The sequence below is a fragment of the Palaemon carinicauda genome, chromosome 19 (assembly GCF_036898095.1).
Source record: "Palaemon carinicauda isolate YSFRI2023 chromosome 19, ASM3689809v2, whole genome shotgun sequence".
Classification (NCBI taxonomy): Eukaryota; Metazoa; Arthropoda; class Malacostraca; order Decapoda; family Palaemonidae; genus Palaemon; species Palaemon carinicauda.
The window spans coordinates 24,560,406-24,626,144 of record NC_090743.1 but is presented as its reverse complement, the minus strand read 5'-3'; the positions used below and the strand labels follow the sequence as shown (position 1 = coordinate 24,626,144).

At 48.2% G+C, this 65,739-nt stretch overlaps 3 protein-coding genes across 4 annotated transcripts in view; 2 read left to right on the top strand and 1 right to left on the bottom strand.

Moving 5' to 3' along the window:
• Positions 1-5,134: 5,134 nt before the first annotated feature.
• LOC137658172 (uncharacterized) lies at positions 5,135-35,171 on the bottom strand. Of its 2 annotated transcripts, none has more exons than XR_011047269.1 (3): positions 35,027-35,171; positions 13,603-13,732; positions 5,135-6,421 (listed from the first exon to the last, which is right to left on the bottom strand). XR_011047269.1 is itself a non-coding variant. In XM_068392854.1 (3 exons), exons 1-3 carry the CDS (start codon positions 34,966-34,968, stop codon positions 6,075-6,077), a joined length of 600 nt encoding a protein of 199 aa, XP_068248955.1. In that variant the 5' UTR covers positions 34,969-35,020; the 3' UTR covers positions 5,135-6,074. The 2 variants fall into 2 exon arrangements, 1 of the variants encoding a protein (XP_068248955.1); XM_068392854.1 differs by lacking the exon at positions 35,027-35,171 and adding an exon at positions 34,846-35,020.
• Positions 35,172-38,633: 3,462 nt separating this feature from the next.
• Positions 38,634-65,739, top strand: part of LOC137658527 (protein kinase C-binding protein NELL2a-like) — a 272,490-nt gene continuing 245,384 nt past the window's right edge. Inside the window, exon 1 of the mRNA XM_068393320.1 lies at positions 38,634-38,880. The gene's annotated coding sequence lies outside the window, so the exon portion shown is untranslated. The remainder of the gene's footprint in view (positions 38,881-65,739) is intronic.
• LOC137658929 (nuclear speckle splicing regulatory protein 1-like) lies at positions 51,814-53,582 on the top strand. The gene is made up of 4 exons (XM_068394044.1): positions 51,814-52,119; positions 52,219-52,407; positions 52,489-52,814; positions 53,219-53,582. The coding sequence occupies exons 1-4, from the start codon at positions 51,814-51,816 to the stop codon at positions 53,580-53,582; spliced, it is 1,185 nt and encodes a 394-aa protein (XP_068250145.1).

Genomic DNA, 65,739 nt, shown 5'->3' with positions numbered 1-65,739 from the left:
CTGTTTAGTAACCAATTCATGAGTAGCTTTCCGAGTCAAATTTGCAGCCACTTCCTTCACTAAGTCCTGCGGAAAAAGAGCCGAAGACATGGGAGCAAAAAGCAACTCCGATCTCTGACATGGAGTGACCCCGCAGAGAGGAAGAAACACAAAGTTGCTCTCTTCTTTATGACTCCTGCAGTAAACAGAGCAGCCAGCTTGTTAGAACCATCCCTAACTGCCTTGTCCATACAAAACATAAGCTGGATAAGATTACTCGTGTCCGTGTCCTTCATTTCCATTACTTTTCTGCTTAAGGGTCCCAGTAACCAGTCAAGAAAATTAAATACCTCAAAAGCCCTAACAATCCTTTCAAAAGATGGTCAAACTCCGACACTGACCACCACACTTTAGTCTTCCTCATGGCCAGGCGACAGGAGGAGTCCACCAGGTTTGAGAAGTCTCCCTGCGCAGACGCCGGAACTCCCAAACCAAGACCTCCCCCGTCTCATACCAAACGTTCGACTTAGAAGCCAACTTGGCTGGTGAAAAAGCGAAGCATATCTTGCCCAGAGCTTTCTTTGAATCCATCCATGCTACCATTAATTTCAATGCTCTCTTAGAAGAGTGGGGAAAGCACCATTTTTGTATAAAAGGATGTAGCACCATTTTTGTATAAAAGGATGTCTCTGCTGCTTTACCCAAGGTAAATTCAGAAGGGGGAGATCGCGGAGCAACTGGTGTAAAATTGTCTGGAAATAATTCTGTGAAGAATAGCATTAGCTTTTTGAAGTCCACTGAATGTTGAGGTGGTCTCTCCTCTTCTCCCTACGAGATATCATCCAATTGTTCCTCCTGAGAGAGAACCTCATCCGGATCTTCCTCCAACAAATCAGTGATTGGAGCTGTGCTTTAATCAAAACATTGACCTTACTGTGCAGGCACCTCAGTGGCGACATGGGCGAGCTTGCGTTGTTTCATATCCACATCCAATTGCCAGCCACTCCCCTTGCGTTTGCTGTCACAATTGGTTTTACTATGGGAAGAATCTAGCTGGCGTTGACGCTCCGCCGCGTCCTGGCGCGCCGCGCTCACGCGGTGCTCGCGCTGACGCTCCGAGGCGTCCTGGCGCACCGCGCTCACGCGATGCTCGCGCTGACGCTTCGCCCATTCATGACTCAACTGGCATGGGTCGTTCACGCTGACGCTTGGCACCTGCCTGGCGCTGCCGCTGACGCTCCGCGACTTCATCAATTAACTCGTGAGCTTCGTCACGCTGCCGCTTAGGTTCCGCTTGCTGCTGCCGCTGACGCTCCGCCTCGCGCCTGCTCCCATCCTGCCGCTTCGCGATTCGCTCCGCTATTTGGCGAGCGTCATCACGCTTGGACTGACGATCGGCTGTGAGCGCTTTTAATAGATGTTGTGAAACAGGGCTCTGCCGAGACAAATCTACTTCAACCTGCCGTTGAGCAGTGAAACTGGGAGACCGCCTGTGCGATATCACGTCAGCCCAGAGACAACAGGCCGCCTGTGCGACAACGGGTCTACCACGGAAGACTGACGCCCAGCCGCACTGCCAACAGCCGGTCGATAAGACTGCATCATCGACGAGAGCTGCTGTTTCATGTCCACCAACATAGACCACTTTGGATCACCTTGAGGCGATAATCGCGCAGCCTTTTCTACAGCGAATTCGCCTTCTTCATCGCTCTCCAATCGTTCACCCATTTCGGGAGAAGAATACCAGTCAGAAGGGAGAGGCGGAGCATAAAACGTCACACCCGAACCAGATATTAACTCCGCATCCGAATCAATTACTTTATCTCCATCAGAACCCACATTCGAGCGCTTCGCGAGCGAACACTCGTCAAGGGACCGAAAACGTTCAGGTGTCTCCCAATGACTACAGCCTGGCTGTTGCAGAGGACACGTGCCACTGTTCCACTGACTGAACTTCCCTCTTAATCGGTCTCGAGACTTTACGCCACATATCGTCATGTGACCCTTCATCTGAAGAAGGGGACAAAGCACTAACCTCACTCTTTCTATGGTGAGGGTGAGCGACCTGAGCTACGGCAGCAGGATCACTCGAGGGAACATCTATGCGATTGATGAAGCCTCTCGTTCCCTTTCGTCGTTTGACATGACTTCTCCCCTTCCGGGAGCTTGACAAAGGTCTTAGGCTAGGCGAATGACAGGATCGCGCAGGCGCGCCCTCCACAACACTTAACACATTTGTCGAACTTTTAACACTTGATTGATCACTAGTACGACCACCTTTAAGTAAATTAATTTCCGACATAATTTGTTTTTTGTCCGCCGCTAAAGATTCAACTCTCACACCGAGAGCTTGAATTGCGGACAACATCTCCCTCATCGTAGGTTCAGTAGGCTCTTGATCTACCACTAAGGGGGAAGAAATAGGATTAATGACATCAGACACAGATAAATCCACAGAACGGGAAGAACTACGTCTAATCCTATCTCTCTAATTTCTGAGTATAACGCTCATAAGCTACCACTGACTTTCAGTTAACAAAGAACATTCTTCACACCGATCCCCAAAAGCACACGATTTTCCCCTACATTTAAAACAAATTGTGTGCGGACCAACAGAACCTTTAGGAAGGCGAGTCTGACAACCCTTACTACTCTTCCTATATACAGGGGAGGGGTCGGCCATATTGAAAAGTGACGAGAGAAAATTAAACAAAAACAAAGGTCAAAATAACTAAATAACCCCAAAATAATAAAGATTTCAAGAAAAATTGAAAAGGAAATCACTAAAGCGAAAGCCAAAAACAAAAAGAGTACGTCATCAAATAAACCGTCCAATTGCATGTAAATAGCGAGTGAATTTTCAACGTTCTGGCCAGTATGGCCGGCAGAGAAAATCTGAATAGGTTGGATTAGTTCTAACTGTAGTCCACCGGGGCGCTAGTGTACACCTGGCATATCTGCGATAGCCGCGAGTTTTGAATAGTTCTGCGTCAGGGACTTTAGCCATTCTTATATAACCAGCGGGTAAGTTTTATGTTTAAAAATATGAAACTAAAATTGGAAAGAACAATCAAATCAGAGAGCAGTTGTTTTGCTTGCATATCGATCACCATACGATATTAACAAAGTAGCATAAGACTGACATTTTTACATTATACCCTTGTTCACTATGGAGAAAAGATCAAGGGAAACATAATGCCAAATATAAACTAACAACTCTAAACGAAGCCGATACTCTATTTGAAATTGGGGAAAGCTGTGTCAGAAACTGAAGATAAAAGGAAACTTTAAAGAGAACCTATGAATGAGCTAATTGAGGCATTAAATGTAAATGTCGAATTTCTAAAAAAAACTTGATGTCTGAAAACACAGAATATAATTTTGGTAAAACATGACAAGGGAGGATAGTCGTAGTTGGGGATGTTGACGAAGGAGAGGTCTAACTGGTGAGAGACCTATGGTCGTGGTTCTATCACGCCCCAGTACTATACCGACACTCCTTGAGTGAGCGAGCTGGGTTAATTCCTGGCATTCCATGCATTCATTTTCTCTGGTATATTTAGCAATGTTTATGCCTTAGAAATGGTGCTATAAGGAGCATTTCACTGGGCGACACAGGTTCCTCGCCCAGAAATAGATTTTTCCTGCGTCAAAATCCCTTTTGTAAGCTTTATTATCAAGCACCACAGACCTAAAACAAAATATAAATTATTGTGCATCGGCAACATAAATGAAACTCCGGTTAACTTCTATATGCGATTCAACTCAAAAGAAAATAAATTCAAATAAAACTAATGATATTAGTTTGATAATTGGAAGGTGATACATCAAGTAATAATTGTTTCTACTGGGAAATATGAAGTATCCTCCTTCAGTAGATTGCCTTAATCAGCTGATTTTGGAAAGCGTAGATGAGTGTTGATCGATTTAAAAACAAAGTGGAAAAGATTAAATAACGTAAACAATGGAGATTATAATTTGCTATGGTTTTATTTATAAATAAGATACTAAAATATGAATTTGACATGCATTATTATCTGATACAGTTACATATAACATTTTATTCAAATTCCAGTTTATTTCAAATATAGCTGTATATTTTTACCACGGTAAATAGATATAAAGTTTGAACAACGACGTAGACTAGTCCAAAAGTGTATAAGCTAATTTCATATCTTGTGTATGATGCTCCCCTTGAATTCAGCTCCAAAATTAGCCTTCAAAACTTGCATATTACATAAGTATATACAGTAATAGGTATTGCAGTTCTCTATGTAAGTGCACTTGCGAAGGGAGAACTCTCGTAAAAAGAGGACTAACTGTATATAGAAACATAACATGAATGTTCAAATATATACAAAAACATAAGTAACCATTAAAGAAGTCAAAAGCCAGGAAAAAAAAAGACAGAGAGAGAGAGAGAGAGGAGAGAGAGAGAGAGAGTGTGTGTGAGAGAGAGAGAGAGAGAGAGAGAGAGAGAGAGAGAGTGTGTGTGAGAGAGAGAGAGAGAGAGAGAGAGTGAGAGAGAGAGAGAGAGAGAGAGAGAGTGTGTGTGTGAGAGAGAGAGAGAGAGAGAGAGTGTGTGAGAGAGAGAGAGAGAGAGAGAGAGAGAGAGTGTGTGAGAGAGAGAGAGTGTGTGAGAGAGAGAGAGAGAGAGAGAGAGAGTGTGTGTGAGAGAGAGAGAGAGTGTGTGGAGAGAGAGAGAGAGAGAGAGAGAGAGAGTGTGTGTGTGTGTGTGTGTGTGTGTGTGTTAAATTTTGGAATGGTAAGGTCTAGGTCAAGCAAAATGTCCAATTCCCGCATTCAGCCCTTAAGTTTGTACATCTTTGCCAGACTTCAAAATTGGTTCATGCTTGAGTGTATGAAAATCCACACCAATTACTATGTTTAGGTCAAAGATCAAGGTGGATTGATTGATTGATTGATTTAAAGATCAAGGTCGAGCAAAAGGTCAAGAAATAAGCTATCGCGGCAGAGGTATACGCTCTGCCGAGTGCCCATCTAGTTAAACTATTCAACAGTCCAACTTGCACTGAAAATATATTCCCTACTTAAAAGGAAAATGGATTGCATTTTGCATAGGAACAAAACTGAAGTAACCCCAAGCTTAAATATGGCAAATCAGAGAAGTTATATGTTCTTCTCCCCTTACAGCAATAAACTTTCTTCACTTACCTTTATATAATCTCTTGTTTCCAGACAAATAGCACGATACCAGCACCCATCTTTGTAATGTCCCAAATACACCATGTCAACTTTAGGGTTCTCGACAATCACTGCTGAATGACTCCTCTCTTGAAGTTTCCTCTGCAATTTTTCCAGTTCATGTGACTCATTACTCAAATGCATATAAATTATATCATTTTTCTTGCATATATAGGAGATGGTAGCTTTGCAATTCGTGACAAGCTTTGATTTCTTGAAACTTGGTATGATCATTTAAGTACATCACAGCCACTTGCTAGTAACGACACTTTAATCAACTTCACCTCATCCAGCCTGACAATCTTCCCTTTTAAAGGGTGTATCACAACAACTTCTCCAAATGCATTAGTTACTTCAGAGGTCAACAATCACAGGGAGTCCATCAAGACAACATTTAAACATGCAAATGGGAGTAGCAAGCAGTTCTACTGGTAATTCCCATATCAAGTCTTTCCTCAATTTCAGAGTAGCCCCTTTATCAACCAAATAAACAGGTACTTCGTCATTAAAACCCTCCCCTGTGATTAACCCTCTCTGATACTCCTCTTCAACCATGTTCTTGATGTGGCACAGCACGCTACTTCCTATCTTCAGTGAACTCCGACCGAGTTTGCCAGTCTCAAAATATAGCTTGAGTTTTCCTTGCAACTTCCTATAGCTTTCTATCTGCTGTTTGAACTGAAGATAGAATTTCCAAGGGCCAGCCATACAGTGGCTAATTTGGCATTCTTCATAATTATTTGATGGAGGTGGCATAGCTTGATATGTTAAATTCCTAGTAGAATGATTTGAGGGTGTTGATTCTTTTCTTAAAGGCATGTAGAAAGCTGCTAGCTTTGGATATTCTTTCTGCAAATCCTTTAATACCCCGGCAATCAACCCCGGGAAACTTACAGCTGGCAGAGCCCAATTTCAATTATCAGTTGACAAACTAATGGTAGTCCCAATCTATCAGGTTCAAGGGGACTAATATACCCAAACTTATCATCGTCTATGTAGCGTATAACAGGGACATACTTTTTAACTAGCTTCTGCTGTAAATAGGATATTACATTCACTGGCCATTCCTTATTAGCTGGTAAAATATCAGCTAAAATATACTGCTGAATTACAGTTGGATAAACACTTAAAGACCTGGGACAGGCAAATATCCAGTCAGGAGAAACAACGATGTCTTTCCGGCACTCATCTACAAGTAGAACTTGTACTCTGACAGTCTCTGTCCAAAGGTGAATATCTGAAAAATTGACAGAGAACCTGATTTTAAGGAATGATATACTATTAATATGTTATTTTTATTAGTAAAATAAATTTTTGAATATACTTACCCGATAATCATGTAGCTGTCAACTCCGTTGCCCGACAGAATTCTACGGGAGGGATACGCCAGCTATCACAATATTAGAAGGGGGTGTACTCACCAGCGCCACCTGTGGCCAGGTACTACAGTACTTCTTGTTGACACCTCCTCAATTTTTCCTCGGTCCACTGGTTCTCTATGGGGAGGAAGGGAGGGTCAATTAAATCATGATTATCGGGTAAGTATATTCAAAAATTTATTTTACTAATAAAAATAACATTTTTCAATATTAAACTTACCCGATAATCATGTAGCTGATTCACACCCAGGGGGGTGGGTGAAAACCAGTGTACAAGATTAAAGGATAGCTAAGTATCCCGTATTTCATATAATCAGTTATCTCAAAATAACAATGAAATAATAAGTACCTGGTAAGGAAGTCGACTTGAACCGTTACTCTGCCTTTTTTTAAGTTCGTCTTCCTTACTGAGCGCAGCGTTCCTCTTAGGAGGCTGAATCAACTCTAAGGTGCTAAAGTATATAGGGCTGCAACCCCTACTAAAGGACCTCTACACAACCTCTAACCCAGGCGCTTCTCAAGAATGAATTGACCACCCGCCAAATCAAAAGGATGCGGAAGGCTTCTTAACCTACCGTAACAACCATAAAAACAACAATAAAAGCATTCAAGAGAAAGGTTAAAAAAGGTTATGGGATTAAGGGAATGTAGTGGCTGAGCCCTCACCTACTACTGCACTCGCTGCTACGAATGGTCCCAGGGTGTAGCAGTTCTCGTAAAGAGACTGGACATCTTTAAGATAAAATGATGCAAACACTGACTTGCTCCTCCAATAGGTTGCATCCATTATGCCCTGCAGAGAACGGTTTTTATTAAAGGCCATCGAAGTAGCTACGGCTCTCACTTCGTGGGTCCTTACCTTCAGCAAAGCAAGGTCTTCCTCCTTTAAGTGAGAATGGGCTTCTCTAATCAGAAGCCTTATATAATACGAAACCCCGTTTTTGGACATGGGACTCGAAGGTTTCTTGATTGCACACCATAAGGCTTCTGACTGTCCTCGAATAGGTTTTGACCTATCAAGATAATATTTCAGAGCTCTGACAGGGCAAAGAACTCTTTCTAGCTCGTTACCTACCATGTTGGAGAGGCTAGGTATTTCAAACGATCTAGGCCAAGGACGTGAAGGAAGTTCATTCTTAGCTAAGAATCCGAGCTGTAAAGAACATGTTGCAGATTCGGATGTGAACCCAATGTTCTTGCTGAAGGCATGAACCTCACTGACTCTTTTAGCTGTTGCAAGGCAGACGAGAAAAAGAGTCTCGAGGGTAAGGTCCTTGAAGGAAGCTGACTGGAGAGGTTCGAACCTAGGTGACATAAGGAACCTTAAGACTACGTCTAGATTCCAGCCTGGAGTGGGTAGACGACGTTCTTTAGAAGTCTCAAAAGACTTAAGGATGTCTTGAAGGTCCTTGTTGGAAGAAAGGTCCAAACCTCTGTGGCGGAGAACTGAAGCCAACATACTCCTGTACCCTTTAATCGTAGGAGCTGAAAGGGATCTCTCATTCCTAAGATGTAATAGGAAGTCAGCTATTTGGGTCACAGAGGTATTGGTAGAGGAAACTGCATTGGCTCTACACCAGCTCCGGAAGACTTCCCACTTGGATTGGTAGACTCTACGAGTGGATACCCTCCTTGCTCTGGCAATCGCACTGGCTGCCTCCTTCGAAAAGCCTCTAGCTCTAGCGAATCTTTCGACAGTCTGAAGGCAGTCAGCCGAAGAGCGTGGAGGTTTGGGTGCAACCTGTCTACGTGAGGTTGACGTAGAAGGTCCACTCTTAGAGGTAGAGTCCTGGGGACGTCGACCAGCCATTGTAGTACCTCTGTGAACCATTCTCTTGCAGGCCAAAGGGGAGCAACCAGCGTCAGCCGTGTCCCTTCGTGCGAGATGAACTTCTGAAGGACTTTGTTTATGATCTTGAACGGTGGGAATGCGTAAAGGTCGAGATGGGACCAGTTCAGCAGAAAAGCATCCACATGAACTGCTGCTGGGTCTGGAACCGGGGAACAGTACAAAGGAAGTCTCTTGGTCATGGAGGTGGCAAACAGATCTATTGTCGGCTGACCCCACAAGGTCCAAAGTCTGTTGCACACGCTCTTGTGGAGGGTCCATTCCGTGGGGATGACCTGATCCCTTCTGCTTAGGCGATCTGCTGAGACGTTCATGTTGCCCTGAATGAACCTCGTAACTAGGGTGAGGTTTAGACTTCTTGACCAAATGAGGAGGTCCCTTGCGATCTCGTATAGGCTCCTCGAATGGGTCCCTCCTTGCTTGGAGATGTAAGCCAAGGCTGTGGTGTTGTCGGAGTTCACCTCCACCACCTTGCCTAGCAGGAGGGACTTGAAGTTCAATAGGGCTAAATGAACTGGTAGTAGCTCCTTGCAGTTGATGTGGAGCGTTTCCTGTTCCTCGTTCCACGTTCCCGAGCACTCCCGTCCGTTCAAGGTCGCGCCCCAGCCCGAGTCCGATGCATCCGAGAAGAGATGAAGATTGGGGGTCTGAATCGCCAACGATAGGCCCTCCCTGAGAAGGAGATTGGTCTTCCACCACAAGAGAGTGGTCTTCATCTCTTTGGTGACTGGGATAGAGACTGCTTCGAGAGTCAAACCCTTGTCCCAATGAGCTGCTAGATGGAATTGAAGAGGGCGGAGGTGGAGTCTCCCTAGCTCGACGAACAGGGCCAACGATGAAAGGGTCCCTGTGAGACTCATCCACTGTCTCACCGAGCAACTGCTCCTCTTCAGCATGCTCAGGATGCAATCTAGGGCTTGGCTTATCCTTGGGGCCGATGGAAAAGCCCGAAAATCCTGACTCCGAATCTCCATTCCCAGGTACACAATGGATTGGGAGGGAATGAGCTGGGACTTTTCTAGATTGACTAACAGACCCAGTTCTTTGATCAAGTCCAAAGTCCAGTTGAGACTCTCCAGACAGCGACGACTCGTGGAGGCTCTCAACAGCCAGTCGTCTAAATAAAGGGAGGCTCTGATGTCCGATAAGTGGAGGAATTTTGCTATATTCCTCAACAGATGCGTAAACACCATAGGAGCTGTGCTTAGGCCAAAACACAGGGCTTGGAATTGGTAGACAACCTTTCCAAAAACGAATCTCAGGAAAGGTTGGGAGTCTGGATGAATAGGAACGTGAAAGTAAGCATCTTTCAGGTCCAACGAGACCATCCAGTCCTCCTGCCTGACCGCTGCTAGGACCGACTTCGTCGTCTCCATCGTGAACGTCTGCTTGGTGACATAAGCATTGAGCGCGCTGACGTCCAGCACCGGTCTCCAACCTCCTGTCTTCTTGGCCACCAGAAAGAGACGGTTGTAGAAGCCCGGGGATTGATGGTCCCGGACTATAACCACTGCCTTCTTCTGTAACAGGAGCGACACCTCCTGGTGCAACGCTAGCCTCTTGTCCTTTTCTTTGTAGTTGGGAGAGAGGTTGATGGGAGATGTGGTCAGAGGGGGTTTGCGGCAGAATGGTATCCTGTAACCCTCCCTCAGCCAACTGACAGACTGGGCGTCTGCACCTCTCTTTTCCCAGGCTTGCCAGAAGATCTTGAGTCTGGCTCCTACTGCTGTCTGGAGAGGAGGAGAGTCAGTTTTTGCCTTTAGAAGCCTTGGAACCTTTCCTAGACTTGCTCCTGGAAGAGTCTGGACGGGAGCTTCCTCGGCTGGGGGCTCTACCACGAAAGGGCGGAATAAACCTCGTAGCAGGAGTATCAGCCACTGGGGTGCGATAAGTCCTGGGGACTGAGGTAGCAACCTTAGTCTTACGAGCTGATGAGGCCACAAGATCATGGGTGTCCTTTTGTATCAGGGCCGCAGACAAGTCCTTAACAAGCTCTTCAGGAAACAGGAACTTAGAGAGCGGAGCGAAAAGGAGTTGAGACCTTTGACAAGGTGTGATGCTGGAGGAAAGGAAGGAACAAAGCTGCTCCCTTTTCTTAAGCACTCCTGACACAAACATTGAAGCAAGCTCGCCAGATCCATCCCTAATAGCCTTATCCATGCAGGACATTAAGAGCATGGCTGAGTCCTTGTCCGCAGGGGAGGTCTTCTTGCTAAGGGCCCCCAGGCACCAGTCTAGGAAATTGAACATCTCAAAGGCTCTAAATACACCCTTTAGGAAGTGATCTAGATCGGAGAAGGTCCAGCAAACCTTAGAGCGCCTCATTGCTGTTCTACGAGGAGAGTCTACCAAACTTGAGAAGTCAGCCTGGGCAGAGGCAGGTACTCCCAAGCCTGGTTCCTCTCCTGTGGCATACCAAACGCCCGCTTTAGAAGTGAGCTTAGTCGGAGGAAACATAAAGGAAGTCTTTCCTAGTTGCTGCTTAGACTGCAACCACTCACCTAAAATTCTTAACGCTCTCTTAGAGGACCTTGCAAAGACGAGCTTAGTATAAGTTGACTTGGCTGGCTGCATGCCCAGCGAAAACTCAGAAGGCGGAGAGCGGGGGGTAGCAGAGACAAAATGGTCTGGGTATACCTCTCTGAAAAGAGCCAAGACCTTACGAAAGTCAATAGGAGGCGGAGAAGACTTGGATTCATCCACGTCTGATGAGGGATCCAGGTGTGCAGCCTCATCATCAGAAACCTCATCACCAGAGTGTAGCGAAGTGAGAGGTAAGGTATGCTGAACAGCAGAATCTGCACGAGCGGGAGCAAAAACGCTTGTGGTTTCATCCTCAAGTCTCTGTTGAGGCAACACCTGAGGCTCAGGCTGCAAAGGCTGGTCAAAAGAAGTAGCAGAAGTTAGGCGCATGGGTGGAGGAGGCTGACTCCTGGCATGAGTGTCTTGACTCAAGAGTTGCGCTTGCTGTAAGGTTGGTGGATGCGCAGTAGCAGGTTCCTGAGGAACGAGTTGAGGTTCCTGAGGTGTGAGCTGCGAGCGTTGAGGTAGTGGCTGCGCAGAACGCAGTAATTGTCTCGCGAGTTGAGGTTCCTGAGGCGCAAGGCTAAGGTGTTGAGGCTCTCGCCTTGAGGAGGGTTGAGGTCGCTGCAGCGAGAGCTGAGGAGTCTGCCTCATGGATGGGAGAGGTTGTTGTACCTCAAGAGAGTGTTGCCTCACTGGTGGAACCGCAAGTGGAAGCGGAGGAAGTAAGGTATAAGCTTCCTGTTCCCATTGCTGAGGTTGCCTTAAGGAAGGCGGAGGTAGCTGCACACCGCTGGAAACTGGCAACTCAGTACATGGTAAGGTATCCTGAGGAGCCTCAACATCGTACGCCTGGCAGACAGGACTGCGGTTAGGCGGAGCGATCGCAGGAGGAGGTGTAACCTTCTCAGCCTGACACTCACGCATCAAGACCGCAAGTTGTGACTGCATGGACTGCAGTAGAGTCAACTTGGGGTCGGCAGACACTAAGGTCTGCTGAGGCAAAGCCTTAACAGAAGAGATCTGTTGCGGCAGCACCTTACTCCTCTTAGGAGGAGTGCATTCAACTGATGACTGCGGCGAGTCAGAGCTGATCCAATGACTGCAGCCAGGTTGTAGAGCTCTTGAGGTCTGGACTCTGCGTTTGAGCGGTCTTGAGACCTGAGTCCAACGTTTCCTCCCTGACAATTCTTCAGCAGACGAGTAAAAGACGGGCTCAATCGTCTGCGGGTGGGAGTGACGGTCTCTGGAAGACACGCCCGCAACCACCGAGGATACTTCTGTGCGCCGATCAAGGCCTGCCGAACCCTTTTGCCCTTCGACATTGCTTCTCCCCTGGGCTTGGGAGCTTGCAAGAGGTCCCGGACTGGGAGGACGACTGGCACGCACAGAAGTACCCTCACGCACCACACTGACACTGACACTAGCACTTGGCACTGCACTGACACTAGCACTCGTCACAGCACTGGCACTATTACCACCCACTGCACTCTTGACCTTAAGTTCCTTGACTTCGGCCATAAGAGACTTATGATCACTAACCACCGACTCCACTTTGTCACCTAAAGCCTGAATGGCACGCAAAACAACAGACATATCAGGTTGAGGGCAAATAGTAGGTTCGGGGGTAGCCACTACAGGGGGAGGAAAAGGTAGGGGATCATGAGGTGAGGAAAAAAGTGAAGAGCGAGAAGAACTCCCCCTAACTCTCTCTCTCTCTAACTTGGTTGAATACTTAAGAAATCGGACAAAATCAAGTTCCGAAAGTCCGGCGCATTCCTCACATCGATCTTCCAACTGACAGGGTCTTTCCCTACAGTCAGAACAAGCGGTGTGAGGATCTACCGAGGCCTTCGGAATACGCCTATTACAAGACCTACATCATCTATGGGGTGGGGCTTGTGAAATGTCAGACATCTTGAATCAAAGAGTTAGCCAAGTGGGGATTCCAAATCAAGCAAAAAGATCGTTAACCATTAATCAGAACTAAATAATAGCTATCTAAGCTAATATAGAAGTTTTCCAGTAAAGCGACAGCCGAAATCTGAGAGAAATACTTCACCAAAAGCCGTGAAAATACTCCAAGATCATAAGCGTATCCCAGAACGTCTTGCCGGAAGCACGACAGAGGAAAAATTGAGGAGGTGTCAACAAGAAGTACTGTAGTACCTGGCCACAGGTGGCGCTGGTGAGTACACCCCCTTCTAATATTGTGATAGCTGGCGTATCCCTCCCGTAGAATTCTGTCGGGCAACGGAGTTGACAGCTACATGATTATCGGGTAAGTTTAATATTGAAAAATCAAATGATGAAGTTCATAAACTGTGAAAATAACGCCAGTACCTTTACAGCAAAAATTTTTAGGTTATAATGTACTGCAATTTAATAGCTGCCAAATATTTCTTAATCATATATGAATCATGGAATCAATAAACCAAAGTTGGGTAAATAGGAACCACTAAAAGGGGGTTCCAAAACTGTTCCAGTAAAAAGAGTAAAATCAGTTATAGTTGGAATAATTTGAGTAAAAGTTATACACAAGCAAACTTAGACAAAACTCAATATTTCTAATTTCAACAGCACACTAATAATTATATCTGTTTAACCTTTAAGTATTTCATCTAAACATAACAAAACTCTATGATGTGGAAGAGAAGGCTAACTTACCAGTTATCACTCCTCTACAGATGAAGAGAGAGTTGTCACCAGTTGGAAAAGCAACAAGTACTAAACTTCTGTATACCAAATCCTTGGCTGATAATTTCACCAATTCTACAGCAGCCAGAAGTGTACGAACCTAAAACCGGGAAATATTCATTTCAGTAACAGTGTAATATACCAAAGAACTGAAGCAATAATCACCAAAGTAATACAAGATACAGTCAGATAAAATCAATAAGTACTGTACAAATTAAAAATGACAAATTCGTAGATAATTTGTATTTTTCCTAACTATACAAACCTTAACTATTTAATAGCGGTTATTACTTTCGGCATAGCTGAAACAACGAGCCATTAGAATTTTAACGACGGTTTACAGTGAAACCTCGACACACGAACGTATCTACTGTACATCCAAATTTTCCAACACCCGAAGTAAAATTTGAACAATTTTTCGACACTACACCCGAATTTTATTTCGACATACGAAGTAAGCAATCTTCGTCATACCGGTTGTATCCGAATTTTTCGACACGCAAAGTACAATTTGAACACGTTCCTACTCTACACCCGAATTTTTTTCGACACCCGAAGTAAACAATACCCGTACACGTAAATGGTACTCATAGCGCCGGATGTATTTTTTATTTCCGCCGATAGAAGGCAGCATTTCTACCTCGGAGGGACCCTCAATTAGCGTGGCTTGGGACATTCCTCTGTTCTCGTCGGCTTCGTGTGGTTGTGCCCTGTGCGCTCTGCTATTAACTGTGTTTTAATAGTGATTTTTTACGTTCATCCTTTTACGGTATTTTACGTAAATCATGGGTCCTAAAAGGCTTAGTTTCGCAAGTGGTAGTGGTGAGAAAAGGAATAAGGAAATGCTTTCTTTAAGTAAAGCAAGGAATTATTTGAAAAGCGTAAGTGAACTTGCAAAAGAACATCACGACGAACTTACTACAGAGGAGCTCAAGGAACTCCAGGCTATGTCTGAGCACATGAGTGATGACAAGGAAGGAATCGAGGAGGTAGAACATGTGTTAGGTTCGGCGCAAATAAAAGAGGTGTTAGGAAAATATCAAGACATGGTTGAATTCATCGACAAATAACATCCAAAAAAATTGCAGGTTTGTCGCGTAGTTGCGCAGTTCGATGATGTTTCCCTAACTTATTTTCGAAACATTCTGAAAAGCTGTACCAAGCAACTTTCTATCGATAGCTTCTTTAAAAAAACTACGAAGCGAACTCGTGATGAAGAGGAAGGAAGTGGTTCAAAGAAAACGGCAAAGAGTGAAGCGAAAGAAAGTGAAACAAAGAAAACGGCAAAGATTGAAGAGAAAAAAATTCCATCAATTTCAAGTGTAGAGTGAAAGTGCTTAAAATTAATCAAAAAGAAAAAAAGAAAATTTAAAAAAAAAATATAAAATAGAAAAATAGAAAAAATAAATAAGCTAAGTTAGGTAAAAGTTCACTTAGTGTAAGTTAGAATAAGTTACGATAGTATACGTTCATCGTAGTCACCCTCTCTACCTCCTCGCCGCCCGTCCGTCTCCTCTCTGCATAGCAAGACTGACACCTGCGCTGAACTTTCTAAGGTAAAGTGACGCTAAAATCAGTTTCTTATTTATTATTTCTTTATAATTATTCTTTTTTACATGTCTATTATCTAATTTAGTGTGCATTATTGTCATGTGTAATTATGTGTAGTAATTTATTAAGGAGTTATCATAGGTTTTTGGGCTCAACCACGGATTAATCCTATTTCAATGTATTCTTATGGGAAAATTCGTCTCTACAACCGAACATTTTCTACACCCGAAGTCGGTTGTGGAACGGATTAAATTCGTATGTAGAGGTACCACTGTACTACCCCACTGCTAGTTAGTGGGAGGTAGGGAGGGTAGCTTGCTACCCCCACCCCCCTCACACAAACCTGTGCTTGAGCTCACTTTGCTTAGAGGTATTACTTAAAGGGGGATAGGGCTGGCGGGCAAATTTGATTAAATAGCTAAGGTTTGTATAGTTAGGAAAAATATAAATTATATACGAATTTGTCATTTGTTCCGTAACGGACATACAAACCACGCTATTTAATAGGGGTGACTCACCCATTAGGAAGGGTGGAAAGTCCCGGCCATTACTGGCTTTTGGCTTTGCCCAGGGACTCTGTATCTGAGTGTCAGCACTCAACAATAAGGAGCCCCTGCACCTCGCCAGAACCTTACTACGCAAGGGCTGCGGCCTACGTAAGCTGTGTGAGAAGGTATAGTGTGACTCGTCCTAGGAAGTTGACATGTAGTCCTTTAGATGGAAACTTAGGCTAGGACTCTCCCAATACCACCTCGTCAGGGTATGGGGACGTGACAGTAGTAGCTTAATACTAGGAACACAAGGAAACATGGTTTACCTGCAGTGGTTTGAGGTCAGCTGTGCAGAGAACCCAGGATGCTGCTTTCCCCAAGAGAGGGGAAGATGAAGAAAAGAATAAGGGCCAGACAAACCTTTACATTCATGCAGACTAAGACCAGGTAGCAATGCCCTCAACCTTCTACTACTTGTCCATGAGGGAGCCTGAGGTTTTAAACCAGCTGTTGTGCAGCCACCACAGGGCCGATAGAAAACGTATCGAGCCTCCTGTGGGTCACGTCTTGCAGGTAGTGGGCTGTGAAGGTCGTCTGACGCTTCCACACCCCAGCTTGAAGAACCTGCGTCATCGAGAAATTTTTCTTGAAGGCCAGGGACGTAGCTACGCCCCTGACATGTGCTCTAGGGCGACGTGACGGAGGAGGGTCTGGATTCAAGGACAGATGAATCAGCCTACGAATCCATGCAGAGATGGTGTTCTTGGTGACCCTCCTCTTAGTCCTCCCAGTGCTCACAAACAATGCCTGCACCTGGGGACGGACTGCAGCCGTTTTTTTTAGATATAGCCTCAGACTCCTTACTGGGCACAGTAGGAGATGGTCTGGGTCATTTGTTACAGAACGAAGACTCGAAATCTGGAAGGAGTCGAAGCGAGGGTCTGGCACCCCCGGATTCCGAGTCTTAGCAATAAACTCAGGGACGAATTTGAACGTTACCTCCCCCCCTCCCCTTGAATGGGCGATGTCATATGAGAGACCATGAAGTTCACCGACTCGCTTGGCCGAGGCCAAAGCTAGTAGGAACACCGTCTTCCAAGTTAGGTGGCGATCTGAAGCCTGGCGTAATGGTTCATAGGGAAGTCTCTTAAGAGACCTGAGAACTCGAACCACGTTCCATGGAGGAGGTCTCACTTCCGACTGAGGCCAGGCAAGTTCATGACTTCGTATGAGTAGGGAAAGTTCCAGCGAGGAAGAAATGTCCATTCCTTTGAGCCCAAATACACGAGAAACTCTGCTATTGCTGGAATAGTGGCATCGGCATCGAGTGGAGAGATACCCCTTCCATGACACCAACCACAGAAGACTTTCCACTTTGCCTGGTAGACAGATGCGGATGACTTTCGCAGATGTCCAGACATCCTAATCGCAACTTGTTGCGAAAATCCTCTCTCAGCGAGGAGATGCTGGATAGTCTCCAGGCGTGAAGTCGTAGCGAAGCTACGGCTTTGTGGAAGATGTTGGCATGTGGTTGTCTGAGTAGCTCGTGTCGCGGAGGGAGTTCTCTCGGAAGTTCCGTTAGGAGTTGCAGAAGGTCCGGAAACCATTCCGCGTGATGCCATAGCGGAGCTATGAGGGTCATTGAAAGATTGACCGATATTCTGGTCTTGTTGAGCACCCTCCTCATCAGACAGAACGGGGGAAAGGCGTACACGTTGATGTTGTCCCACAATTGTTGGAAGGCATCTTGCCAGAGTGCCTTGGGATCCGGGACTGGGGAGCAGTACAGCGGAAGCTTGAAGTTCAACGCTGTCGCGAACAGATCCACAGTCGGGGAACCCCACAAAGTCAGGACTTTGTTGGCTACTAGATGATCCAAAGACCACTCAGTACTCACTATCCGAGACGCTCTGCTCAGACTATCGGCGAGCACATTCCTCTAGCCTGGAATGAAACGTGCCGATAGTGGAATCGAGTGGACTTCGGTCCATCTCAGTATCTCTACTGCGAGATGGGATAGCTGCTTCGAAAAGGTACCTCCTTGCTTGTTGATGTAAGCCACTACTGTGGTGTTGTCGCTCATCACTACCACAGAGTGACCCGCCAGGTATTGTTGGAACTGTTTAAGGGCCAGGAAGACGGCCTTCATCTCTAGAAGATTTATATGGAGGCACTTTTCTGATTCTGACCACAGGCCTGAGGTCATGTGGTGCAGAACGTGGGACCCCCACCCTTTCTTTGAGGCGTCCGAAAACAGCATCAAATCCGGGGGGGAGGACGAGAAGTTCCACTCCTCTTCGTAGGTTCTCGTCTGTCACCCACCACTGGAGGTCCGTCCGTTCCGCAGGACCCATAGGGATCATGACGTCCGGGGAATCGTAACCCTGATTCCACCGGGACTTGAGTCGCCACTGGAGAGATCTCATCCTGAGGCGACCATTAGGAACTAGACGAGCCAAAGATGAGAGGTGACCGAGGAGACGTAACCACGATTGGACTGGAAGTTCTTCCCGTCTGAGGAAAGGGCATGCGACCCTCCTCAGCCTTGCTATCCTGTCGTCTGATGGGAAGGCTTTGTGGAGATTGGGGTCTATTATCATGCCTAGATATACCAGTCTTTGAGTGGGAAGCAGAGAAGACTTCTCAAGATTTACCATGATCCCCAGATCTTGGCAAAGTCCCAGAAGTTTGTCTCTGTGTTGAAGAAGGGATGACTCCGAGTCTGCTAGGATCAGCCAGTCGTACAGTTAACGGAGGAGACGGATGCCGATCCTGTGTGCCCACGACGATATCAAGGTGAACACTCTGGTGAAAACCTGTGGTGCTGTGGAGAGACCGAAACACAGCACCTTGAACTGGTAAACCTTGTTGTCTAGACTGAATCTTAAGTACTTCCTTGAAGACGGATGGGCTGAGATCTGGAAGTACAGTACGCTTCCTTCAGATCCAGCGTGCACAAAGTCTTGCGGTCTCAGTGCAAGTCTGACCGTGTCTGCGGTCTCCATGCTGAACCGGGTTTGCTTGACAAACTTGTTCAGAGCTGAGAGGTCGATGACTGGTCTCCAGCCTCCAGACGCCTTCTTTACAAGAAAGAGTCGACTGAAGAAGCCTGGAGACCCATCGAGGACCTCTTGGAGAGCGCCCCTCTTCAACATGGTATGGACTTCTGCCCGAAGGGCTTGCCCCCTTGCTGATCCCATGGCAAGGGAGCTCAATGACACTGGATTCGCTGTCAGGGGAGGTAGAGATGTTGTGAACGGGACGTGATATCCCTGACTGATTACGGAAATCGTCCAGGTATCAGCCCCGAGTTACTGCCACCGGTTTGCGCAACTTTGTAGGCACCCCCCACTGGTGGACATGCAGGGGGACTGCCACTCCTAGCGTTTGCAGCCTCGGACGCTCCCTCTAGGATTCTTCCCTCACCTGGAGGACTTCTTGCCTTTCTTGTCCTTGCCGCTGCCGGTTTCGTGGTCTTGGTAGAGCGTGGCTGCTGGGGTGCTGGAGGTTTATAGGGCTTAGATGTCAGAGTCCTATGTCGGAGGGAGTCTTAGTTCGACTTCCTCCACCTCTTAGTGGCCTGCTCCTCGTCCCTAGGCTCAAAACAAGTTCGTCCCCATCATGGAAGAATGTCTGAGCCTGCTGATCTCGGTGTTGGGGACCTTTTGATGGAATCTCTCAGACACCGCATCTCGACGTTTCAAGATGGTGTTAGCCCACAAGTTCGAGACTTGGTGGGCTAGAAACTCGATCGTGCAAGTGCCCGAGAGTAAAAAGGTCTCCATTGCCTTCCTGGTACGTTCTTTGGATAAATCCTCTGAACGTATCAGGATACCTAAGGTCCCTAGCCAGATGTCCAGCCACGAAGTGGCCTGCATGGCACACTTCGACACCTCCTCCAGGCTAAGGATCTCAATCGCCGAGAATGAGACCTGCCGGGTGGAGTCTCTCGCAAGAAGGACTCCCTTGGTAAGCTCTTCCAATGAATGGTGAAGAGGAAGAGCCAAACAAGTCTTCTCTACGATGTCGAAGTACCTCCTCTGTTGTACACGAGGAGGTGGAAGGAGCTTGTTGCCGGCGCTGGAACGGCTGGAGGAGGCAAGCTCGGAGAGGCCTGGCTCAAAGACTTACAAGGAGTCAGCTTTGCCCTCGGAGAAGTTACCACTTTAGAAAATCCTCTTTTCCTCTTCAGGGGAGTAGAAGCTGCCAAGGATTTGTGGCCCAGGCCAGAGAGAACAGGCTTAAACGCCTGCACGACCGCTCTGCCCAATGTCCCAAACCAAGGCTGCTGGCTGACGGCTGCGCTGTCAGATACTCCCTCTGGAGGGAAAGGGATCGACCGATCCCTGGGAGGAGTTACCAAACGGGGGCTCGTCTGAAAAGATGATGATGATGGAGAAGAAATGTCCCTGGACCTTTCTGGAACCTTTCCCCCTGCCGGCGAGTGCACTGTTCTGCGCCTGGGGGGGGGATGTGACGATGGCGACCCTGCCGCTCGTTGTCCTACAGCGTTGCTGGCTGGCGGCTGCGCTGTCAGATACTCCCTCTGGAGGGAAAGGGATCGACCGATCCCTGGGAGAAGTTACCAAAGGGGGGTTCGTCTGAAAAGAAGATGTTGATGGAGAAGAAGTGTCCCTGGACCTTTCTGGAACCTTCCCCCCTGCCGGCAAGTGCACTGTTCTACGCTTGCAGGGGGGGGTGGCGATGGCGACCATGCCACGCGTTGTCCTGCAGCGTTGCACGTGGGATGGTATTGGCGATCGCTCTGGGGAGCGCTGGCGCTCGCGCGATGGGGAATACCCAGATTCGCGAGCGATGGCGCGTAGGAGCGCGTGCCGGAGACAGCAGAGGGTGTGCAGAAGGTAGATTGCGCGCTCGCGGGCGCACAGGATGAAGAGCCCGTGCGGTCGATGATACCGTTGGGCGCGCGTGCGCAGGAGAGACATCTCGCGCGCAGGCGCGCATGTGTGTACACAGGCTGGGGAGATGGGCATGGGCGGGAGGGGGTGACTGCGCGCGTATGCATGCTGGTGAGAGATGGTGCGCAGGTGAAGAACGACGGCGCGCTGCCGAGCGCTGACGAGCAGGGTAAGTATTCAACTTCTCTACTGCGCCCAGATCGGAAGATCGTGGGCGCGCAGGAGAGCTCTATCGCGTTGGCGTATAGGAGAACGATGGTGTGCATGGCGCGCAGAAGGTTGAAGGCGCGCAGTGGAGCGCTGGCGTGCATGTAGCACTGGCGCGCAGGCGAGCGCTGACACGCAGGAGAGCGCTGGCGCACTTTAGCAGGAATGTCAGCCAACGATTGAGTGCTGGCGCGCAGGTGAGCGCTGACACGCTTTGTCAGGACCGTCGGCAGCATAAGAGCGCTGGCGCGCAGGCGCGTAAGGGACGTATGCGCCAATTTGCGCATAAGCCCTTGGCGACCCTGCCGCGCGTTGTCCTGCAACGTTGCACGTGGGATGGTATTGGCGATCGCTCTGGGGTTGCGCTGGCGCTCGCGCGATGGGGAATACCCAGATTCACGCGCGATGGCGCGTAGGAGCGCGTGCCGGAGACAGCAGAGGGTGCGCAGAAGGTAGATTGCGCGCACGTGGGCGCACAGGATGAAGAGCGCGTGCGGGCGATGATACCGTTGGGCGAGCGCGCGCAGGAGAGACATCTCTCGCGCGCATGTGTTCACACATCAGGCTGGGGAGATAGGCGTGGGTGGGAGGGGGTGACTGCACGCAAATGCGTGCTGGCGCGCAGGTGAAGAACGACGGCGCGCTGCCGACCGCTGACGAGCAGGGTAAGTATTCAACTTCTCTACTGCGCCCAGATCGGAAGATCGTGGGCGCGCAGGAGAGCTGTGGGGCGTTGGCGAGCGCTGGCGCACAGGAGAACGATGGCGTGCATGGCGCACAGAAGGTTGAAGTCGCGCAGTGGCGCGCTGGCGTGCATGTGAGCACTGGCGCGCAGGTGAGCGCTGACGTGCAGGAGAGCGCTGGCGCACTTTACCAGGAATGTCAGCCAACAATGAGTGCTGGCGTGCAGGTGAGCGCCGACGCGCTTTGTCAGGATCGTCAGCAGCATAAGAGCGCTGGCGCACAGGTGAACGCTGGCACGCAGGTGAGCGCTGACGCGTAAGGGACGTATGCGCCAATTTGCGCATACGCCCTTGATGCCTCGAAGGGACCGTTGCCTGTCTTACAACAACAGGATGGGTGGGCACCCACAGCGCATCAGCAGCCAGGAACGGCGACGGCAGGTTAGCAGGTCTAACAGGTGGAAGGTCAACGAGTCCTTTGTAAGGACGACCTTCTACCGAAGGAGATCGCGAATGAACCGCAGAGAGGTCCAGGGTTGTAGCCGGAACAGTCGGGGATCGATGACGAGGCTCCTCTGCGGCGGACTGCGGCAATGATGATGAACCGAAGAGGCGCCTCCTCACACCCTTGTGAGGTGAAGGAAGGCCTCTCCGGCGAAGAGGAAGGCGAGCTTTACGCCGAATGCGCCCTCTAGGTGCCGTTGGGTCAGCGAGCTGACCGTCAGTTGTCCTTCAAAGAGGAGTCTCTGTGAGTGAACTCCCCCAAGGGGGAGAATCACTGGCAGGAGAGACTGTTCGACTTAGTTCCTCCCTCGAAGGTTGAGCAGAGGGAGAAACTAAGCCTTCACCTACAGCAGGTTGATCAGTTGCAGAGGTCGGAGATACCGCATCGGAAGCCTCTGCCACCACAACGTCGACGATAGACAGAGGATCAACCTCTGCCAAAGTCAGCGATTGTTTGACAGCGGCACCCAACCGGATCATGTCAAACAAGGCTTCCTTGGAGGGCAAACCCTCGAGCCCCAAGGAAGACCAAAGCTGAAACAAATCATTATTGCTTACATTAATATTTAAATCCTCCCCCAGGGGAGGAGGGGGAGCTGCCTCGCTATGGGAGGCAACTCCCTCTCCCGAACCCCGAGGTCGGGAAACAGAACTATGGCCTACGCTACCCCTCGACGCTCTCTCGGAAGAAACCGATCGAGCGGGAGCTTCGGAGGAGGTTTGGGCAACGGAACAAGGCTCCTTGGGAATTTCTCCTTTCAAAGAAACCTTCGAAGAAGAAATATCCCGCTTGGACTTCTTCCGTCGGCGAGAAAACCCCTCCCACTGGGAGGTAGACCACTCCCTACACTCACCACACTTATTAGTTCTATCACACCGCTGGCCCCCACAATAAGGACAAAGGGTGTGAAGGTCTGTCTCGACCGCCGACATAAACGTACCACAAGGGCGGTCGGGTAATCCAGGACACTTGCGCATGAGAGCAGAGGCAAACTTCACAAATACACCTGTAGAAGAGGAAGCAAAAATGCATTAATGGCTGTCAGAGAGGCGAGGGTGTGAGCGGACACGTCCAACTACCACCCGAGCCGAGAGTAAAGTGAGCTCGAGCACAGGTGTGTGTGAGGGGGTAGCAGGCTACCCTCCCTAAAACCCGCTAACTAGCGGTGGGGTAGTAAACCCTCGTTAAAATTCTAATGGCTCGTCATTTAAGCTACACCGAAAGTAATACATACATACATATACATTTGTTTCATCAACAAATGAAACAAAAACAAAAAGGGGACCTCTACTCTCTACGTTCCTCCCAGCCTGACAAGGTACTCAACCGAGTTCAGCTGGTACTGCTAGGGTGCCACAGCCCACCCTCCCCCGTTATCCACCACAGATGAAGCTTCATAATGCTGAATAACCCCTATTAAATAGCGTGGTTTGTATGTCAGTTACGGAACAAAATGACAAATTCAGAGATAATTTGTATTTTTCCTAACCATACAAACCTTAGCTATTTACATTGGGTTTACTTTCGGCGTAGCTGAAATGACGAGCCAATAGTTTTTAACGAGAGTTAACTACCCCCCCGCTAGTTAGCGGGGGCGTAGGGGAAGGGGTAGCTTGCTACCCCTCCCCCCCCCCCCACACTGGTGATTTGCTTCACTTCACTTAGAGGTAGGACTTGACTTGGGGGACAGGGCTGGCGGGCAAATATGTGTAAATAGCTAAGGTTTGTATGGTTAGGAAATATACAAATTATCTCCGAATTTGTAATTTGTTCCGTAATTGATTGATTGATTTAAAGTTTTCAGGCATCCTGACATCTAAGGTCATTGACGCCGGTAACATTGAATTTATGTATACAAAAATAAAAAAAAAAAATAAAAAATAAAAGAGTATTCAATTAAAATCATAAAAGTTGAATGTCATAAAAGTTAATTAGTTTTCAGAAGATCTGCTTCTGAAATAAATCTAAAAATGCCACTTGCATAGGACACATCATTTCCAAGAATCTTGGCAAGGATGAACCTGCCACCCTCACCTCGAGCCTCAAATAAATATCTATTCCTTAAGTTGTTATAATTGGGGCATTCGGTCAACAAATGCCTCACTGTTAGAGGTACTAAACAGTCGTCACAATACGGTTGGTGTTGGCCCTTCAGCAGAAACTCGTGTCAACCGAGTGTGACCAATACGGAGACGACAAAGAGACGTCTCCCATTTTCAGGGCATCATATTATACCTCCAAGGAGATATTTGTTCCGTAACCGAAATACAAACCACGCTATTTACATTGGGTGACTTACCCCTTACTGACTTCGGCTTTACCCGGGGGCTCCGCCTCCCAGTGAGTAGCACTTGAAAAAAGGTGCCCCTGCACCTCACAAGTTCCCTGCTTCGCAAGGAACGTGTGGCCTACATAAGTTGTGTGTGGAGGAAAGAGCGTGACTCGTCCTATGAAGTTGACCTTGAGACCTTTAGATAGGAATCCAGCATCGGATGTTCCCAATACCACCTCGTCAGGGTATGGGGGACGCGACAGTATTAAACTTGATAGTAGGAGCACAAGGAAGCATGGGTTACCTGCAGAGGTTGAGGTCAGCTATGCGGAGACCAGGATGCTGCTTCCCCAAGAGAGGGGAGAATGAAGAAAGTAGTAAGGGTCAGACATACTCTTTCATTCACGCAGACTAAAACCGGGTAACAACACCCTCAACCTACTGCTACTTGTCCATAAAGGAGCCTGAGGTTAGACCAGCTGTTGTGCAGCCACCACAGGGCCGATAGAAAACGTATCGAGGCTCCTGTGGGTTACGTCCTGCAGGTAGTGGGCTATGAAGGCCGTCTGACGCTTCCAGACCCCAGCTTGAAGCACCTGCGTCACAGAGAAGTTTCTCTTGAAGGCCAGGGACGTAGCAATGCCCCTGACGTCGTGTGCCCTAGGGTGACGTGACGGAGGAGGGTCTGGATTCAAGGCGTGATGAATAACCCTTCGAATCCAAGCCGAGATGGTATTCTTGGTGACCCTCCTCTTCGTCCTGCCTGTGCTAACAAACAATGCTCGCACTTGAGGACGAACTGCAGCCGTTCTCTTCAAGTAATACCTCAGACTCCTCACTGGACATAGTAGCAGCTGGTCTGGGTCACTTGTTACGGAACGGAGACTCGCGATCCTGAAAGAGTCGAATCGTGGGTCCGGCACTCCAGGATTCTGAGTCTTGGCAACAAACTCAGGGACGAACCTGAACGTTACCTCCCCCCATCCCCTTGAATGGGCGATGTCGTACGAGACACCATGAAGTTCACTACCTCGCTTGGCAGAGGCCAAATCGAGCAGGAAAGCCGTCTTCCAAGACAGGTGGCGATCAGAGGCCTGGCGTAATGGTTCGAAGGGAGGTCTCTTAAGAGCCCCGAGGACCCGAGCCACGTTCCAAGGAGGAGGTCTCACTTCCGACTGAGGGCAGGTAAGCTCATAGCTACGTATGAGTAGAGAGTGTTCCAGCGAGGAAGAAATGTCCACTCCTTTGAGCCTAAAAGCCAAGCTTAAGGCTGAGCGATAGTCTTTCACCGCTGAGACCAAAAGGCGCATTTCCTCCCGCAAATAAACAAGGAACTCCGCTATTGCTGGAATAGTGGCATCGAGTGGAGAGATACCCCTCCCACGACACCAACCACAGAAGACTCTCCACTTCGCCTGGTAGACTCCCTCAGAGGACTTTCGCAGGTGCCGAGACATCCTCTCCGCAACCTGTTGCGAAAAGCCTTTCTCCGTGAGAAGACGCTGGATAGTCTCCAGGCGTGAAGCCGAAGCGAGGCTACGGCCTTGTGGAAGATGTTGCAGTGTGATTGTCTGAGTAGCTCGTGTCGTGGGGGAAGTTCTCTCGGGAGCTCCGTCAGGAGCTGCAGAAGGTCTGAGAACCATTCCGCATGATGCCATAGCGGAGCTATCAGAGTCATCGAACATTTGACCGATATATAGTCTGGTCCTGTTGAGCACCCTTCTCATCAGACAGAACGGTGGGAAGGCGTACACGTCGATGTTGTCCCACCGTTGTTGAAAAGCATCTTGCCAGAGTGCCTTGGGGTCCGGGACTGGGGAGCAGTACAGGGGCAGCTTGAAATTCAAGGCTGTCACGAACAGATCCACGGTCGGGGAACCCCACAAAGTCAAGACTTTGTTGGCTATCTGAGGATCCAAAGACCACTCGGCACTGACTATCTGCGAAGCCCTGCTCAGACTGTCGGCAAGCACATTCCTCTTGCCAGGAATGAAGCGAGCTGATAGTGTTATCGAGTGGACTTCGGTCCACCTCAGAATCTCTACTGCAAGATGGGATAGCTGCTGCGAAAAAGTACCTCCCTGCTTGTTGATATAAGCCACTACCGTGGTGTTGTCGCTCATCACCACCACGGAGTGACCCGCCAGGGTTCGTTGGAACTGCTGAAGAGCCAGAAAGACCGCCTTCATCTCTAGCAGGTTGATGTGCAGGTACTTTTCTGATTCTGACCAAAGGCCTGAGGTCCTCTGGTTCAGAATGTGCCCAAAAACAGCGTCAACTCCGGGGGGAAGGACAAGAAGATCTACTCCCTTTCACAGGTTCTCGTCGACCAGCCACCACCGCAGGTCCGCCTGTTCCGAAGGTCCTATCGGGACCTGTAAGTCCGGGGAATCGGATCCTTGATTCCACCGGGACTTGAGCCGCCACTGCAGGGATCTCATCCCGAGACGGCCGTTTGGAACCAGACGAGCCAGGGAGGACAGGTGACCTAAGAGACGCAACCACGATTGGGCGGAAAGCTCTTCTCGCCTGAGGAAAGGTTCCGCCACCCTCCTCAGCCTTGCTATCCTGTCATCTGATGGAAAGGCTTTGTGGAGATTGGTGTCTAACAACATGCCTAGATAAACCAGTTGTTGGGACGGCTGCAGAGAGGACTTCTCGAGATTTACAAAGATCCCCAGATCCTGGCAAAGTCCCAGAAGCCTGTCTCAGTGTCGAAGAAGGGTCGACTCCGAATCTGCTAGGATCAGCCAGTCGTCCAGATAACGAAGGAGACGGATGCCGTTCCTGTGCGCCCAAGATGAAATCAGGGTGAACACTCTGGTGAACACCTGAGGTGCTGTGGAGAGACCGAAGCACAGCGCCTTGAACTGGTAGGCCTTGCTGTCTAGGCTGAATCTCAAGTACTTCCTGGAAGACGGATGGATTGGGATCTGGAAGTACGCGCCCTTTAGATCCAGTGTGCACATGAAGTCTTGCGGTCTCACTGCAAGTCTGATCGTGTCCGCTGTCTCCATGCTGAACGGAGTTTGTTTGACAAACTTGTTCAGAGCTGAGAGGTCGATGACAGGTCTCCAGCCTCCAGACGCCTTCTTTACAAGAAAGAGTCGACTGAAGAAGCCTGGGGAGCCGTCGACGACCTCCTGGAGAGCATCCTTCTTGAGCATGGTCTCGACTTTTGCCCGAAGGGCTAGCCCCTTTACCGATCCAATGGCATAGGAGCTCAACAACACTGGATTCGCTGTCAGGAGAGGTTGAGATGTCGTGAATGGGACGCGATAGCCTTGGCCGATCACAGAGACCGTCCAAGCATCGGCCCCTTGTTGCTGCCACCTGTGCACTCAACGTCGAAGGCATCCCCCCACAGGTACACACGCGGGGGGACTGCCACTCCTAGCATTTGCGGCCACGGCCGCTCCCTCTAAGAGTTTTGCCTCCCCTGGAGAACTTACCGCCCCTCTTGTCCTTGGCTGGAAAGGGCTGGGGCTTAGGCACCACTTTCTTAGCTGCCGGTGCCTGCTTTGGTGTCTTGCGAGGCTGCTGCTGCGGAGCTGTAGGCTTATAGGGCCAAGATGCAAGGGCCCTTTGGAGGAGGGAGTCCTGGCTCAACTTCCTCCACCTCTCAGCTGTGCGTTTCATGTCCTGCGGCTCGAACAGATTCCCCCAAAGGAGGCAAGCCTGCCTGAGCCTGCAGATATCCACGGCGGGGACCTTCGGGTGGATCTTCTCGGTCACCGCATCACGATGCTTCAACACCGAGTTGGCCCAAAGGTTGGTAACCTGATGTGCCAGGAACTCGATGAAGCGAGTGCCCGAGAGGAGGAAGGTCTCCAGGGCCTTCCTATTGGTCTCCTTAGACAGATCCTCGGAGCGCAATAGGATGCCCAGAGAACCTAGCCAGATATCCAGCCACGAAGTGGCCTGCATGGCGCACTTCGCGACCTTCTCATGGCTCAGGATCTCCGACGCCGAGAATGTCACCTGCCGGGCGGAGAGCTTCTCAAGGGGAACTCCCCTAGCGAGCTCTTCTACCGAATGATGGAGGGGAAGAGCGAGGCTAGACTCCATGATCTCAAAATACCTTCTCTGCTGGAGACGAGGTGGGAGGAGTTTGTTCCCGGCAGAGGAACGACTGGAGGAAGCGAGAACCGCGAGTTGAGCATTGGCCCTGGCTCTGGCACTCTTCAGCCCCTGGGACCAGGGCAAAGCAGCGCTGGCCTTGGGGGGATTCTGAGTTCCGTACACCTGATCCAGGACCGTGTCCTTGCCTTCACGGGGGGCGATCACGGGGTCCATGAACCCGTTGAGTAGTCTCATCAGGCTCAGGACTTGCCAGAAGGCATGCTCAGACTCTTGCTGGTCTCCTCCCTGTGGGCTGGCAGCTAAGTCTCCCGTCCCCGGAATCTCTTCCTGGGGAGATGCGTAGACGTTCTCCCGGGGTGCAGCTGAATCCTGACGAATTCGAGAAGACGACTTCGGAATCGTCTTGGAGTCTTTAGGTTCCCTCCTGGGTGAGATACACGACCCCAACAAAGAGGTCTGGAAGGCGCCTTCCACGCAAGACAATTCCCCTCCACGAGGAGACGACTCCCCCCTTGGTGCCGAGGGGGAGACCGCTACCTTACTGGGTTCTCCTGAGGACAGAAAAGCCTCGTCTTCAGGAGAAGGAGAAAGCGCCTGCGAAGGGGATGGAGCCTTCCTGACGGACCTCTTAGGAACCAGCTTCTCCCTGGGAGAAGTCACCACGAAGTCCACTCCTCTCCTTCTCTTTAGCGGGGGCGAGGCCGCTGTTGGCTTGTGTCCTTGATCGGCGAGTGCCGGCTTCATAGCCTTCACTAACGCCCGCATCAGAGGACCAAACCAAGACTGCCGAGACACGGACACAGAGTCCGAAATTCCCGCTGGAGGGAAGGGGATCGGGCTATCCTTTGGAGTGGACACCACTGGACCTGCCTGTAAGGAAAAAGGGGAAGAAAGTTCTGACCTCTCCGATGGGTCTTCCCTATCCTGAAAAAGAGACCTGCGCTTAGGCGGGGGGGATACTGATTGCGGTCTGGCGACACGCGTCCCTGCTGACGCTCGTGCGTAGGCGACACTAAGGAGTCACGCGCGAGGAGCTGTTGAAGCGCGGGCGCGCAATCGCGCAAAGGCAACTGAGCGCGGGAGCGGTCGCACGCGGGCGAACGATCGCGTGGGCGTGTAGGCGAGTAAGCAAGCCAGCGCGTAGGCGAGCTGGCGAGTGAGCGCGTTGGCGAGGGAACGCGTTGGCGTGTGGGCGAATGAGATCGCTCCGACGACCGCTGTCGATGGTGTCCAGGGGACCTGTAACGCGTGGGAGATCGATGGCGCGTTGGTGAACGCTGGCGCGTAGGCGAGCGATGGCGCGTTGGCGCATGGTGGAACCTTGGCAAGCGATGGCACGTAGAACGCGCAGGCGAGCGACCGCACATGGACAAGCTGGAAGGAGGAGATACATGTCTCTCCAGATCTTCTGGGTGCCGACGCGTAAGAGAGCGCTTGCGCGCAGGCGAAAAATCACGCGGGCGGTCAGGAGATCGCCGATGTTCAGGGGACCGTTGACGCGCTGGGGACCGTTGACGCGCAGGAGATCACTGACGAGCAGGCGAACGTTGACGCGTCTTTGATCGCTGGCGAGCTGGTGATCGCTGGCGAGCAGAAGGGCGACGCGTGGAATCCTGTGTGGGAGCTGCCGGCGCGTTGCTCAAAGGCGAACGTTCACGAACGGCCTCAGGAACAGGAGGAGCGTGGGCGCGAGGGCGTACAGTAGCCTTAGAAGTACGCGTAGGCGACCGCGGTGTTGTTGCGCTGGAACAGGCTGACGAGCAGGATCGCAAGGCCGAGGAGAAGAAGTCCTTGTCCAAGACCTGAACCGAAGTTCTAGGTCGCGCGGGCGATCGTGGGCGCAAAGGGCGCGTATCAGGAACTGGGAGCGCAGGTGCGCTCTGACGGGCAGGAGATCTAGAGCGCTCAGGAGACCGATGGCGCGCTGGGCGCATAACAGGAACAACAGGATGTTCGGAGTCCTTAGGAGAGCGCTGGCGAGCAGTGGGGAGACGATCATCAGGAGAGCGCTGACGATCAGGAGAACGCTGACGAGCAGGAGAGCGGCTGTGCACTAACTCTGCAGAACGCTGACGAGCAGGAGAGCGGCTGTGCACTAACTCTGCAGAATGCTGACAAGCAGAAGAGCGGCTGTGCACTAACTCTGCAGAACGCTGACGAGCACGAGAGCGCCTGTGCGCTAACTCTGCAGAAGGGTGCGCAGGGGAACCCTAACGCGGAAGGGAAGCACCCACACCGTGGGAGGCAACCCTTTGCCCCGAAGGGACCGTTGTCCGTCGGATGACGAGGTCAGACTGCTGTCCATCTGCACCAGGGGCGGAAGGTCTGGAAGGCGGAGAATGAGATCGATCCCCTGAGAGGTCTAAGGAGGCAGGAGCTGCAGGCTGCTTACGGCGAGAAGAATCCCCATCGGAGGAAGGAGGCGAAGATTCAAAAAGGCGCCTCTTAGCACCCTCATAGGGAGACGGGAGGCCCTTACGACGTAGCGGACGGTGAGCCTTAGGGTGTAGGCGGCCACGAGGGGGGTCGTCAGGATCATCCGTCCTCCGAAAGGGAGTCTCAGTCAAAGCGCTCCCCCGAGAGGAAGGCTTGGCAGAAGAAGAGCCCGTGGGACTCCCTTCCCCCTTCGAAGGATGTACAGAAGGGGGAGGAGAGCCTTCAGCAACGTCATCCTCATCAGGAACCGCAGAGGTTTGCCCCGACCCGTCGGAAGCCTTTGACACCACGACGTCGACGATAGACAGAGGATCTACCTCTGCTATCACCAACGACTGCTTAACAGCGGCCCCCAACTGGACAAGGTCCAACAGGGCTTCCTTGGAGGGCAGGCCCTTCAGCCCCAAGGAAGCCCAAAGCTGAAAGAGATCTCCGTGAGACAAAGAATCATTATCAACAACTCAACAACCTCCCCGGGGGGAAGAGGGGGAGCCGCCCCGCTATGGGAGGCATCGCCCTTTCCCCCTACCCAAGGTCGGGAAACAGAACTAGGGCCTGCGCTCCCACTCGGCGGTCTCTCCTTCGGAGCCGGACGAGGGGGAGCTTCGGAGGAGGTTTGGGCGACAGAAGAGGAGTCCCGAGAGCCTTCCTCCTTCAAGGCAACCCCAGAAGGAGAACGGTCTCTCTTGGACTTCTTCTTATGCCGGCGGCCAAACTTCTCCCACTGGGAGGCAGACCACTCTCTACAAGTATTTTCTCTGTCACACCGTCGGCCTCGACACTGCGGACAAAGGGTGTGAGGATCCGTATCCACAGCAGACATGAAAGTACCGCAAGGGCGACCAGCAATACCAGGGCACTTGCGCATGATGGATATCCAAGGGTGAGGCCAACTTCAAACACACACAAGCTGAGGAAAAGCAAAAAAGATTAAGGCTGTCAAACGAGGACGATGGACAGACACGTCTGTTCATCGCCGGAGCCAAAAGTGAAGTGAAGCAAATCACCGGTGTGTGGGGGGGGAGGGGTAGCAAGCTACCCCTCCCCCTAACCCCCGCTAACTAGCGTGGGGGTAGTTAACCCTCGTTAAAAACTATTGGCTCGTCATTTCAGCTACGCCGAAAGTAAACCCAATGTAAATAGCGGGGTTTGTATTTCGGTTACGGAACAATGGAGTATTTACTCAAATTAAAAAATAGTAACAATTTTGAGTAATTACTCCATTTTTAAATTAGAATTTATTTTTAATGTATAGTATATGGTAAATATACTTTAACTACTAGCAAAACTGGAATTCGCTATAAGATATGTACGAGTGCTGGCTAGTTGGTATTTTCCCCATTATGTTTACTAGGGGCTGGGGCATAATAACTTAACGTATTTGTTGATTAAAATGTGAAGTAAGTGGGGAGCTTTCTGTACATTTACAATGACGTATCTGTCAAGTAGGTTTTTAAAACCAGTTACAGCTTACAAGTACTTCATAGTTCTCGGATGTTCTTCTACAACAGCCATTTTTTTCCCACCTTCCCCTTCAGTTTCAACTTGACCACCTTCACGTAAAGACTTCTCCAAGCAAGAACTTGAGAAAGTACAGTACATCAATATTTCAAAATTTAGTGTAATTTCATTTATGACAGCAATTGATTATGATGGAATTTCTCTCGGTTGAGTGTAAAGCTATTATTACTCATGTGAATTTAAAAACAACAGCAAAAAAATGCCTCAGAGGTCGGCTTCTGACTCAATTTTTAGGGAAGACCAGCACATTTTCTACTGCAAAGCTTCTCTAAAGATTGAAAAAAAACTCAATCATAAGGAAAGGAATTATTTGTGATTTACTTTTTCATAATATAAGGATTTATTCATGATTTACTTCATCATAATATAAGGACTTATTTATGATTTACTTTATCAAAATGTAAGGATTTATTTGCAACAAGCTTTCAGTCTGTGAACTGGTAAGGAGGCGTCGGCTAAAAGTTGTGACCTGGGAAGATTTGTGACATGGGTCCAGGGGGCTTGTCTCCTGGCTAGCGGTTGTGACCTGGGATTGATTGATTTAAAGTTTTCAGGCATCCTGACATCTAAGATCATTGACGCCGAATTGAGACCTGGGAACTACTAGGTTAGGTTAAGTAGGTTTGTTAGGTTCTGTACCCTTTTACAAATCTCAAAAGTTAAATAATTACGTTTTAGTCAGTTTTCTGTCACTCCCATGAACCATAAATTTTTCCCATTGGTTATCTTGTGCTTATTTTGCATTTCTGGCCATTATTATAGCTGAAAATCACTCGTTTATGACATTTCCCCACTCCAAAAAACATCCCGGTTACCCACCGGGGTCCCTCATAATTGTCTTTTTATATACGAGGGTCCAAAAACTCTCGACCGGGTGGTTTGCCCCTGATGATGGTCAGAAAAGCATAAAACACAAGATAGTGAGTAGGAAACTATGGTTCATGTATTTGGCTAAAATCAAAGTGTCGTATATTTACCAAGTATATCAAACGTACGCTGGCATCAAAAAATTATGTTTGGTTGACTATGTTGACGATGTCCGTTCCAGGTTGTTTAGGAAACCAAGCTAATTTTTTTTTTTTTTTCATAACCCCTCCTCCCTTGCTCAACATATCTTGCCATTTATTGCTTTCCCATCATTCAAAGAACTTCCTAATTACTGTACAAGAAGAGGAGAGCTGCAGGGCTACATAATTTGGAAGTAAATAGAGAGCATGCTCTTGTAAACAAAATACCAGTTTATTGAATGTATCAAAGCATTTAACCAATTACTATTTTCCAAAATATAAAACAGGTTTTGCAATAGTGGTCACCATTACTATAATTTTGGTAAAGCAATCTCTAAAAACACAATCATGAGAAATTCTTACGTCAGTAAGCCGAGAGTCAAAGGAGTGTCTTAAGGAAAGTTTAAGTGAGACGGGGTAGGCCTACCACACCAACCAGTAGGTACAAGATGTCCAATTTAAGATTTACCGGTTCTATTGTAGTTTATTATAGGGTAATGTAACCTAGGGAAAGAAAACGGTCCGTTCTCTTCGAAAATAACAAATGTTCCTATCGGAAATGAAGTTTCTGAAATATATATACTGTATATCTATATCCACCGATAATGTTAGTGAAGAGAGCCAGTGGCGGAACAAGAACCATTATATTTAGCGTTGCTAATGTTAGCATGCGCAGCTCAACATTACCGCTTGCCAGTACATACGAGCTTGATGTTTTTGTTTTCTGGCGAGCGAAGCGAGCCTGCGGCGGAACAAGAGCCATTATATTTAAAAATTTTAACAAAATATATGTTTCCCTCTAGTAAATAATGTGATTTAACAGGTTTTCACCTTCATTGCATCCGCAACAACAACCACCAGTTCGGCTACTTGAAGTTAGTCAAATTGTTGTTTGTTTGCAGTTGAAAGGAAGGTGAAAACTGGTTAAATCACATTATTTTCTACTGGAAAAGATATATTTTCTATTCGAAATGATACCCTGTAGACTTGTAAAACTTTACCGATTTACCAACCACACTGGAATCTAAACTGGCCATAGCTAAACCTTGTAGAAATAAATAAAGGGAATTTTACTAAATTTCAAAATCAAACAATGTCTAGTTCTCTATTAACGCATATTATAGATATCCAATCCAAGGATTGCTAACCTTAAAATTAGCAGAAAATAGGTTAGACGCGACTAGGCCTAGTTAAACATTTGCTCCAAGTCTAGCCTAACCCAAGATATAATTTGTGATTTTAGATTAGAAATGGCTTAGTGAAGTCAGTGAGACCATTTAGGAATATTCCTGAACGGTTTTCTTTTCGGGAAACTTACCACAGGAGACGACAGTAAAGATTAGCTTTAGCCCAAGATGCTAGATAGGGCTAAGGGTCCCATGGACTAAACCTTAACATGTCATCAAACATAAATCAGATATCAAGACAGTATTAAAATGAAGAGTTACATTAAATAAAAAACAGTTTCTTGATATTTAACACATATTAGAAATCCCAATCATTACAGGGAAGTTTTACCGCATTAAGTTTTCACTTACCCTTTGTCTGTGGACATCAGCTACTGCATAGGACATAGGAGAGCCAATCAACACAATTTTGTCCTTCCTCTGACCACAATCAATAAAATAAGTAATAAAATTTGGGGTGTAAACAGGCGGCATAATAATATAGTCGTAAAACGTAAGAATTTTCACATACAAGACGTAAGCGTCCTCTTACCTAAAATGGCGTCTTCCCTCTACGTCGACCCTCAAGGATTGTAGGTGAAAGAGACCAAAAACTTCCTGATTTCGTTGTTAGGAATTTTAGTACCTGCAATTACTCTTAATATTACACAAACTCTTTATTTAACACAAAACAAAAAACTTTCTTAATCAGGTAAAAATAATATTACTCCTGAATAATTTTGTGGAATATGGTTTATTTATGTTTTATAATTGTAAAAGTAAACCGGCTCAGAGAGCCGATTCAATAAACCATCATAGACATACTTAGGCCTAAGGCTTAAGGTTTGACCATGATAATATCATGGTCAGTATATAAAAAAGCAACAATATTGATTTGGTGAAAATAAAATATCGTTTATAAGAATTTTCCCATATCTAATCGAAATAATGGAGTAGCGTGTAAAGCTAACCATATCAAAATGCGGTGTGGCTAATAAATCTAGTACCAGTTTTGGGCTGCGTAGTCAATAGTATATTGATTGATTGTAAAAATTACAATTACGAATACGAATATATCAAAGTTGGTTGTATAGCATAGCAGTAAAATGTAGGCCTATAGATTACACTGAGTTAAAAAAAATTATCATGAGGTGAATTCAGGAAATTACAAATTATTTATCATTGAATTGAAGAGATCGTGGAAAAGGACATCACAAATTGAGTCTATGTAAATATGCGATTTGTTGGTAGTAAAATCATTCAAATAGGAAAACTGATAAATGATAAATGTTTCGACATATATCCGTAATTGCGTGGCTAAATGCATTCGATTTTTTAGGTGCTTCGATAATAGCACTAAGTTGAACAAACAACAAGAAATTCCAAAGTTTATGATTTAGAATTGAGAAGATTAGCAGAAAATACCGACCATCGATACTATGGGTGTCATAAATAGAGCATATATAAATATCTAAGCTATTATAAAATCATTCAAAATCGAGGATTGATAAAAGAAATATTTTGTTCTTCAAATATTTTGATAATGTGGATTTGACAATAAACATCAGATATGCAGTGTGATATTCAAAATACCCCTGTGGGAGCCCCTGGGCATATAGATTCCTGCTTTTCCAACTAGGGTTGTAGCTTAACAAGTAATAATGATAACAATGTATAAAACTGATTTTGTAGGTCATATGGGCCTTGATAGGATTCCTCTACGTGATAGGGTCAGGAAAACAGTCTTTAAAGTAAATAGAAAGTTTCTGCAACATTGCTTTCCTTAACGATTAAGGATCGTTTTCTTGGTCCCGTTACACAAGGAAATCCTGCTCTCTACAGGACCGATACAAGGTTTGTTTGCGGTATGCGCACATTTTGAGTGTAAGGACATCGTCTTACCCGCCGTGTTTCGTCCCATTGGACTCTTTTCTGTATATTGTAACTTTATTATTTATTCCACACTGGATTTTTTATAACGATGTTGCGCTCTTTGAGAGCTTTATTTTTAAATATAAATTATAAATACCAAGGCGGTAGCCCAATGAAATATACATTATTATACATGAAAATAAAGCTCTCAAAGAGCGCAACATCGTCATACAAAAATCCACTGTATGGAATAAATAATAAAGTTACAATATGCAGAAAAGAGTCCAGGGGGAGGAAACACGGCGGGTAAGACTATGTCCTTACATGAGTATCATATAGGGCATTCCGTGTTGGTTGTCAAATCCACAATATAATACCCATCCACTAGGCATAAACTCTAAATGTGCCAGTTTTGAGAGCTTTCATAGGCACTGCCATTGTGATTTGAGACGAATACAATGGTTTACAACCGTAGTCTGGGTTCTGCTTGTGTGTCCCTCACCTCAAACGAACAGTTTTTTTGCGGCCCCCGCTGTAGGACCCATCTCTTATAACCTAGTATTTATAAATGGCATCCACTGAGTATCACTATTCGAGTTATCATAAGCAAAATATCAACACAGATGCATTTCTAATAAAAAAAAAGGCATTTGCAACTACAATACAATCAGCAATCAATTCTGTTATCTGTGAAGATTATTGAGAAATCGAATGACAACTTCATGTTTTTAACGACTTTGAACTTAGACATTGGTATCGGAATTATCAGTCGCTTCTAGACTACCCTTTTCATAGATTTCTATGAATAAATGGGTTATGGAGCTACATAATATGCAGAATAAAAAAAATATAACATTTACGAGTTGCCAAGATTATATGTGAACTAAATAAAATTTCTTTTGAAATATTCTTTAAAGGTCAATTGTTCATATTCGTGAGGCAGTAGAATCCTAATGAATGTCTAACTACATATGGTGGGGGGGGGACTCAATAACACCCTAGGTCTATTGTTTTCTAATTGTTGGTCACAGGTGAGTCAGAGCAGTTTTTTTTTTGGGGGGGGGGGACCAATGGGATCCAATGTTGGAAACTTTAAATGTATTGATTTTACAAGAAACATAACCAAGGGAATACCGGAAAATTCTCATATAATACCAGACACTAAAATTATCCATATATATATATATATATATATATATATATATATATATATATATATATATATATATATATATATATATATATGTATATATATATATATATGTGTGTGTGTGTGTATTATATATATATATATATATATATATATATATATATATATATATATATATATATATATATATATATATATATATATATATATATATATATATATATATATATATATATATATATATATATATATATATATATATGTTTAATTTAGAATAAATTTTAAGCCTGCGCTAAGGACAATTAGTATGGGGAAGTTTAAAAACTTGGAAGTAGTAGTTTTATGAGCAAACACACTAAAAGAAAGACTGGAAAGCCTTATATTATGAAACCAGTCAAGAAGTTGCCTTTGTTTTGTTAATAAGGTCTGGTTATCTTTTAAACTTGCGCTAATGGAAACAAGGAAACCTGGAATAACTTTTGGTTCTGGTTCCTAACAGCTCAATAACTCTATCACATTATAGCTAGGTGCAAGCTTCTAACTTTATTCTTATTATTGCAATATTTATCCGATATTCTAACTTCAAATCAGTTGGGATAATACCTTGCTATCATTAGTTTTGACAACCTATTGTGATCAGTTTGGACTATTTTTTTTTTCATACGCATTTCCTTACTTAAAAAAAAAAAGAAACATCCCAACTAGGATTTTGCAACATACCCTGGTGCACATAAGTCTAGTTTCATTACCTGTCCTAATTTTTAGCATGAAAATAAATGTTCTGTAGTAATGGGGCTATGGAAATTAAAGAGAGAAAATTAATACTTTCGAAAAATAATATACTTAACATTTGAATCATTAGAGCTTAAAAATGCTGTTCTGAAGTTCTATATTTTGTTTTGTCAACTTTTAAGTAACAGGTAGGCCTATGCTTAATCTACATATTTTATAGTTATTCAGCAGTGTTACTCACAGCTTCTAATCTCCATTGGTAAATAATGTACAAATGAAATCCAGATATATAAATAAATAGGCAGTATCTGTAGTATCTCATTCATCTTTGCAAATATTTAAACTTGCCTTTAGAAATATAGGTCTAGGACACTTAGAGTCTATTCTAGAATTCGAGTGTAATGAAGTGTGTCCCTGTGGACTCATTGCCGTTATTCCTATGGTTTGTCAAGTTTCTGTAAATCAGTGGTGTTTTTATAAGGAATTGATAATTTCCCGCTATTTACTCAATTTTTACATGTAATTTATGGTAAAATATGCTAGGTGGCTGATCGTCCTACTGCCATGCCCGGTTACGATTTATAGAATCTCATTTTAACAATCGGATTGGTTGATTGATTTGGAGTTCTCTGGCATCCTTAACCATCGGAAAGGTAAATAGACATTGAGTACTGTTCAACAATTTTACATATTTACCATTGTTTTGTTTATCACAATTTAAGTCATTGTGTCTTATCTTAGGAAGCACTTATGTGTAAGTACGAGTATTTTTAAGAATTTGGTAAGATTTCTTCTGTTAACTACAGTATAATCTTAAAGAATGTAAGAGTTGTGTCTAGTGTATATTTAGGTGCTTTAAACGATGTTGATGGTAACTCGTAAATCCAATTTTTTAAGTAACAAAGTCGTCTGTAACACAAGAAGTTACGTCTAGAGAACCATATTTGTCAATGGGCTAGAGAACACAAGTTGACGATCTCAATTAAGGTTCCCACCTAACCTAACCTAATCCCTGATGGCTTCATACGATCTCCCAGGACTCTGTATAAAATTTCACGAGTGACTAACCTAACCTAATCCCTGATGGCTTTCTACGATCTCCCAGGACTGTATAAAATTTCACGAGTAACTAACTTAACCTAATCCCTGATGGCTTTCTACGATCTCCCAGGACTGTATAAAATTTCACGAGTAACTAACCTACCCTAATCCCCGATGGCTTTCTACGATCTCCCAGGACTCTGTATAAAATTTCACGAGTAACTAACCTAACCTAATCCCCAATGGCTTTCTACGATCTCCCAGGACTCTATAAAATTTCACGAGTAACTAACCTAATCTAATCCCCGATGGCTTCCTACGATCTCCCAGGACTCTGTATAAAATTGCACAAGTAACTAACCTAACCTAATCCCCGATGGCTTCCTACGATCTCCCAGGACTCTATAAAATTGCACAAGTAACTAACTTAACCTAATCCCTTATGGCTTCCTACGATCTCCCAGGACTCTGTATAAAATTGCACAAGTAACTAACCTAACCTAATCCCCGATGGCTTCCTACGATCTCCCAGGACTCTATAAAATTGCATGAGTAACTTACAGTCCTTAAGGAGAATATGAAATTGCATAAGTAGCTTGCAATCCTCTAGGAGAACGTGAGAGGTGTTCCATGAATATTTTTACCGAGTTAAAAGGGTTTTTATGAGGTTACTGTCATTGAGTTGTATTTCTCAGGTTATACAGCTTCTCTTTAACTAGCATTGCCCTCTTATGCACCAATACCAGAATTTATCGGCCTACCACAGTTCTTGCAGTTTTGGTAATTTTACCATTGGAAAAGTTACTCATGATATGTTACATTGATTTGCTTAATTATTTGCATAAAAAAGAATTAAGGAAAACCATAAAACCCAACCGTTTCATTGCGTCAATAGGGATTTATTTATTTTCATTTACACAATCTTGTATTTTCCAATTGACTTCCAAGTAAATTTTCACTGTAATTGCATTGTCATATAAAATGATTTACCAGTACTTGTTGGTAAAACCCAATGGAATTGCGCAAGGGAAGGTGGTTGGGAACGGGCATCAAGATTGAGGTCAGGTTATGTTAGTACAGATCCCTTAATTTCTCTACAACATTAATGTATCGTTAAGATCAGTCTTTATAGAAAATGGAATTGCTAATGTTATCATTCATTATTAAAGGAAAGTTTATGTAAATTATTCCGTACATGATAATGGAGCACTATTTCTGGGAAGAGTTGCATGGAAGGCAACTTGGTGGAAAGAACAGAATTGTGTAAATGAATGTCTTATAATGTTAAGTGAAATTGTAAATATTTACCCAACTTTTATTGAGCCTCACACACACTGTATATCCTATGGTACACCACATACTGCCCTCACCATATGGTACTTTGGGGAACACCAGTGGGAATCAGTGGTTTTTGGTAGAGGGGAGCCTCAAGTTGAATGGAATGTACAAAAAAAAATAAGAAATAAATAAAGCATAATACTCCGAAACTGCATCATTTTTTTATGACAACAAGTATTTGCTTCCACACGGATATAAACCTTTCTCTGTTAATAGGAATGTGACTTCAGCGAACCTGGAACGGCTATGTAAACTTCAACGGGATAGTTAATACTAACTGGTCGATGAAGGGTAGGTCCCGGGCACTGTTAGGTACAGTAACCTTCACTTTGAAAAGGCGTTAAGGATGTACTACCTGGTGTCCTGCTGTGGTTTCTTCATCGTGAGAGCGTAATCATCGGCTTGCTCGGCCCCATAGAAGATGAACTTTAGGTTTTCCTTCTCCTCTACTGTGTCTATGTTGGAATTTTTTTTGTAATTTCGAGGAGAATGACTAGTAAAAGATGTCTTCAAAGAATTCCAGGAATACCAATTGATAGGAATCACATATGAGTGACTCCTACTGTTTCTCTCCCGGTAGAACTGAAAGGGCTCCAAACTTTCACCTTTCTGAACAATCTTCTAACTACTTTCTTTCTGCTGTATGCTGAGAACATTCCCTCATTGGGAAATAGTATTGGCATGTGTGTGTGCAAATGCTACCCGAGTGCCGTCTCATCCAAGGACAGGTTTGTGCCAAAAACTATCCTGCCCGGAAGAGTTATTAGCACTTCCTGTTCTTTCTGATACTGTACTGTACTGTGCCCGCGTATAGTCAGCAGGGATGAAGGGTGGCCGCCTTGTCCAATGTCAAATAACATCGGCTGAACATGCTAAGTAATTATTCCCTTACCTTTGTATCAACTCGCCTGATCCTGTGTTGTTTTCCTCACCCTAAAAAAGAAGGAAATCACTGAAACACTGGGAAGGTGTTGGTTCCGTAACTGGAATATAAACCACGCTATTTATTAAGGGTTGTACTTTCTGCGGAGCTGAAATGATGAGCCATTAAAATATAGTGAGGGTTAACTACCCACACCGCTAATTATTGGGGGGGGGGGGGCAGCTTGCTACCACTCCACTCACACACCTGTGATTTAGCTCACTTTACTTTTGGCTCGGATGGAGAGTGGTTGTTTCCGCTCTTCCTCCTCGCCTATTCTGGACTGCCGTTAATTTTTTTCTTTTAACTTTCTTTTCTTATATACAGTATATATATATATATATATATATATATATATATATATATATATATATATATATATATATATATATATATATATATATATATATATATATATATATATATGAAAGCATTCTTAATGTTTATGTATATATATATGTGTATAGAAATGTGGTAAGTTTCCTTTTCAGTGTTTGTGCTGTGTGTGTGATACATATACGACACGACACTTGCGCAAGGCCAGGACACTTCCACTTTGCGGGGAACGACCTCTCCCCCTCTGGTCCATCGGTCTTCCCGTCGGCATATAACCGTTGACTCGGCCGCCACAGGGGAATCGTCATCGCCTGGACCCTCCTCATTCAACTGTTGTCTTCGCCTTTTCCCTTTTCCTACGGGAAACATGGATTTCTGAGCGAAAGGAGTGAGGCCTTTAAGAGATTGACTACGGTCTTTCTCTTCTCAAGGTCGTTCACCTTTCAACAACAATGTACTATTAGGAGGAGCACCTTTTTCATTCGCGGGTTAGGTTGTGCTTCCGATTGTTTGTCTCAATTATCTTAGTGAAATTACAATTGTACAGTAATTTTAACTTGTTCCGTAACTGGAATACAAACCACACTATTTAATAGGGGTATTACTTTCGGCGCAGCTGAAATGACGAGCTATTAAAATTTAACGAGGGTTTACTACCCACACCGCTAGTTAGTGGGGGTAGGGGAGGGTAGCTTGCTACCCCCCCCCCCCCCCCGCCCTCTCACACACCTGTTTTCTCTCTCTCCTCGCCTATTTTGGACTGCGTTAATTTTTGTCTTTACTTACTTTTTCTTATACTTGTAAATATATATATAAACATTCTTACTGTTTATGCATATATATATGTATAGAAATGTTGTAAGTTTTCTTTTCAGTGTTTGTGCTGTGCGTAGTAGCAAGGCCTGCACAGTTCCACTTCGTGGGGAACGGCCTCTCCCTCTCTGGTCCATCGATCTTCCCGACGGCATATATCTGTTAACTCGTCCGCCGCACTCGTCCGCCGCAGGGGATTCGTCATCGCCTAGACCCTCTTCATTCAACTATTATCTTCGCCTTTTCCTCTTTTCCTACGGGAAACTTGGATTCTGAGCGAAGGGAATGTGGCCTTTTAAGATTGACTACGGTCTCTCTCTACTCGAGGTCGTTCACCTTTACTACAACAACGTACTACTGTATTACGGAAGCGCCTTTCCCGTGTGCAGGTTAGGTTGCTATTCCGTTTGTTTGTCCCAATTATTTTTAATGAAATCTAATAGTATTTTAATTTTTCAGCTTTCTCCGTGGGGAACACTTCCCTTTGGGGGGTCAGTGGTTCTCACTATTAGTGAATATTCTTAGATGATTTAGATAATTATAATTCTGTTATAATTCGGTTTTTATTACAGTTATTCCGCTCCCCCCTTCTCCCATGGATGTCGTCTGGGAAAGGAAGGGTGCATATTTAATTCTTATTTCATGTTATTCCCTCGGGGTTTCTCTTCGGAGTTCCTCCCTAGGGAATTTCTGTTAAATAATTACAGTATTTAATTTTATTTTCCCAGTTAACTATGCAGTTTTCTTCGTTTGACTAAAGAGTGCCAACGAAGCAGAGCTGTCCTGTTCATGCCTGGGGAATCTGCTGTCACTCCCGTCCTTCAAAGGACGTCGTCATGGGCGTCATGACGACATGCCAGCACTTCAGATCATCGTAGAACGCTAAAGGAGGTTCGCCTCCAGGCGTTGGACAACTTCCCTTCCGAGGGAGGTTTCCTTCTCAGGTGTGAGGTTATTTTCTCCCTTCAGAGGGAGAACTTCTCATACCTTAATAAATTCATAGCCTTCGACTACTGTTGCTGCCCTTCGGCCAGACTTCTCTCCCCCCTTGCCGACGATCTTCCGCGCACGGGTACCGATGGTTTCCCGCGCGCACACCGCAAGCGCCGACGATCTTCATACGCGCGCAAGCGCCGACGATCTTCATGCGCTCGCAAGCGCCGACGATCTTCATGCGCGCGCAAGCGCCGACGATCTTCATGCGCGCGCAAGCGCCGACGATCTTCATGCGCGCGCAAGCGCCGACGATCTTCATGCGCGCGCAAGCGCCGACGATCTTCATGCGCGCGCAAGCGCCGACGATCTTCATGCGCGCGCAAGCGCCGACGATCTTCATGCGCGCGCAAGCGCCGACGATCTTCATGCGCGCGCAAGCGCCGACGATCTTTCCCGTGTGCGGGTACCGATGGTCTCCTGCGCGAGGCGAAAGTCTTCCGCGTGTGCGTGCCAACAGTCTTATACGCGCGTACGCTCCGACAAGGTGCCGATGGTGTCCCGTGCGTACGTCGATGATTTTCCACGCTTGCTAGCGTCAATAAGTGCGCCAGCACCAACAAGCGTGCACGGCCGACTTTCTCCCCCGCGCGAGCTCCTGGGGTCTCCCGCACGCGCACCAACAGTATTGCACGTGTGCGTGCCGACTTTCTTCTGCGCGCGGGCGCCGATGGTATCCCGCACGTGCGCCAATAGTCTACCGTGCAAGCGCACCGACGGCTTTACGCGCGGGCGCGCTCCGACAGCCTTCGCGTGTGCGCGCTCCAATAATCTTGAGTGCAAGCACACATCCTTCCGTGCGGTCTGACGGTCTTCAACGTGCGGGTGCCGATGGTCTTCTGCACGCACGCGCCAACAATCTCCACGTAGTACTCTCACGCACGCGCCAATGCTCCCATTCTTGCGCAACCAGTCACACGCTTCGGTGCATTCTAGGGAGAATGCACAAACTTCACAGTGCCTTACGCCGCGCCAGCAATCTTCCTCACTTTCCTGCGCCCTCCTGCGCAGTTACGGTCCCCGGATTCATACGCCAGCTCTTGCCAAAGAGTCAAGGCTCGCAGATCCAATGCACCAGCTCTTGTCTAAGAACCAGCGCTTGCCTGCTCTCCAGGCAGATATTAAGCACCAGCACCATCCTGTGTGTCATCGCTCCAGACTCACCTACACAATCGCGCAATTGTCAGTAGAAAGGAGTAAAACTTTTTGGACAGGTCATCATTGCCCCATTCCTCCCCGCAAGCACATAAACATTGCCACTGGGAAAAGAGGAATAAGGCTCCGCAGAAGATTCAAGATTCCGAAGATTCCATCCTACAAGGGAATCGAATCGGGGAATCCTTGGTCCCTGTCTCTTCTAAAGTTTCTTTTTTCCTTGACAGACCAGCGGCAGCAAACAGGAAAGCATCAACAGACTGATCTCTGGATCACTGTTTGCTGATGGCTAGTTCACAGTTTACTGATCGCTAGGTCTCCGATCACCAGATCGCCAATTGCTAGCTCAATGCTGATCTGTGACCTCCAGTCCCTCCAATGACTAACGATCTCCAATTGCTAGCATTTCCAATCATTGATTGCTAGTCAATAACCAGTCATCAGCTTGCTGATCACTAGATCACCGATGGGCAGCTCATCCTTCGATCATTGAACTCAGCTCGCTGATCTCTGACCAGCCCATCTTCAGCTTGCTCATCTCTGACCAAACAGGGGGGATCATAATCAGTTGGCTGTTCTCGAATTCACCATCGGTGCACAGACCACCGATTCATGGTCATCTGTTATTTGCCAGCAGTTCGTGACTCAAACTTACTAGTCAACCGCTTCCTGTAGTTCCTAGATCAGAAGTTATACAACATACTTCTCGCTACTGGCCGTTTGCCATCACGCTAAAGTGATTGGTAAACGTTCGATAACCCTCATCAACGGCTTGCCAACAGGGAACTACTTGCGAGCACTCTCCAACTGCACAGTATCCACGATACACAACGGTTAACCAGTGATTAGCATTCGCCAGATTAATTCTATTCTATGGAATAGCATCAATCCCATCAGGGCGTGTGGTAAGGTTAAGCGTGGCCTTCCTTCTAAAGAAATTCTCTCTCAGAGAAGAATCCTTACACTGGATATCGCTCCTGTTCCTTTACGACACAAGTCAAGACTCCAGCGTCGACAATCTTCCATACAAAAGGATCACCAAGGAGCTGTCCCTTTGAGTCGATGCCCACTCCATGTTGGAGTTCGATCGAGGGGTAAGACCTCAGGTCTTCTTTTGCACACTGGACCTTAAGGACACTTACTCCCAGGTCCAAACCATCCATCTAGGAAGGTTGGGAAATTCAGTCTAGACAAACAAAAAACACCAGTTCAAGGCACTATGCTTCGGTCTTTCCATTACACCCGTCCTGGTCTCACAGGATCGGCTTCCGTCTCCGCTCTCTCGGGACGACTGACTGACCTTAGCAGACTCAGTGGCAACCTTGCATTAACACTGGAATTTCTGAAGTCTTTTTACCAAGATCCAGTGATCAGGGTAAATCTACGGAATCTTCCCTACTTCCCTCCCAGGAGACTGGTGTATCTGGGAATGATTCTAAACACCAATCTCCAGAAAAACCTCCTCGAAATGAGAACGACTTCCATTCCAGGAGACTGGAGTCGGAAAAAGAAGAAAGGAGGGACCATAGTGCTGCACCACACGACCTCAGCCCTCTGGACAGAGCCCGAAGGTACTTTCACTTAGATCTCTTAAGAGATGAAGGCCAACTTTCCGGTCCTTCAACAGCCTCATCGGTTCCTAACAGACCACTCAGTGATGTGATGGACGACACACCGCACACCACATAGAGACTCACATCGACAAGCAAATAGGATCTGGCTTGTAGAATCTTCCCATCTAATAGTATAAACACTAAGATGGGCCAAAGCCCGTTCGGTACCACTTTCAGCCCGCTTCGTTCCAAACTGGAAGAACAGGCTTGCCGACAATCTGTGCACAGCATCTCAGATAGGTATACCGAATGGACTTTGGATCGCCATATAGCCGACAAAGTCCCGACTTTACGAGGTCCTCCAACTAGGGGGTCTGTTCACAATGCCCCTGAACCTCAGGCTACCGTTGCTCACCATCCCTAGACCCCGAGGCTCTCTGGCAACAACGGTGGGTACAACAGTGACGCTTACGTCTCGTCCCTGTTTTATCTAGAGAAGGGCACTCAACAAGGCTAGAACATCGGTCAACCTATCAAGGACTCTCCTAGCTCCGCTATGGCATTATGCAGAAAGGTCTCCAAACCTTTTGCAGCTCGTGATAGAGCCTCCAAGAGAACCCTCTCCGCATATCAGACAACCCACTTCGACACCTACCACAAGCTATTGCTTTGCTATGAGTGTACGCCTGAAGACTACCCAATACCTCTTTGCGAAGAGGTTGGCTAGATAGCTGAGGAGTTCCTCAGCATCAGTCTACCAGGCAGTATCACGTCTTGTGGCGTGGGCGCCATGGGAAAGTGTCTCTTCTCTCGATACCTCGATTCCAGCAATAGCGGAATCCTCAAATATATGCAACAGGAAAAGATCCCCTATTCAGTTTCGATAGGTAAAGATCATCACTCAACCTTGATCCTTCACCTTCATACTGAAAGAAAGGGACACCCTTTCATCAATAGACTTTTCCTAACTCATACAGACACTTGCCTTTCCCCAGTCGGAATTGAGACCTTCCTCTCAGAACATAGTTCAATCTCCGATCCCTAAAGGGACCTCCTTGTGTTCCACTTCACCAGGCAACAAATTTCCTCCTGATTTAAGTACACAATGTTCCTACACACTCGGACAGCAACTATACGAGTTAAGGAACTTCATGGTCTCTCTTTCGACATCGCCCATTATTGAGAAGGGCGAAAGACAAGGGTCAGTTTCGTCCCTGAGTATGTCACCAGACACAGTCTCCAGAGGTGAAGGATCCTACACAAGTCTCAACTAGGTAACGGTCGATCCAGATCATCCATTACTGTACCTCAGGGTGAGGTATGAGACTTTACCTAAAGAAAACGGCAACAGCCTGCCCGGGTCCCTTTCTTGTCAACACCGAGAGAGACTAGAGGAGGATTGCCGAAACATCATCTCGACATGACGACTCACAGTGTCAGGGTTGGTCCTTCTTAGCAGATTACTCTGTGACGCAGGTTTTACAAGAAGGGATGTGAATGCTCCGGATGACTTTCACAACCTTTCTCCTGCAAGGAACTCAATACGATCTCTATTGGTCCAGTGGTGGCTGCACAACAGCTGGTTGTATACCTCAAGCTCCTTATTGGACAAGTAGCAGAAGGTTGAGGGCACTGTTACCCGGTTTTAGTCTGCGTGAATGAAAAGATTTGACTAGCTCTCATTCTTTTCTTCATCCTACCCTCTCGTGGGGAAAGCAACATCCTGGGTTCTCTGCATAGCTGACCTCAAACCACTGCGGGTAAACTATGCTTCCTTGTGTTCCTAGTATTAAGACTAATATTGTTACGTCCCCATACCCTGACGAGGTGGTATTGGGAAAGTCCAAGGCTACAAGTTTCCATCTAAAGAACTTCAGGACAGCTTCCTAGGACAAGTCACACTTCTTCATACCTTCACACACAGCTTGCGTAGGCCGCAGTCCTTGCGTAGCAAGGTTTTAGCGAGGTGCAGGGACTCCTTATTTCTTGGGTGCTTACACACTCAAATAACGAGTCCCCAGGCAAAGCCAAAAAGCCAGACTGGCAGGGACGTCCACCCTTCCTAATGGGTGAGTCACCCCTATTAAATAGCGTGGTTTGTATTCCAGTTACGGAACAAATGACAAATTCGTAGATAATTTGTATTTTTCCTAACTATACAAACCTTAGCTATTTAATCAAATTTGCCTGCCAGCCCTATCCCCCTTGAAGTCCTACCTCCATGCAAAGTGAGCTCAAGCACAGGTGTGTGTGGGGGTGTGTGTGTGTAAGCAAGCTACCCTCCCCTAACCCCCGCTAACTAGCGGTGTGGGTAGTAAACCCTCGTTAAATTTTAATAGCTCGTCATTTCAGCTGCGGCGAAAGTAATACCCCTATTAAATAGCTAAGGTTTGTATAGTTAGGAAAAATACAAATTATCTACGAATTTGTCATTTTCAGCTTTTTCTCCGCTGGGGAACACATCCCTTCGGAGGATCAGGGGTTCTCACTATTAGTGAATATTCTTAGCTGATTTAAATAATTGTAATTCTGGTTTTTATTACAGTTACTCCGCTCCCCCTTCTCCCGTGGATGTCGACTTGGGAAGGGAGGGCGCTGTACTTATTTTTATGTTGTTCCCTCCGGGATCCTCTTCGGAGTTCCTCCCTTAGGAATTTTCTGTTAAATAATTATTTATATTTTATTTTCCCCAGTTAACTACGCTGTTTTCTTTGTTCGACTAAGAGAGCCGATGAAGCAGAGCTGTTCTGTTCATGCTTAGGGAATCTGCTGTCACTGCTGTCCCTCAGAGGATGTCGTCATGGGCGTCATCCCTTCTCTTAGAAGTACGCCCGTGACAACATGACCAGCGCTTCAGATCATCTTAGAATGCTAAAGAGGAGGTTCTCCTCCAGGGGATGGACAACTTTCCCTTCCGAGGGAAAGTTTCCTCCCCAGGTGTGAGGTTGTTTCTCCCTTCTGAGGGAGAACTACCCACATCTTAATAAACTTATCGTCTCCAACTGCTGTTGCTGCCTTCGCCAGACTACTCTCCCCCCTTGCTGAGTCTCTCTTCCTTCAGGGGCGGAGCACAGTCTTAGGCAAGTCTCTCCTACGAAGTGTTCACCTCTCTCGTTCGCGAGAGAGGCCACTCATAGAGACTCCTCTTCGGAGGATCGCTACTGTTGAAGGTCAGCTTGCTGATCCACCGGCCCTCATGGGCGTCATCCCTTCTCTCAGAAGTACGCTTTTGGCAACACCTGATCAGCACTTCATCTTCGAGGAAGGTTGTTTTCCCCTTCCGAGGGAGAACTACCTGCATCTTAATCACTTCACAGACTCTGACTGCTGTTGCTGTCTTCGCCTAGATGGGACTCCCTCCCCCCCTCCCTTGCTGAGTGTCTGTCTTCCTTTGGGGGTAGAGTATAGTCTTAGGCAAGTCTCTCCTGAAGTGATCATCTCTCTCACGAGAGGGGCCACTCATAGAGACTCCTCTTTGGAGGATTGCTACTGCTAAGGTCAGCTTGCTGGTCCACCGGCCCTCATGGGCGTCATCAGTTCTTGATCGTCCTACCAACAGACATACCAGTGCATACCAGCGAAACCCTATGCTGCAGCTTGGTCCATGGACTTCGGTCCTTGACTCTTCTATGGACCTTTCACGGTTGCCATTGGTGGATATTCGCCCTTCCAAAGGGCGCATCCCTGTTCCTGATTGTCCTGTCAGCTGACCTGCCGACCTACCAACGCACTTTACGCTACAGTTAGTCCTTGGACTTCGGTCTTCGTTTCTTCTGTAGATCGTTCCTGCATTTGCGCGCCAGCTCTCTCCTGCACCTGCGCGCCTGTGCTTTCCTACGCGCCCGTGCTCATGCGTGCCAGCATTATCATGCGCACCATTGCTTCTGCGCGCGCGCTATCACCAACAGTCTTCACCACGCGTGCGCCCGCAGTCTTCCGTGCACATACGGCCGCAGTCTTCCGCGCGTGTGCGCCCTCAGTCTTCCTCGCGTGTGCGCCCTCAGTCTTCCGCGCGTGTGCGCCCTCAGTCTTCCGCACGTGTGCGCCCTCAGTCTTCCACGCGTGTGCGCCCGCAGTCTTCCGCGCGCATACGCCCGCAGTCTTCCGCGCGCTCGCGCCTGCAGTCTTCGCGCACTCGCGCCAACGGTCTTTGGATCACCTTGTAGCCAACAGTCCCAACTTTACGGGGTGGTCCAACTATGGATCTGTTCACAATTCCCCTAAACCTCAGGATTCCGCTGCTCCTCAGGCTTCCGCTGCTCCCCAGTCCTAGACCCCAAGACTCTCTGGCAAGAAGTAAAGCCAACAACGGTGGGTACAACAATGACGTTTTAAACAAATGACTTACCCGGTAGTTATATATATAGCTATACGTCCCTGACGTCACGGCAGAATTTTCAAAACTCGCGGCAATCGCCGATTAAGTAGCCAGGTGTACCACCAGTGCGCCCTCTAGGTAGGTACGTGGAACCATTCCAGTGATTCCTCAGATCTTCCTTGCCGCCATACTGGCGACAGCGTTGGATATTTCACTCGTTGCTAACCTGAAATTTTGCAGTTATCTCGGTGATGTACTATTTGGTTATCGGCTTTCGCTCGAATTTGGATTACCCTTTGGATTTTCTTGAACCTCTGTTGAATTATTGTTATTTTGACCCTTGCTCGTTTGATCTCTCTTCTAAATATTCAAAATGGCTGACCCTCCTAAATCTTTTAGAAAGTCAATAAGAGGTTGTAAGACTCGGCTTGCTAAAGCCTCTATCGATCCCCTCTCCATTTGTGTAAAATGCAGAGGTAAAGTGTGTGAGTTGGGGGATCGGTGTGATGAATGTATTTTGTTGTCTGAGAGTGAGTGGTTAGAATTTGACCGCTACACTCGTAAACTTGAGAGAGATAGAATTAGACGAAGTTCTTCTCATTCTAGAGAATATTCCTCTTCCCATGTCAATGAACCTAATCCTTCCCCTGTAGTGGTAGTTACAGATCCCACTACTGTTACCGTTGAGGAACCAACGCTAAAGGACATGATGGTTGCTATTCAAGCACTGGGTGTTAGAGTTAGAGTTAAATCACTTGCTGCGGACAGAAACCAGTTAATGTCCGATGTTAATCAATTAAAAAGTGCAAGTGTCAGTGCTAAAAGTGCGGTTAATGTATTTAGTGCAGTGGAGGGTGCGTCTGCTCGAACCTGTCGTTCACCTAGCCTTAGACCTCTTCCAAGCTCCCCAACCCCTGGGAGAAGGAATGTCGATCAACGAAAGGAAACGAGAGGCGCTAACGCCCGAGCAGACGTCCCCTCGAGCGTACCTGTTGACGTTTCACGGGACGCTCGCCCTCACCATGGGAAAGGTGAGGTTAAAGTGTTTACATCATCTTCGGATGACGCAGCGCCCAGACGGGGCTGGCGTCAAGCTTCCAGAACTCTGTAGAGGAAGATGGATACTGCTGATCAGCGTCCTGACATGACGCGTAATGATCGCGAGCGTCAAGCTTTTGAACCGCAAGCTCCTGGCTGTAGTCATAGGAGTAGTCTGGAGCGTTTTCCTTCTTCCGAAGAAGGCTCTCCTGCTAAGCGACCTTTAAGGACGTCAAAAACTGTCAAGCGTCCAGCCCAGCCTGTTGCTGGACAATGTTCTGAGTCGGGCATGACTTCGGTTCATGGTCCTCCTCCACCTTCAGATTGGTTGTCGCCATCTGGACGATCGGCGCGTTCCTTGAGCGACATTGATAGCGAGCCTGTGGTAGAAGTTACGTCTCCTGTTTCACCACACGTTGACCCTATTTTTAGTATGCTGCAAGATATGCAGCTTAAACTCTCTTCTCTCATGCAAGTTTATTAGCCTGCTGACAACAAGAGAGTGGCTCGACAAGACCCCAAGCGTCAGGAAGCTTCTCACCTTGACATCAAGCGTCGCAAGGTGATAAGTCAGGAGGCTCTTGACGACGGACAGCTTTCCAAATGTCGAGAGCGTGGTAGTCATGACGCCAAACATCAAGCTCCCAAACACAACATCGAACAGGATCCTCCTGTTAAATGTCGAGATACTGTTCCGCATGACTCCGAGTGTCAGGCGACTGCCAAGCGTCAAGCAGCCAGATGTGACGCCTAGCGGCAAGCGGATAAACGTGACGCCGAGCGGCAAGCGGATAAACGTGGCGCCGAGCGGCAAGCGGATAAACGTGGCGCCGAGCGGCAAGCGGATAAACGTGGCGCCGAGCGGCAAGCGGATAAACGTGGCGCCGAGCGGCAAGCGGATAAACGTGGCGCCGAGCGGCAAGCGGATAAACGTGGCGCCGAGCGGCAAGCGGATAAACGTGGCGCCGAGCGGCAAGCGGATAAACGTGGCGCCGAGCGGCAAGCGGATAAACGTGGCGCCGAGCGGCAAGCGGATAAACGTGGCGCCGAGCGGCAAGCGGATAAACGTGACGCCGAGCGGCAAGCGGATAAACGTGACGCCGAGCGTCAAGCCAGACGTGACGCCGAGCGTCAAGCCAGACGTGACGCCGAGCGTCAAGCCAGACGTGACGCCGAGCGTCAAGCCAGACGTGACGCCGAGCGTCAAGCAGGACGTGACCCCGAGCGTCAAGCAGGACGTGACGCCGAGCGTCAAGCAGGACGTGACGCCGAGCGTCAAGCAGGACGTGACGCCCAGCGTCAAGCAGTTGCCGAACGCCAAGCAGTCAGACGTGACGCCGAACGTTACAACCTCGGACGTCGTGATAGCTCTAGTCGATCCGAGCGTCAAGATCGCGAGCGACTTAGTTCCGATCGTTATGATCGCGAGCTTCTCTCTTCTGAGCGTCAAGCTTTTGAACTACGTGACGCCTCCTTGACGACAGACGTGATGATCCTGGACCCATTGACACCAGAAGTCAGTATCCTAAGGAGTTGTCTCATGGTAATCAAGACGTCTCTACTTCGGTTAGAGCAGTGTCGGAGGAAGGCATCGACAATCATCTTTCACCTATTGAGCTGTTAGAGGAATTCTCAGAAGGAGAAGATCCTAAGACCCTTCATCCTTCTTTTGATCTTAAGAAACTCATGAGAGTTTTTACGGAAGAGTTTCCAGATTATTTTTTGCCTGTTGCTCCTCGTTCACCTCCTTCAGAGTTTACCCTAGGGAAGGCGGCGAAGGAGTCTCATTTTACTAAGATGGTTCTTTCACGATCATCAAAGAGAGCTTTGAAGATGTTGGGAGATTAGATGCAGTCCAAAAAGGACCAGGGAAAGAAGGCTTTTTCTTTTCCTCCGGCTAGATTGGCCTCTAAATCTAGCGTGTGGTACGAGACAGGAGAAGTTCTCGGCTTGGGAGTTCCTGCCTCTTCCCAAGGAGACTTTTCAAGTCTGGTAGATTCTCCTCGTCGGACGGCCATGAGAATGACCAGAATTCTCTGGTGAACTTCAGAACTGGATCATCTGCTCAAAGGCGTCTTCAGAGCCTTCGAGGTTTTCAATTTCCTTGATTAGACTCTGGGAGTCTTTGGCAAAAAGGTTTCGGCCTTAAAGGATGTTGACACTGATAGTATCATCCACATCATGTCATGCATGGATAAAGCAGTAAGAGATGGATCTAATGAGTTGGCAACCATTTTCTTGGCGGGGTCCTTAAGAAAAGAGCACTAATGTGTTCTTTTCTGTCCATTGAGGTTACACCCTTTCAGAAGTCTGAATTGCTGTATGCACCTCTTTCTTCCTCTCTTTTCCCACAAGAGCTGGTCAGAGAGGTTTCTTCAGCTTTAACCCAAAAGGCCACTCAAGATTTGGTATCAAAGACAGCAAGGAAGGTCCTACCTACTTCCTTCGCTAGTCGCAAGTTGAAGGAAGAAGCTCCATTCCCTCAGTTTTCGCAGCCCTTTCGAGGGAGGTCTTTCAGTAGGGATAGTTCCAGACCCGAGGGAAGGAAAGCAAGGAGAAGAGGATCCAGACCAGGGCGAAGCAGAGACTGACTGCTTTCGCCTTCAGACAGCAGTAGGAACCAGACTGAATAACTTCTGGCGAGCTTGGGAGGAGAGGGGAGCAGACCTTTGGTCCCTTCAATTACTGAAGGAGGGATACAAAATTCCTTTCATAAGGAAACCTCCTTTAGTGTTGGCTCCAATAGACCTCTCTCCCAGATACAAGGAGTCAAAGAGGCAGGCTAAGCAACTTCAAATGTCTCTCTTGTTGGAGAAGGAGGCGATAGAGAGGGTGCGAGACTTGCGGTCGCCAGGTTTTTACAACCGCTTATTCCTGGTTCCCAAGAACTCGGGGGGATGGAGACCAGTCCTGGACGTAAGTGCCCTCAACGCTTTTGTTCAGAAGACAAAGTTCTCCATGGAAACATCGAAGTCTGTCCTAGCAGCAGTAAGAAAGGACGACTGGATGGTCTCTTTAGACCTTCAGGATGCTTACTTCCATATCCCCATTCATCCGAGCTTCAAGCATTACCTGAGGTTCGTTTACAAGGAGGAAGTCTTCCAGTTTCGGGCCCTGTGTTTGGGACTCGGCACCGCCCCTCAAATATTCACAAAGCTAATGCTAAATGTAGCAAGCATACTGCACTCAAGAGGTATCAGAGCTTCCCTGCATCAGGATGATTGGCTACTCAGAGCTCATTCCTACAATCGCTGCCTGGAGGATCTACAAATGACATTGAGGTTATCAGAAGAGCTGGGTCTTCTGGTAAACAGAGAAAAGTCTCAACTGACTCCATCACAAAAGATCATTTATTTGCGGATGGAGATTCAGAGTCAAGTTTTTCGGGCTTTTCCGTCACCCTCAAGGAGGGAGCAAGCCCTTCTGAAACTTCATTCTTTTCTAAAGGAACGGAAGTGTTAAGTGAGAGAGAGGATGAGTCTGCTGGGAACTCTCTCCTCGTGTGAGCAGTTTGTCTCCCTGGGAAGGCTGAATCTTCATCCTCTGCAGTTCCACCTCAATCGTCATTGGGACAAGGAAAAGGTTCTAGAGACAAGATGCATCCCCATTACGGAATCTCTAAGAAGTTGCCTTCAGTGGTGGAACGACCCGGGCAAACTTCAAGAAGGTCTCTCCTGGAACAGAGGAACCCAGACCTTGTGTTGTGTTCCGACACCTCGGACTCGGGATGGGGAGCAACACTGGGCAAGTTGAAGATCTCGAGTCTGTGGACGAAAGATCAGGAGAGCCTCCACATCAACCAGAAGGAGCTGTTAGCAGTCCTGTAGGTCCTCAAAGGTTTCGAAAGGTCAGTGTTGAACAGAGTGGTGCAGGTCAACGCCGACAACACTACAGCAGTGGCATACATAGCCAAACAAGGCGGAACCCACTCGAGGTCCCTTTACGAGGCTGCGAGATTGCTTCTCATCTGGGCAAAGGAGAAGAATGTAACCCTTGTAACAAGCTTCATTCGGGGGGAAAAGAATGTGATGGCAGACAGCCTCAGCAGGAGAGATCAAGTTCTGTCCACAGAGTGGGCACTTCATCAAGAGGTCTGCAAGAACCTGTGGCGGATTTGGGGTCGTTCGTCCATAGATCTGTTCGCAACCTCGAAGACGAAGAGGCTAGAAACATACTGCTCCCCAGTGCCAGATCTTGAAGCAGTCCACATAGACGCTTTCCTTCCAGACTGGTCCCACCTGGATGTGTATGCATTCCCTCCATTCAAGATTCTGTACAAAGTGTTGCAAAAGTTTATGTCACACGAGGGAACCAGATTGACTCTTGTGGCCCCCTTTTGGCCTTCAAGAGAGTGGTTCACAGAGGTTCTAGAATGGATGATGGACACCCCGAGAAGCCTTCCATTAAGAGTAGATCTACTCAAACAACCCAACTTGGAAAGGTACCATTAAAACCTCCAAGCTCTACATCTAACTGCCTTCAAACTATCGAAAAACTCACAAGAGCTTGAGGATTTTCAAAGGAAGCAGCTAGGGCTATTGCAAGAGCAAGGAGGGTTTCTACCATCAAGGTTTACCAATCCAAGTGGGGGGTTTTTAGAGAATGGTGCAGAGTCAATTCTGTTTCCTCATCCAGTACCTCTTTGACTCAGATTGCTGACTTCTTGTTAGACCTTAGAAGGAAACGTAGGTTTTCATCTTCTACCATCAAGGGATACAGGAGCATGTTAGCGGCCCTATTTAGGCACAGGAACTTAGACCTTTCTAGTATTAAAGACCTGCAGGACCTTCTCAAATCTTTTGAAACATCTAAGGAACGGTACCAAGAATCACCAGCTTGGAATCTGGATGTAGTCCTGAAGTTCCTCATGAGTGACAGATTTGAGCCCTTGCTCTCAGCTTCTTTTAAGGACCTCACTATGAAGACTCTATTCTTGGTCAGTCTGGCAACAGCTAAAAGGGTTAGTGAGGTTCATGCTTTTAGTAAGAACATTGGCTTTGGAGATAACAAAGCTATCTGCTCCTTGCAACTAGGATTTCTGGCAAAGAATGAACGCCCTTCTTAACCCTGGCCCAAGGCTTTTGAGATTCCGAACCTCTCGGATGTAGTTGGTGAAGAATTGGAGAAGGTCCTATGCCCAGTAAGAGCCCTGAAGTTCTACCTGGACAGAACGAAAGAGTTGCGAGGCAAATCAGAAGCTCTTTGGTGCTCGGTCAAGAAGCCCTCGTTACAGATGTCGAAGAATGCCCTTCCTTTCTTCATCAGACTCTTAATAAGAGAGGCTCATTCGCATTGCAGTGACACAGACCTCAAACTTTTGAAAGTCAAGACGCATGAAGTTAGAGCTGTAGCCTTCAAACAGAATAGATCTTTGCAGAGCATTATGGACACAACCTTTTGGAGGAGTAAATCTGTGTTCTCCTCACATTATTTGAAATGTGTCCAGACCCTTTATGAGGACTGCTACACTCTGGGACCATTCGTAGCAGCGAGTGCAGTAGTGGGGAAAGGATCTACTACTGTACTACATTCCCTTAACCTAATACCCTATTCTTCTCTTGGAACTTTTGTATTTTTATGGTTCTTTGTGGAGATTGGTCGACAGTCTTCCACAATCATTGATTTTAGTCAGGTGGTCAGTTTTGTTCCTTGAGAGGGCCCGGAACAAGGGTTCGTTCCGTAACCGAAATACAAACCACGCTATTTACATAGGGTTTACTTTCGGCGTAGCTGAAAATGATGAGCCAATAGATTTTTAACGAGGGTTAACTACCCCCGCGCTAGTTAGCAAGGGGGTAGGGGAAGGGGTAGCTTGCTACCCCTCCCCCCCACACACCGGTGAATTGTCTCACTTCACTTTTGGCTCAGACGATGTGCAGACGTGTCTGTCTTTCGTCCTCGCTTTTGACAGCCTTAATCTGTTTTTTCTTTTTCTTAGACTGTGTGTGTTTGGAAGTTGGCCTCGCCCTTCATCGCAGTTATACGCAAGTCCCCTGGACTCTCCGGCCGCCCCTGTGGTACCTTCATGTCGGCGGTCGAGATGGATCCTCACACCGTTTGCCTGCAGTGTCGAGGTCAACAGTGTGCTAAGGACTTAACGTGTAGTGAGTGCAGGGAGTGGTCTACCTCCCAGTGGGAGAGGTTTGCCCGGCGTCGTAAGAAGAAGTCCAAGAGAGACCTTTCTCCTTCAAGGGTTGCCTTGAAAGAGGAAGGCTCCAAGGACTCTTCTTCCGCTGCCCAAATCTCCTCCGAAGCTCCCACTCGGCCGGCCTCTCGTGAGAGACCGCCGAGTGGTAGCGTAGACCATTGTTCTGTTTCCCGATCTCGGGGTGCGGGAGAGGGCGTTGCCTCCCATAGCGGGGCGGCTCCCCCTCCTCCTCCGGGGGAGGATTTTGATTCAAATTATGATGACCATGCTGTGTCTAATTATGATCTCTTTCAGCTCTGGGCTTCCTTGGGGCTTAAGGGCTTGCCCTCCAAGGAAGCCCTGTTTGACCTTATCCAGTTGGGGGCTGCTGTCAAACAATCGCCGGTGATAGCAGAGGTAGACCCTCTGTCTATTGTCGACGTGGTTGTGGCAGAGGCTTCCGACGGGTCTGGTCAAACCTCTGCTGCTGCTGCTGTTGCGGACGTTGCTGAAGGCTCTACTCCCCCTTCCGAACATCCTTCGAAGGGGAAGTTGGGTCCCACGGTCTCTCCTGCGGGTGCGCCTCCTCCTCGGGGGAGCGCACTGACAGAGACTCCTCTTCGGAGGACCGACGATGTGGATGATCTTCCTCGAGGCCGCCTTCGCCGTAAGGCTCGTCGTTCTCTTCGCCGCAGGGGCCTCCCGTCTCCCTATAAGGGAATCAAGAGGCGCCTCTTCGAGTCGTCCCTTCTGCCTTCCTCTGCAGAGGATTCTCCTCGTCGGGAGCAGACCGTAGCAGCCACGTCCTTAGACCTCTCCGCAGATCGCCCGCGATATCCTATGCCTACCAGACCTTCCACTTCTGGCGCAGATGTGCAGCAGGCGCCTACTAACCTCGTCACCCGACGGGCACCGGTCCCTTCGGGGCAAAGGGATGTCTCCCATGGTGTGGGTATTTCCCTTGCGCGTCAGGGTTCCCCTGTGCGCTCAACTGCGCGTTCATGCGCAGTAGCGCACAAGCGCTCTCCTGAGTTGCAGCCACCAGACTCGCCGCGCCAGCGCTCCCCTGCTCGCCAGCGCTCTCCTGATCATCAGCTCTCTCCTGCTCGCCAGCGCTCCCCTGTAAGCAGTCAGTGCCCTTCTGATCCTGCGGCGCGCTTGGCGCGCCATCGGTCTCCTGAGCGCACACGATCTCCTGCTCGTCAGCGCGCACCTGTGCACCTTGTTCCTGATGCGCGCCAACGCTCGCCCACGCGCCCTAGATCTTCGGATCTGGACGCAGGCAAGGACCTTACTCCTCCGCCTCGCCCGCGCGCCCCTGTGCGCCCATCTTCGCCTGCGCAACAGCGCGCACGCTCCCCGGTGCGTACTTTAAGAGTTCAAGCGCGCCGCGAGCGTTCGCCCTTGCACGTTTCCACGCCACCTGATCCTGCGCCCCAGCTGTCTACGCGTTGACACCCTCCTGCGCACCAACGATCTCCTGCGCGACAACGTTCTCCTGAGCGCCCGCTTGATCCATCGCCAAAGCGCAAGTGTTCGCCAACGCGCCCATGACTTGGATCGCCATAGATCCCCGACGCGCACACGCGCCAAATCGCCAGTGCGCGGTCGATCGCCTGCGCGTACTACGCGCCATCGTTCTCCAACGCGCCATCACGCCATCACGCCATCACTCGCAGACGCGTCAGCGTTCGCCAACGCGCCATCGCTCGCCCACGAGCCATAGATCTTCAGGGCGCCCTCGATCTCCTGCGCTTCACAATTCTCCTGACTGACAGCGATCTCCTCTACCCTCGTGTGCTTATTCACCTGTGCGCCAACACGCCCCCTCGTCAACGTGCCCTCGCGCCCACTCGCCAGTGCGCCCACTCGCCAGTGCGCCCACTCGCCAGTGCGCCCACTCGCCAGCGCGCCCACTCGCCCGTGCTCCGGCAGCCACCCGCGCACGATTCCTTGAATGCTCCATCGCGCGAGCGCCAGCACGACCCCCGTTCTCGTCGGGTTCCGCAGCTCGTGCCTGTGACAGGGACGCATACTTCCAGATCGCCATCAGGATCGCCACCGAGCAAGCGCAGGTCTCTCACCCAGGACCAGGAAGAGTCGTCGGAGAGGTCTAGGCAACATTCTTCCCTTTCTTCTTTACAGGTAGGCCCCGTTGCGTCCACTCCGAAGAATCAGGCGATCCCCTTCCCTCCAGCGGGAATTACGGACACTGCGTCCGTCACCTGTCAGTCTTGGTTTGGTCACCTGATGAAAGCGGTGGTGCAGGCTGTGAAGCCAGCTATCGCTGATCTGGGACTCAAGCCAAGGACAGACTCGCCCCCGCCGAAGAGAAGGAGAGGAGTGGACTTCGTGGTGACTTCTCCCAGGGAGAAGTTGGCTCCTAAGAGGTCCGTCAGGAAGGCTCCATCCCCTTCGCGGTCGTTTTCTCCATCTCCTGTGGACGAAGCCTTTCCGTCCTCAGGAGAGTCCAGCGAGGTGAGGGCCTCTCCCATGGCACCAATGAGAGAAACCCCACCTCGAGGAAGAGAAACGTTTCGTGTGGAAGGTACCTTCCAGACCTCTTTGCTGGAGTCCTGTATCCCACTCAGGAGGAAACCCAAGGACTCAAAGACGATTCCTAAGTCGTCTTCACGGATTCGTCAAGAGCCAACCAGACCCCGGGAGAACGTCCACGTGTCTCCCCAAGAAGAGCCTCTGGGGACGGGAGACCTAGCTGCCAGTCCACATGGAGGAGAGCAGCATGAGTCTGAGCATGCCTTCTGGCAGGTCTTGAATCTAATGAGTCAACTCAACAGTTTCAAGGACCCGGAGATCGCCCCTCGCGAAGGCAAGGACACGGTCCTAGACCAAGTCTATGGTACCCAGAAACCCCCAAGGGCCAGCGCAGCTTTGCCTTGGTCCCAGGGGGTGAAGAGTGCCAGAGACAAGGTCGAAGCTCAGCTCTCGGATCTCGCCTCCTCCAGCCGTTTCTCTGCCGGGAACAGACTCCTCCCACCTCCTCGTTTACAGCAGAGGAGGTATTTTGAGATCATGGGGGAGTCCAGCCTAGCTCTTCCCCTCCACCACTCGGTGGAAGAGCTCACAAGGGGAACTCCGCTTGAGAAGCTCACCTCCCGGCAGGTGACATTCTCGGCTTCGGAGATCCTGAGCCAGGAGAAGGTCGCGAAGTGTGCCATGCAGGCCACTTCGTGGCTGGACGTCTGGCTGGGTTCTCTGGGCATCCTATTGCGCTCCGAGGACTTGTCTAAGGAGAGCAATAGGAAGGCCCTGGAGACCTTCCTCCTCTCGGGCACTCGCTCCATCGAGTTCCTGGCCCACCAGGTTACCAACCTGTGGGCCAACTCGATCTTGAAGCGTCGTGATGCGGTGACCGAGAAGTTCCATCCGAAGGTCCACGCCATGGATGTCTGCATGCTCAGACACTCCTCCATCTTTGGAGGAAGCTTGTTTGAGCCCAAGGACGTGGAGCGCACAGCTGAGAGGTGGAGGAAGTCGAACCAGGATTCGCTCCTCCAAAGGGCCCTCACATCTTGGCCCTACAAGCCTCCAGCTCCGCAACAACATCAACAGCAGCCTCGCAGGACACCGAAGCAGGCTCCGGCAGCTAAGACGAAGGTGTCTAAGCCTCAGCCCTTTCCTGTCAAGGACAAGAGGGGTGGTAAGTCCTCCAGGGGAGGCAAAACTCCTAGAGGGAGCGGCTGTGGCCGTAAACGCTAGGAGTGGCAGTCCCCCCGCGTGTCCACCTGTGGGGGGATGCCTACAAAGTTGCGTGCACAGGTGGCAGCAACATGGGGCCGATTCTTGGACAGTCTCTGTGATCGGCCAAGGTTATCGCGTCCCATTCACAACATCTCAACCTCCCCTGACAGCGAATCCAGTGTCGTTGAGCTCCTATGCCATGGGATTGGCAAAGGGGCTGGCCCTTCGGGCGGAAGTCGAGACCATGCTCAAGAAGGATGCTCTCCAAGAGGTCGTGGACGGCTCTGCAGGCTTCTTCAGTCAACTCTCTTGTAAAGAAGGCGTCTGGAGGCTGGAGACCCGTCATCGATCTCTCAGCTCTGAACAAGTTTGTCAAGCAAACTTCGTTCAGCACGGAGACAGCTGACACGGTCAGACTTGCAGTGAGACCACAAGACTTCATGTGCACACTGGGCCTGAAGGACGCGTACTTCCAGATCCCAATCCATCCGTCTTCCAGGAAGTACTTGAGATTCAGCCTAGACAGCAAGACCTACCAGTTCAAGGTACTGTGCTTCGGTCTCTCCACAGCACCTCAGGTGTTCACCAGAGTGTTCACCCTGATTTCGTCATGGGCGCACAGGAACGGCATCCGTCTCCTCCGATATCTGGACGACTGGCTGATCCTAGCAGACTCGGAGTCGACCCTTCTTCAACACCGAGACAGGCTTCTGGGACTTTGCCAAGGTCTAGGGATCATGGTAAATCTCGAGAAGTCCTCTCTGCAGCCGTCCCAGCGACTGGTTTATCTAGGCATGTTATTAGACACCAATCTCCACAAAGCCTTTCCATCAGACGACAGGATAGCAAGGCTGAGGAGGGTGGCAGAGCCCTTCCTCAGGCGGGAAGAGCTTCCAGCCCAATCATGGTTACGTCTTTTAGGTCACCTAGCCTCCCTGGCCCGTCTGGTCCTGAACGGCCGTCTCAGGATGAGATCCCTGCAATGGCGGCTCAAGTCCCGGACTCTCTGGTCCCTATAGGACCCACGGAACAGGCGGACCTGCGGTGGTGGCTGATCGATGGAAACCTGCGAAAGGAAGTGGATCTTTTCGTCCTTCCCCCGGATTTGACACTGTTTTCGCAAGCGTCAAAAGAAGGGTGGGGGGCCCACATTCTGAACCAGAGGGTCTCATGCCTTTGGTCAGAATCAGAAAAGTACCTACACATCAACCTGCTAGAAATGAAGGCCGTGTATCTGGCTCTTCAACAGTTCCAACGGACCCTGGCGGGCCACTCCGTGGTGGTGATGAGCGACAACACCATGGTAGTGGCTTATATCAACAAGCAGGGAGGTACCTTTTCACAACAGCTATCCCATCTTGCAGTAGAGATTCTGAGGTGGTCCGAAGTCCACTCGATAACACTATCAGCTCGCTTCATTCCTGGCAAGAGGAATGTGCTCGCCGACAGTCTGAGCAGGGCTTCGCAGATAGTGAGTACCGAGTGGTCTTTGGATCCTCAGATAGCCAACAAAGTCCTGACTTTGTGGGGTTCCCCGACGGTGGACCTGTTCGTGACAGCCTTGAATTTCAAGCTGCCTCTGTACTGCTCCCCAGTCCCGGACCCCAAGGCTCTCTGGCAAGATGCTTTCCAACAACGATGGGACAACATCGACGTGTACGCCTTCTCACCGTTCTGTCTTATGAGAAGGGTGCTCAACAGGACCAGACTATCGGTCAACCTGTCTATGACCCTGATAGCTCCGCTATGGCATCACGTGGAATGGTTCCCGGACCTTCTGCAACTCCTGACGGAACTTCCGAGAGAACTTCCCCCACAACACGAGCTACTCAGACAGCCACATTGCAACATCTTCCACAAAGCCGTAGCCTCGCTTCGGCTTCACGCCTGGAGACTATCCAGCGTCTCCTCACGGAGAGAGGCTTTTCCCAACAGGTTGCGGAAAGAATGTCTCGTCACCTGCGAAAGTCCTCCGCGGGAGTCTACCAAGCAAAGTGGAGAGTCTTCTGTGGTTGGTGTCGTGGGAGGGGTATCTCTCCACTCAATGCCACTATTCCAGCAATACAGTAGCGGAGTTCCTCGTGTATTTGCGGGAAGAAATGCGCCTTTCGGTTTCGGCGGTGAAAGGCTATCGCTCAGCCTTAAGTCTGGCCTTTAGGCTGAAAGTAGTGGACATTTCTTCCTCGCTAGAACCCTCTTTACTCATACGTAGCTATGAGCTTACCTGCCCTCAGTCGGAAGTGTGACCTCCTCCATGGAACGTGGTTCGGGTTCTCAGGGCTCTGAAGAGACCTCTCTTCGAACCATTACTCCAGGCCTCTGATCGCCACCTGACTTGGAAGACGGCTTTCCTACTCGCGTTGGCCTCTGCCAAACGAGTTAGTGAACTTCATGGTCTCTCATACGATATCGCCCATTCAAGGGGATGGGGGGAGGTAACGTTCAGGTTCGTCCCTGAGTTTGTTGCCAAGACTCATCAGAACCCTGGAGTGCCGGACCCACGGTTCGACTCCTTCAGGGTCACGAGTCTCCGTTCTGTAACAAGTGACCCAGATCATCTGCTATTATGCCCAGTGAGGAGTCTGAGGCATTACTTGAAGAGGACAGCTGCAGATCGTCCCCGCGTGCAAGCGTTGTTTGTAAGCACAGGAAGGACCAAGAGGAGGGTCACCAAGAACACCAGCTCGGCTTGGATTCGAAGGGTTATCCATCACGCCTTGAATCCGGACCCTCCTCCGTCACGTCGCCCTAGGGCACACGACGTCAGGGGCATCGCTACATCCCTGGCCTTTAAGAGAAACTTCTCTGTGACGCAGGTGCTACAAGTTGGGGTCTGGAAGCATCAAACGACCTTCACAGCCCACTACCTGCAGGACGTGACCCACAGGAGCCTCGATACCTTTTCTATCGGCCCCGTGGTGGCTGCACAACAGCTGGTCTAACCTCAGGCTCCTTAGTTGACAAGTAGCAGAAGGTTGAGGGCATTGTTACCCGGTCTTAGTCTGCATGAATGAAAGAGTATGTCTGGCCCTTACTTCTTTCTTCATCCTCCCCTCTCTTGGGGAAAGCAGCATCCTAGTCTCTGCATAGCTGACCTCAACCTCTGCAGGTAAACCATGCTTCCTTGTGTTCCTAGTATTAAGTTAATACTGCCGCGTCCCCCATACCCTGACGAGGTGGTATTGGGAGAGTCCTAGCCTAGGATTCCATCTAAAGGACTCCAGGTCAACTTCATAGGACGAGTCACACTCTTCCTCCACACACAACTTATGTAGGCCACACGTTACTTGCGGAGCAAGGAACTTGTGAGGTGCAGGGACTCCTTTTCTCAAGTGCTACTCACTCGGATTCTGAGTCTCCGGGTAAAGCCAAAGCCAGTAAGGCTGGGGACTTTCCACCCTTCCTAAGGGGTAAGTCACCCTATGTAAATAGCGTGGTTTGTATTTCGGTTACGGAACAAATGACAAATTCGGAGATAATTTGTATTTTTCCTAACCTTACAAACCTTAGCTATTTACACATATTTGCCCGCCAGCCCTGTCCCCCAAGACAAGTCCTACCTCTAAGTAAAGTGAGACAATTCACCGGTGTGTGGGGGGGGAGGGGTAGCAAGCTACCCCTTCTCCTACCCCCTTGCTAACTAGCGCGGGGGTAGTTAACCCTCGTTAGAAATCTATTGGCTCGTCATTTTCAGCTACGCCGAAAGTAAACCCTATGTAAATAGCTAAGGTTTGTATGGTTTGGAAAAATGCAAATTATCTCCGAATTTGTCATATTGGAGGAGGTCCTGTCACATAGAGGTTTACACCGGTTTGACAGCTCTTAGAGGTCTTCAGCTCCCTGGGTGGATCGCTGGATCTCGTAAGGAAAGCGGACATAATGAGGCAGAGAATCATTGAAGTCGGCTTCCTTATCAGGTACGAACCATTAAGCTTGTTTATTAACTCTTAAGTAAAATTCCAACAATGTTGGCTGTCTCTGACCCTCCATCAAAGGTGTCAATCAGCTATATATATAACTACCGGGTAAGTCATATGTTTAAAAATGATTTTTTCATAATAAAATAAATTTTTGAACATACATACCTGGTAGTTATATATAATTTAATTCGCCCCCTCCTCCCCTCTAGAGACTTTTGGGCATGGAAGATCTGAGGAATCACTGGAATGGTTCCAG

What these genes read in the sequence shown, in the direction of transcription:
- LOC137658172 (XM_068392854.1), bottom strand. Translation starts at nt 34,968, where the DNA reads ATGCCGCCTGTTTACACCCCAAATTTTATTACTTATTTTATTGATTGT. An exon ending in CTGATGTCCACAGACAAAGG is followed by an intron (nt 13,733 to 34,845) that starts GTAAGTGAAAAC and finishes TCCCGGTTTTAG; the next exon opens with GTTCGTACACTTCTGGCTGC. An exon ending in CTGTAGAGGAGTGATAACTG is followed by an intron (nt 6,422 to 13,602) that starts GTAAGTTAGCCT and finishes TCAATTTTTCAG; the next exon opens with ATATTCACCTTTGGACAGAG.
- LOC137658929 (XM_068394044.1), top strand. Translation starts at nt 51,814, where the DNA reads ATGGATACTGCTGATCAGCGTCCTGACATGACGCGTAATGATCGCGAG. An exon ending in ACATTGATAGCGAGCCTGTG is followed by an intron (nt 52,120 to 52,218) that starts GTAGAAGTTACG and finishes CAAGTTTATTAG; the next exon opens with CCTGCTGACAACAAGAGAGT. An exon ending in GATAAACGTGACGCCGAGCG is followed by an intron (nt 52,815 to 53,218) that starts GCAAGCGGATAA and finishes CCTTGACGACAG; the next exon opens with ACGTGATGATCCTGGACCCA.